Source organism: Sciurus carolinensis, chromosome 10 (genome assembly GCF_902686445.1).
Source record: "Sciurus carolinensis chromosome 10, mSciCar1.2, whole genome shotgun sequence".
Classification (NCBI taxonomy): Eukaryota; Metazoa; Chordata; class Mammalia; order Rodentia; family Sciuridae; genus Sciurus; species Sciurus carolinensis.
In genome coordinates this window covers 1,627,369-1,698,759 of record NC_062222.1, presented here as the reverse complement: position 1 = coordinate 1,698,759, position 71,391 = coordinate 1,627,369, and positions in this window count along the sequence as shown.

Genomic DNA, 71,391 nt, shown 5'->3' with positions numbered 1-71,391 from the left:
ACCAAAGAGAATCCACGTCCTTCCCCAACTCGTGAATCCCCTTTCGCTTGTACCCATCTTGTTATGTTTATTATTTGACTGTTTCACAGCCCTAAGAGACACACGAGGATCATTTGAAGGTGAACTGACGGCAGAACTGCTTATTTAGTGATGAACTCAATTTCCTCCTGAAAGGCTAAGATGTCGTGTGTGTGCACTTGAAGCACCTGAGCCAAGCATTATTTGAGAAACACCTGATTCTGGGGCAGAAAGAGGTAAATCAGAGCTTTGCAAAGCTGGGAAGTTGATTTTGCAGGAAATCCTTAGACTGTGAGATTGTCGGACAGTAGAGGGTCTGGAGACTGCGGACAGATGAGGCCAATGAGACCAGGAGGTCCGTGAGTTCCCGAGCTCTGGCTCAGCTCAGCAGGCTCCCCGTGTCTGTGGGGGCAGGCGCAGGGGGTGAAGGGAAGCCCGTGGTGAGGAGACACCTGGGGATGTGAAAGGGAGGGAGGGAAGGGCATTGCCCATGGACCTTGTGTTTGGAAACAGGCTTGTAAGTAGAAGGAAACACCTACATCGGAAAGATAAGGTAATGGTGGGAATCAAGAGTGACGTGGGGCAAGGCTCCAGGCAAGCTGGTCACCTGCTGCCAGCAGGATCATTCATTTTCGGGTATGCCTTGGTTGTACTAATGTGCAATCGACAGATAAAAATTGTATGTACTGACAGGGTGTGGCATGGTGTTTGATGCACATACACACTGTGAAATGACTGAGGCAAGCTAATCAGCTCATCTGTCACAGTATCTACTCATTTGCTTATGTGTTTTGTGGCGAGCCCTTTTGAGGCACCGTGTGATACTGTGCTACACAGTCCATCTCGGACTTGCTTGTCCTGTCTACACGAACCTTCGTGCCCTGGCAGACATCTTTCCATTCAGCTGTCCTCCTGCTCCCAGTCTGGAGTAAGCACATTCTGCTCTGCGTTTCTGAGTTCAGCCTCTTCCGATTCCACATGTAAGTGACATCACACAGTATTGTTCTTTCTGTTCCTGGATTATTTCACTTAGTACAAGGTCCTCCAAGTTCATGTATACTGTTTCAAATGACAATGTTTCCTTTAGTTTTAAGGCAGAATAGTAAGTATTCCATGGAAAAAACATTTTTTATTGGGTATATCATCCAACCCTCTCTTGGCCTTCACGGTTTCTGCTGAAAATGTGATGGTAGTTTTATGGAGCTCTTTTGTATGTGACAAGTTCTCTTGCGTTCAAATTCTCCTTTAACATTTAGAAATTATTGTAATGTGTCTTGGCAAAGCTATCTTTATGTTTAATCTGTTTGGGGTTTTGGGGTTTCATAAATCTGGATGGTCATTTGCACCTCCAGATTTGGAAGTTTTTCTGTCATTCTTTCTACTACTTTGCTTTCTATGCTCCTCTGAGACTCCCATAATGTTCATGTTGGGTTACTTGATGACCTAAAGATCTATAGGCTTTCTTCATTCTTTTCCATTTATTCTGGTTTTTAGAAATTCTTTTATTTGTTGCTGTTATTTCTCTGATTTGATAATTTTAATTACGTTTTCAAGCTGTTTGGTTCTTGTGCTTAATCAAGTCTGCTGTTGAAGTTCTATTTGGAATTTTTCAGTTCAGTCATTTTGTTCTTTAGCTCCAAAATTCCTGGTTTTTTAAAAATAAATTTTATCTCTGTTGAATTTCTACTTTTATTTCATGTTTTTTCCTGATTTTTAAAAGAAACTTCAATCTGTATTTTCTTACAGCTCATTGACCTTCTTTAAGATGATTGTTTAGAATTTTAAATAGTGGAGCTTAATTATTTAGTTTAGAATTGTGTGTGTGTGCATGTGGAGTTGGGAATCGACCCCAGGGCCTTGCACGTGCTAGACAAGTGCTCCACTGCTGAGCTCTGTACCCAGCCGTCTCCTCCACTGCTCCTCTGCTGGTGTCATTTTTACCTATTATTTGTGATCCTTGCGGCATTGCATTGGTGTCAATGCATCTGAAGAATTAGGCACTTCTTTCATTCTTTATAGACTAGCTTTGAAAGCAAAACCTGTTATTACTAAGCCCATCCAGAGACTGTGGGTGGCCATCTGGCAGGTTCCACGGGTATGCTTGCTGCCAGAGTCATTAGCTGGACTGGCCTGGTGCCTGGGTCGGTGGATGGGTGGGCCTGGCAACTGTCCCCAGGGGCTGGCCTAATGCCCGAGTCCACTGCAGTGGGCTGTTCTTTGGGCCTGTGTGGCAGGGCTGGGATCTAGGTATGTGGGGGCAGACCTGGAGCCCATGGCCACAGGGGCTAGCCAGAAGCAAGAGCCCAGGGAGCTGGCTTGCAGCTGGAGCAGGCCTTGAGTCTAAATCAAGGGTTCCTGGCCTGGGAATGGTCCTGGTGTCTGGGTCCATAAGAATGTGACTGACCCGGAGTCTATGTCAGTAAGAGAGGTCTGACTGCATGAATCTGAGGGGGCCAGCCCATTTCCAGGGTCCACTGGAGTGGTTCTGGACCCTGCGTCCACTAGAGTGGTCCTGGATTCTGAGTCCACCATAAGCCAGACTCATGGGTTCACAGGAACCTGGACCTGTGTGCCTGGTACTGTGTCTGTGGAGGCCAGGCTGGAGCTTGGGGCCACAGGTGCTGGCCTGGTCTCCAGAGCCACATGGACCAGCCTGGAGCTGGGGTCAATGGGTGCTGGCCTAGTACTGTGGTAGGTTGGAGCCTGGTGCTCTGGGTACTGGTCTGGCACTGAGGCCAGGTTCCAAGCCTCAGTAGACCTGGACCCTGAGTCTGCTGGGGTTAGGCCTGTGTCTTGACACTCGGGCCCTCCTGGATTTGGGATGTGCCTGGAGCCCGGGCTGGAGTCTGCATGGAGCCCGAGCCTCGGCCTGGGGCAGGCCTGGAGCCCAGGGCTGTGGGGGAGAGCCAGTGCCAGGCTTCCCAGGGGCAGGCGGTGCTGGGGTGCACGGCAAGGTCAGGGGCTCACGTCACTCTCCCTCCCCCAGGGAGGGTCTCTCTCCCTGCCGTACTGCAGAGGCTGGAAGGTGGACAGGACACCACAGCGCTGTCCTTCCTGCCCTGCCCTGTGCTTCAGCTCGCGCCTCTTTTCTTGTTTCTAGGCTGTGCCTGGTGCTGAGGCCTCTTGCCTGGGCTCCCGTCACTTGTCACGATGGTTTTATGTGTGGACAGTTGTTCCATTGGAGTTTCTGTAACGAGACGAGCTCTGGAAAGCCCCAGTCGCCATCTTGTTCTTGGTCGTGTGTCATGGTCACCTAGACTATTTCTTGATGTGTTTATTTGAGAGGAATTTCCATGACCTTTGTTCCCTAATACCTACGAATTTGTTTTGTGTGTCGTCTTAAAGTGTCTTACATTTTAAATCCAAGTCTTGGCATCCACAGAATTAGGGTCTGGATGTCTCACAGATGTGGCTCCTGCTCTGGCTTCAGGAGAGGAATTCTCCTGCTCATGGACCCAGATGGCCCCTAATGCAGGAGAGTGTGTTGCTCACACACATCTCACAGTTCGGCCGTGAGGAGAAGTTCATGATGTTCTTTGCTGTTGCCAGAACACTCTTCTCTTGAAGTGTGAACTCTGAGGTCGGTGGTAGGTTTTGCTACCCTCTGCAGGTCCATCACCTGCTGCCTGCCTGGAACACGGTGCTCACTAAGTTTTGTTTTGGGGCGGGGGGACCCTGAAGGACAGATGAGTGGATGACGATCTTTACATGATGTGATGAAACTGAACTGCTTACACGCTATTATTCCAAGAAATCTCTACTTGTTACAGGGATGAGGAAGGGGAGGAAGTCGAATTCAAATAAGAAGTCCTTGATCAAAATCACTGGGATGTTGCTTCCACCCCAAATAATACGCCAACCATGTGAGCTTTCTTCATGATTCAAGTCCTCTGTGCTTCAAAAGGACCAAATTCGGAAGCGAAGGCCTGTGCACAGCCTAACCCCTCCACCTCGTTTCTCTCCTGGGTCCACACATGTTGAGGAAGGCCTGCCTCAAGGAACCAACTTTTGGTAAGATAAAGGGCAGGTTGAAATCCAGAAAGAAAGGTGCACCCTGGAGATGTGACTAAGGGACTCTGCTTCACATGGCAGGGGTGAAGTCCCAGTAGCAGGGCGGAGGCACCGAGACTTGACCCCAGCACTAGGGTGGGCAGCAGCCGGCCCCTCGTCCAGGTGAGGCCTATTTCCCCACGGTAGGCATTCCTGTATACCATGACTGACCAAAGACCCGGAATGGGGACAGAAATTGTGTTGGATGTCACACTGCTGCAGCTGGGACAGTCCCTGCCAGGTCTGACCTGTCCTAAAAGGATTTTGTTCATCGCTTCTTGACATTTTGCAGTCCTCTTATCTTCCTGTTTTTGACATGCATTAAAGCATAACTTTTGGGAAAAAAAAAAAAAAACAAAAAAAACCCCAAATCAGAACCATCATGGTTTTTTTAAAAGGTGGCTGTTGAAGTGACCTTTAGAGGAGATCCAACAACTACTGACCAGCCCAGCACCTCTGGGTCCTCGGGCACGGAGGATGAAAGTGTCCCACTGACCCGAAGACGCTTGCACCAGGAGGAAGGAGCCAGAAGCCTTTGACTTTTTGTTGTTTTGTTTCTGTTTCCTGAAATGTGGTCCCGCTCTTCAGAGCACAGACCCCACCGAGGGTGGCCCGAGTACGTCAAGGAGTCCCAAACCTGGAACCGAGGGACAAAGCCTCCCAACTGCACTGCTTGCACCTGAGCTGGGAAATGCGCCATGTCAGACAAGGTGCCCCTGACCAGAAGCCGGTGAGCTCCAGGGCAGGGCAGGGACCTGAGCGGGTGACTCAGGCTTCCCGGCTGGGGCTGGTGCTGGCACCGGCCTTTTCAAAACAGGAGGCCCTCTGGACCCCATCCTGTGAAGGGCCTGCGTCGTGCGTCTGAGCACACAGGTGTGCCCTGGAGCCCTGGGGCAATCGCGCCTGGGCAGGGGTCTGGGCCAGCAGGGACACCCTGCAGCAATGCAGCCGCCACCGCCAGAGTACTGTGGGCCTGACCGCCGGGCAGCGGAGAAGGCCTTGAGTACCTGGAACAGTAGGGAACGGGGACACGCATGCCTCCTGGTTGGCCAACTACTACACCCAGTCAGTGACCAGAGGGCAATGGCCATTCACCGAGCCACATGCACCTGGGCACCGGTGTGAAGATGAGACCCTGCCCCTGTCCACAGGAGCCACTGCCCAGAGGCAGAGGCCGTGGCCGTCGAGGAGTCAGAGCGTGGGGCGGCATCCATTGTGGGTCAGTCATGACAGAATCTGTGCAGGGTCCGCTGGCTGCCAGGCTCCACGGCAGTGCTCAGGGCTGTGAGCTCACGGAAAGGTCACAGCAGTCCTGTTATCTTCACTTACCGGGGAGGACACTGCGACACAGAGAATGTGGGAGACGTGCCAGAGGCCACACTGCAGCAAACCTGTAGAGGGGTCCAGAGTTCATGCTTCTGATGCTTCAGCCACCTTACCCGAGGGCTTCAGACCCAGAGCACATGGTAGCAAAACCTCCGTACTATAGAGAGATGCTCACGACCGATTTAGTACCTGGAGTCAGGGCAAAGACCGCTTCGCGACAATTGGAAAGATCTGTGTTCCCAACAGCAAAGGAGTTTCACAGGGAGAGAAGCAGCGTGCTCCCAGGAGCCAAGCGCTGTGCGTGCAGGGGAGCTGTGCGTGGGCCTGACCCACCTCGCCTGGACTCGGACAGCTCCTGAGAGGCCGAGCCGGTCATCGTGGCAGGACGGAGAGAACTCCGCTGTGACCCTGTGCCCTTCACCGGAACTCACAGAGCATGGAGAGCAGACAGACGGCGACCTTGCAGACAGCCGACAAGGGTACTCCAGTACGGAGCGCGCGACGGTCAGGGACCTGCAGCCGGTGCACAGGCGGGACGAGGGAAGCCTGGCCTGGTGCCGGGAGGTGAGGGCAGGGGCGCGCGCCAGGCGCAGGGAGCGGGGCAGTGCAGCTGCCACGCCTGGTCTCGCTCCTTCCCAGGGGACGTGCTTGGTGTCACATCAGTCACCAGTCAGAGCGTCCCGTGGTGAAGTGGACGGACACCGCAGGCTCCCCTCTCCCCCTGGAGAGTTCCACGCTCAGTCTCTGGACCACCTACTATGGAGGCATCGATTTCATGTAACTTGAGCCACTAGAAAACTATTTCATTAAACCTCCTAGAAGTGGTTTAGACACGGGGTTATGACGTGGTGACTCTCAGGGAGACGGTCTCTCTAGGCGTCTTCCACAGGTGACTTCTTGAAGCTGCTCTTGTGGTGGTGGGATGAAGACTTCACAGAAGCCGGAAGATGCCGACCACTGCTGTCCCGGCGGGCCCGGCAGCTCCGCGTCTCCCCACTCACCTGCTCCTCCTCAGCCCCCACGCTGTCCCCGTTTGTATCCGTCAGTGTCAGCACAAAGACGGATGCTGAACACGAAGGGAGACCAGTCATGAGAAAATAGCTTGTAGAGGAGGGAAGTCCCCAGCCAGACCCCCAGGAACACTGGCTTATCCGTGCTGACCCACGAGCACCAGGAGGCTGTTGGCGACCTTGAGGAAACAAGACTCATGGGAGCACAGGTGGGGGAGACGGGATCTGGGCAGGCTAAGCAGAGGGTGATGCCGGGAAACCAGGGCACTCACAGCATGCACCCCTGACTGGAAGCGTGGGGTTAGGGAGCAGGGTTAATGTGCACCCTTGACTGGAAGCAAGGGTTTAGGGAGCAGGGTTAGAGTGTACCCCTGACTGGAAGCGTGGGGTTAGGGAGCAGGGTTAGTGTGCACCCCTGACTGGAAGCGTGGGGTTAGGGAGCAGGGTTAGTGTGCACCCCTGACTGGAAGCGTGGGGTTAGGGAGCAGGGTTAGTGTGCACCCCTGACTGGAAGCAAGGGGTTAGGGAGTGGGGTTAGCGTGCACCCCTGGCTAGAAGCAAGGGATTAGGGAGCAGGGTTAGCGTGCACCCCTGACTAGAAGTGTGGGGTTAGGGAGTGGGGTTAGTGTGCATCCCCTGATTACAAGTGTGGGGTTAGGGAGCAGGGTTAGCGTGCACCCCTGGCTAGAAGTGTGGGGTTAGGGAGCAGGGTTAGCGTGCATCCCTGGCTAGAAGCAAGGGGTTAGGGGTTAGACAGATCCACGTGGCTTTTACTTTCAATAAGAAAGATAAAGACTGAACCCCAAAGGAAAACGGTATTGTGTTATGCAGGCTGAGCTCTTCCTCTGAGGTCTCTGGGGCCAGCGGGAGGCCTGAGTCTATGGAGATCCCTTTGCAGCCTTAAGGCTGGGGCGGTACTTGCCTGAGAGGAAGGCGGGATGAGCCCTCCTGCTCCTTTCCCTCCTTTGCTGGACCTGGGAACAGAGTAGGAAAGTCTCGAGAAGAAGAAAGAAGATTAGAGAAATCTGATATTTAATCTTTCTTCTTCTTGTTGAGTAATCTGCTTCCATCTTGTTCACAGAACACTTTGCCTTAATGAAGCATTAGTGTTTATTAGGTTAAAAAAGCAGATATGGCAATCAATATCCACAACAAGAACTTGAGTAAACATTGGTAATTGCATTCATGTATAGATATGTTACAGGTAGTGGAAAACAAAATAATCTTACTTGCCATGGAACTTCACAAATTTGTTTAATCCCATCTTATTCATAAACATGGCAAACTCTTTCAGAGATCTTATTTTATTTTTAATTTTTTTCAGCAGATGGATATTTGTTTAAAATGTAGCTACTTCCCCATTAAAAGTTTACTAAATGTAGTTGGATATGGTGGTGCACACCGGTAATCCCAGCTGCTCCAGTGGCTGAGATAGGAGGATCTGAGTTCAAAGCCAGCCTCAGCAAAAGAGAGGTGCTAAGCATCTCAGTGAGACCTTGTCTTTAAATAAAATACAAAAAGGGTTGGGAATGTGACTCAGTGGTTGAGTGCCCCTGAGTTCAATCCCCGGTACTCCCCACAAAAAAGTTTACAAGGTGTCATGAATATGGTCTCTGCATTAGTTATTCATTGGAGTGTCCTCCTCCTCCCCCCTCCTTCATTTGACTTTCCTGTGCAGAGCTTCTTTCTCTCCTGGGGGTCACCCAGGTCCAGATCAAGCCTGTAGTAAGCATTTCCCCATGTTCTTACAAGAGACAGCCTGGTCCAGCAGGCTGCCTTGGACGCCATGACTTGATGCGTGGTCAAGACGGATGGGTATAAAAGACCCATGGCAGGGATTCACAACTTGTTTTCCTTTTGTTGCTCAGGGTTTACGTGATCCATTTAGACTCTGTATTTATCTAAGCTCTTTTCCTTAAAAACTTAGGGACACAATTTTTTATTGGTGCCTGGTATTTAATAGAGAATGGTGGGGTTCATTGGGACATAGTTACCTACATAAAACTGTACTTTCGTCAATTCCACTTCCCAGTATGTACCCCAGTCTCCCCCTTTCTCTACCCTCATACTCACCCTTCTACTTTTGTAGCCGGAATTTTTGGTCCTGTTTTTCCTTCTTGTTTCCACATCTGAGAGAAAATGTGTGATATTTTTTCTGTGAGCCTGGCTATTTTGCTCAAAATTATGGTCTCCAGTCCCATCATTTCCCTGCAAATGACATCAGCTTATTCTTCCTTAAGGTTGAATAAAACTCCATTGTGTACCTGTGCTACATTTTCTTAATTCATTCATCTTTTGATGGACACTGAGCTGATGCTGTAACTTGGCTATTGTGAGTTTCTCTGAGATAAACAAGGGTATTGCCATGGTTTGGATCTGTAGTATCCCCCCAAAACTCATATGTGAAACAATGCAAGAATGTTAAGAGGGAAAATGACTAGATTATGAGAGTTGTGACCTCATCAGTGGATCAATTTACTGACCTGGATTAACTGGGTGGTGATTATAGGCAGATAGGGTGTGGCTGGAGGAGGTGAGTCACGGAGCATGACTCTGGGTCTTGTATTTCATCTCTCTCTGCTTCCTGGTGGCTGTGTCCTGAGCTGCTTTCCTCCTTCATGCCCTTCCACCATGATGTTCTCCATTGCCTGAGGCCCAGAGTTATGGAGTTGGCTGACTATGGACTGAGAGTCAAAATACACTTTTCCTTCTCTTTAAGTTGTTCTTTTCAGGTCTTTTGATCACAGAGATGAAAACGTTGACTGCAACAGGTATGCATGCATGATGCTGACTTTAATTCTTTTGGATAAATACCAAGGAGGGGAATAGTCAGATCATATGACAGTTCCAGTTTAGCTGTTAGAGGAAACTCCACGCTGACTTCTACAGTGCATGTGCCCTGTTGCCTTCATTCCAGTAGCACAGAAGTTTCCTTTTTCCACACATCCTCACCAGCTTTATTGTTACTTGCAATCTGATACCTGCCACTCTAGCCGGAGTGAGGTGAAATCTCGGTGTAGTTCTAACTTACGTTCCTGATGGCTAAAGATGTTGCACATTTTTTCCACATAATCATTGGCCATTTGTTTTTCTTTGTTTGAGAAGTGTCTGTTCAGTTCATTTGAGTTTATTATTTGGGTTTTCTTTTTTAAGGTTGAGTTTTTTGAGTCCTTTACATAATCTGGATATCAATCCCCTATCAGAGGAGTCGTTGGCAGACTTCCTCCACTCTCGAGGCTCTCTCTTCGTGTTCCTGCTTCCTGTGCTGTGCAGGAGCTTTTTAATGTCACATTGTCCCATTTATTTAGTCACATTCTTATTTACTGAGCTATAGGGATCCTATTCAGGAAGTCTTTGCCTGCACCTATAGACTGAAGAATTTCTTTTTTTATTCGAACAGTTGCAAAGCTTTGATTTTTTTTTTTTTTTTTGTACTGGGGATTGAACCTGGGGCACTTAACCACTGAGTCACATACTCAGCACTGTTTAGTATTTTATTTAGAGACAGTGTCCTACTGAGTTGCATAGTGCCTCACTAAGTTGCTGAGGCTGACTTTGAACCTGCATTCCTCCCGCTCAGTCTCCTAAGCCTCTGGGATTACAGAAGAGCACCACCATGCCCAGCATGTTTTTGATCTTGCACTCGGGTCTTTGGTGAATTTGAATTGACTTTTGTGCAGGGTGAGCTAGGGATGCCGCTTCATTCTTTCACTATGGACTTCCAGTTTTCCCAGCAGCATTTGTTAAAGAGGCTGTCCTTTCCCCAGTGTATAGTTTTGGCACCTTTAGTGACAAAATTAGATAGTTAACTCAACAAATATTTGCTCATGTGTACTAGGGTCTGTGGTAAACCTTAATAACCCCAAGAGGAATTAACAAAGTCTTCCCATCTAATAGAGGAAGACAGTTCTGAAGAAGGAAGTTCACTATGTTAAAGACAAACTTATATCCATGTGAAGTGTCCACAAAGAAAGGAGCATCTTTTCATCAGTTGGGATGGTTCGGGAGACATTCAAAGACAAGACGCCAGGACATGCTGGGTGCGTCCGGTGTCCACTCCTCTGCAGCAGGGCTCGATGTGCACACCATTTTCCGGGCCTGCTGTGACTCTGACTGTGGAGCTGCTGAGTGTGGCTCCCACCCCACTCGCTGTGCCTGAGCACGGGCGAGTCCAGATAGCAATCCTGAGGGGACACAGCCCCAGAGGCCAGGAGTTGAGGCCATCATCAAGAGCAACACTGTTTTGCACAAAAACCAATGCAGACTATATTTTAAAGTTGGGTTCAGGAGTAGCTCTCAAATTGATTGACTTTTTCTTCAGAAAAAGTGATTCTCTGAATGAAGAATCGGTTCACAGAAAGTCAATCTCTTTGAAAGCAAATGACCAAATGGCCTAAAACCAGCTGATGATAATACAGAGTGAGGCAGGACAACGTGGAGTGCAGGAGAAGAGGGAGTGGCAGGGCCAGGGGCGGTGGCAGGAGAGGGCCCTGCTGGGGAATGAGGAGAGGAGGGCAGGAGCTGGGACGCCACAAGAAGGTCTGGAGGAGAACCATCTACACAACTCAGCAAACTGCTTTTGCAAAGTGGCTTTCACTGATTTTGGTGGCTGCTCAGTTACCAGTTGGAGCCCTCAGGAAGCAGATCCTCTCATGGGGTATAACGGAGGGGAACATAATAAAGGGACAATTCAGGGAGCAGTGGCAGAGTGGAGCCCAGCGAGGTCTGTGGAACATGGGGGTAAGCGACGGTCGACACTGCTCCACTCCGGCCTGCAGAGAAGTGAGCGAGGGACTCCTGGTGTTCTGAACACAGGTGTGCCGGTGGGACAAAGCTGCTGGCCACCTGGCTGGAACTACCTGTGTAGTGTCCCCCAGGAAGCTGCCCTGTCACAGCGGATGGGCTTGAGGCAGAGGGGAGAGGAGGGCCAGTCCCACCACGTGCCTGCACAGGGAGGAGGGAGGACTTTGGCCCCCTCCGTCTACTTCATATATGCAGATCCTTTGCTTACCTGAGCAATGCATTAGAGTTTCTTGGAATGGCTTATTAGGGGGCTCTTTAGGGGACTCATTGCCTAAGTGAGTCCTTGCAATGTGTGCACCAGAAAATACAAAGCAAAAACCATGGTCTCTGCTCTGCAAGGCCTACAGTGAAGGTGGGGCCCACCAGCCATGAATGATCAAGGACAGAATAAGGTCGTGGTACCTACACTAAGTACCCCATGGGGGCCACAGAGAGCAGAGGCCTCCCAAGTCCAGAAAGCTGGGGTTGCTCACTCTGTTAGTTTGTCTTTTAGATTTTGTGAGTCATGTTGTTGAAATTTTTTTTTCCTCTTCCTATTTCAGAGCATCCTTAGGCCATCTGTCGAAAGTTTCTGTCAGGCGCTGAGTATAAATTTTGTATAAGACTGGCCTTTGCTTTTCTGTGACCCATCTTTCTCACTAAGTCCAATTTAGCTATTTTAGTGCACTGGAGTCAGAAGATGGTGAGAGAGTCAGAAGATTCTGATGTTGCTAATTATTTGTTAGCTAGATGACCTCAGATTTTTCCTGTTTCCTCATTTGCAGAAGTTTAACCTCACACACTTTGTAAGAATGTATACTCTGAGTGCCTAGCACAGTAATCAGGGTTTCATCTGTAATTTCTAGTGCTGGTTTTCTCAGGGACACTGGTTTCCAGATTCGGCTGAACTCCAGATTGAGGAGCATAGACAGTTCATTCAGAAAGCACCCGCCTGGACTGCAGCGGAGCTCTGTGGGGGGTTTGGGGAGCTTGCGGGATAATTTGGGTGTCCCGGGAGGAGGGGCAGGGTGCTGGCTGTGACGTTTGTTGGGAGGAGGTGGAAACGCCTGACCTCCTGCACACCCAGGACAGTCCTATGCAGCACAGAGACGTGTCCCCACCACCTCCAAATGTTCCAGTGGTGGAAACCTCCTCAGAACCCTCTGAGCCCAGGACCCAGTGTCATTGTGCATATGAAAAACAAGTATTTCTGGCTCGGTTCTAGCACTCTGATTTTTCAGGAGAGCAATTACAGTGTGGATAAAGGTAAGGTTGCACTCCGTTGGGAAACTGACCCAGTCATTGGCCGTTTCAGAAGGTCGCAGAGGGAACGCACAGACCCACTCAGGAGAGGCCGGTGGGCTGCGCCCCTCCTGGCGTGCGCCTACTGTGAGACCCCCACGGCCTGGGGACCTGGGAGCAGGCACCTGCCCCGCCCTGCCCTGCGCTGCCCCCAGAGAAGAAGCCAGGTAGGGAAGCGGCAGGTGAAGACAGCGGGCAGGGCCGCTCCGCTGCCCCTCTGACAGAGGAGGGGAAGGAGATCCCAGCAGGGCAGCCGTGTGCCTGAGAACCTGAGGGTGACCGGGGCAGGAGGAGGCGCCCAGTCTGAGAGCGCATCGAAAGGGCAGGACTGAGCACAGGGATTGAGCAAGGACCCCGGGAGGGCGCCTGGGGGTGGAGCTGCCACCTCCAGGAATGGAGAGCGCAGACCCGATTGGCTCGCCATCGCCACTCCTCTGCCCTCCCTGGGACCCTGAGCTGGCCGCCGGGGCTCGCGGGTGCGGCTCTCCAGCTTCCAGGCAGCCGCAAGTCCCCTTACAACCTCCCTCCCGCCATGCAGGGAAAGGACAGGGTTTTCAGGTACTCGGTTAGATAAACAGTAAGGAGACAGCCCTTGAGGGGCGGTTGAGTAAACCTGGCTGGAGGAAGAAGACGTCTGCAGAAATCTCTCCGACCCCAGAATTCTGCTCACCATGTGGCTGGCTTGGCTCTGGGAAGTCCACGTGTCAGCAGCCTGGGCGGTCCCCATGCTCACATGGCACCGGGGTCGAGAGGACAACAGTGGGACCTTGCCCACTGGCAGCCACAGGGGTCATCTGCTTAGTGTCTGCTCCAGTCACAGACTCCTCAGGCTGCTGCCATATTTGTAGGCAGCAGGATGGGCATGTGGAAGTTAAGACCCAGGGAATTCATTCCATAGCTGAGGAGGGGTACCTGACAGCTCGTCCTGACAGTTTTCCTGTGCACCAGCAGTAACTCCAGGAGCTTTGTAACACTGTCTCAGTATGGCGATGAGTAGCTCAGGCTAGCAACTGTACGTCTCTAACTGGGTGCAAGGAAAACATAAACCAGGAGATGAACGTATATTATTTCCTGAAACTTAAGGAGGCCTATCTTTTGCATACTTATTAAATAGCCAGTTTTTGTTCTATGCAATTTATAATGAATGTGGTCTCTGGGAAATTTCTTTCTGATGAGCAGAAATTTTGCTTAGTTTAGGAAGCAAAAGTCATATTTACATAGAATAGTTCTGGTTGCCTGTAGTGAGAAAAGAAAAATAACATGAATTGTTATAGTTGTGTGTTATGTAATAATAATAAGCTGTATTCGGCATTTGCCTGGACTTGTAAAACTAAAATCATAAAATGCAGCAGGTGCCTGGTGACAAACTTGCTGTGTGGCAGGATGACAGTCCTGAACAATGTCCACATGAACCTTTATCTATGATTTGAGTGGTGGTTCCTAGTCTAGTCATGTCTTGGTCTTTATCAATGAAGACCAGAGCATGACTGGGCTGAAAATCACTACTCAAACCCCTGGGCTTTTGGAGCAAATGGTTAGCAGCATGGTGACCAAAGGACTCCACGTTGCTCTGTCTCTTGACTTCCCCGGCTACTGTCCACACCATCGCTGATTGCCAATCGACCTTTGTCACCAAGCCTGGATGACTAACCACCGCTCCAGCAATGATGACTGCCATCCCGAACATCCAGCCCCAACTCATTAGACAATTCGAGGACATCTGAGGACATCTGAGGAGCTGAGAGGGGCTATAGCTGAGAAGAATCCCTTCTGTCTTATTGACTGACTCCTTGGCTAAGAGACGTTGCATTGAGTAAGTCCATGGGGATTGGACTCTAGGGGAATAAGGGAGTGAATCTTCAATGTATTTGTGACTTGCTATTATTAGGAATGTTAAGCTGAGTGTGCACAGCATGAATAAAATGCACTTGTTGGGACCAAACTTGATTCCTCTCTTACTCACTGCTCTCGACATTGCCTGAAGAACTAATGCCTAAGGGAGTTTATTCAGACTTGACAATTGCCAAGGTAGGACTTCAAACGCGCTCTCTTTGGCTTTTCTGCCCATTCTTTCCTTCAGCAACTGAGCCTGGACTGTGTAATAGGACAGTTTAAAAAGGGACCACATTAATTAATCACCCATGACCAGCCCCGGAGCAGGGTGTCGATTGGCAGTGGAGAGCTGTGTGTTGGTTCCAGCCCCGTCCTAACGTCCTGATGAGAGCCCTGTGGAAATTCTGGTCTTCCTGCTGCTCCTCCTTTTGCTCCTGGGCATTGAACTTCTAGAAAATGGATGGAACTAAGGATGCTTCCCTTTCTTGTTCTTGTTCTTTATTTCTTTCTGACAACAGAAGTTAAAGCCAAAATTGCCTTCCCCTGTTTGCAGGTGGCTATATTGAGAACATCACGAGTGTGTTTGGAGAAGATGGGCCTCGCTTCCACTCCTACATGCACTTTCAGCTCCTGGGGCTCCTCTGCATCTTCTGATCTGCTATCTTGCTTTTGGGTATGCCTCTGTATAAACTGACTAAAATGTGTAAATATAAATATCTTTGAGTGTATAAATTTTCATTTAAGTTTTGAGACTGCCATATGGGGTCCAGCATCAATACACCCACATTGTCACAATAAAAAATAGACTTCGTGTCACGATCCAGTATATGACTGAAAGAAAGCCTGCCATTACTATTTGGGATGCAGACTAATGACTTATATGTTAATTCTACACTAATGTTTAAAAAAAATCTAGTGTAGGTCCTGTTGCATAAATTTGATTTTACCACCTGTCATGGAATATAACCAAGTTTGCAAAATAGTACACCCAAACATGTGCTCTGCAGGGTACCCATGTGTCTGCTTTGCTCCTCTGCTGTGATTCCAGTGCCTATAAACTGGCAGGTTCACAATAACATTCAAGGCACTCTTGCTGTTTATGAAACACTCTTTTCCTACAGGCATACTTAAACTCTGCTATGTCCTCATCAATTAATCCTCACCTAGTGATGCACAAATTCCACAATTTTTGTGGACAAGGAAGTTCTGTGGCCTGTGATTAGGACCACATAGTGAAAAGTCAGGGTAACTTGTGGATTAAGAGCATGAATTTTCAGGGATTTGGGTTTTAGCTCCAGCAAATTTTTGATTTTTAAAAACCAGATACCACATGGACTTAGCATAACCTAAGTATCGTCAGATTCTTAAAACAAAACAAAAAATTTTAACGGCTACATAGACTCGTACATGCTGCGAGGTCCCTGTGACATGAGAGTGTGCATTTGTGGTACAGCGTCTGTCTGAGAACCTGCAGTTGACAGATGTGACGCTCCCTGGCTCTTCCCCTGGCCAGGCCCCTCTGTTGAGCAAATCGTGAAATGCATTTCATTTTCCATCAGAGTTTTTGAGTGTGTCCTTTCGACCCTTCAGAGTTTCTGTCCCCTGCGTGCCACACCTAAACGTTGCCTGCTCTTGCCTGTTGTCTGCTTTTTGTTAGTCTATAACATGCTGGTGATCAGTCGCTTTGTATTTCCTGCCTGATGACTTTGTCTCTGTCACACGTGGGTCTGGTTCTGATGGCTGCTGTTCTTCTTCAGACTGTTTCTTCTTGCCTTTTGCACATCTCGTACTTCTTGCTGACAGCCCAACACGATACCTCCAGCTTCCTGAGCTAAAGACCGCGTGTGGTTTCATGTTACATTAGCTAACAGTGGACTGCGCTGGTGTTTTCTGCAGCTGTTCCCAAGGAGTGACGCTCCCTGGTGTCCTTGTCTCTGCCTCCCTGTGGTCCCTGTGGCCTCTGGGCTCCCCTGGACAGCCCTTCCTAGCAGCCTCTGGGCCTGGCAGCTGTCCACTACAACCCACCTGTCAGATGTGTGCTGTTGTAGGGTAAGGAGTGCTGAGGTGGGCAGAGCCCTGCAGTCCCGCGATCAGTCTCAGTCTCCTGCACTGGGGCTGTGTTCTCCTCTCTGGGTGAGACAGGAAGGCTAGCGCGGCTCCGAGGGGCTGCAGCGTCTCCAGCAATGCCCTGGAGAAGCTCTCTTCTCGGGAATGCTCCTTCCACTTTTCAGAAGGGTCTCTTCTCTTTCCTTCTGCCACAAGGGGGTCTTGACTCTTCACTGTGAAGACCTAGGGAACTCCCGGAGGTAACACCTACAAAATCCAATCCCTTCCCAGGTCTGCAGACCAGGGATTCCTCACTCCTTCCAGGGAAAACTCCCCTTCCTAGAGGGTTCACTGATTAGCTCACCCGCCTGCAGTTCTTCCTATGATCACTCCACTGGAATAGTTGCCAGAAATCCCTGAGTTAACAGTGATTTCATCTTACTGAATTTCAGCTTCCTTTTAAGAACCCAGCCCAGTTGTTTACGGGTCTGCATCATGGTGTATATCAGTGCGTCTGGGTAGCTGAGTCAAGTTATTGGGTGGCTCTGATTTCTGTGTGTCAGGACGATCCAGACCCTGGCAGCAGAAGAGGAACTTGGGGGCTCTTCAAAGCAAGAGAGGGATGAGCACATTGCCCCCTCTAAGTGGAGGAGCACACTCGCATCTGCCAAAGGCTTCAGAAGCAGCCCACGAGAGGGAATCCAGCGGAACCCACCTGCAGCTGCCTCCCGGCCATCTGGACTAGTCTTCAGGAAATAATGGTGGGAAGTTCCTTAAAAATAATGCAATTGGCAAAGGAGTGGGAGAAGGGATAGTTTCACAAGCTACTAAGAGCCATGGAGACAGCGAGGGTAGTATTAGCACCACAGTAGGAGATGGAGCCATGCATGGATAGCTAAGCCCCAAAGCAGACTGGGTTGTGTGTGTGTGTTCAGATGCAGGACTAAAGCCCAAGGCCTTGTGCATGCTAAGCAAATACTCCACCCCGCGCTGTGCCCTGGCCCCTTTTGTTTTTAAAAGGGCGTCACACAGGATCCATCTGGAAGAGGAGGATGGAGAGTGGGGGAGTGGACGGGCTGCCTGGAAGGAAAGCCCACCACAGCCCCGCCTTGCCCGACACACCACTATAGATTCCAGCCTGCACGAAGTCCCAGTGTTGCTGTGGCCCGAAGGCCCACACACTGTTCACGCTACATGGGGCCACGGTGCCTGCAGTGGGCAGCCCCTGGCCGAACCAAGATGGCAGCACCAGCGAGGAACAGCCTTCCAGTGCCGCTCGCGGGAAAGCAAGCCATACAGAGGGCAAATGGAGGTGCTTCCCTGATGACGGCCTTCAGGTGGCAGGAGGGGTGTGCCCAGAGGGTGTGTCCTCCTTCCTTGTGGGACAGAATGGTAAGACTCTGAGGAACTTCTGCTGGACACCAACGGTCCCCAGTGCCCTGGACGAGCGAGCTAGGCTGGTCCGACCACAAAGCCACCTAGCCGTGCTTCTCATGGGACACTTTACTTGAAAGCAGGGCAGATCGTGGTCACTCAGATGTAGGTACTTGGCAGTGACTTCTCTCGAAAGCAAAGGAAGGGAGTTGTCACTTCAAGGAAAGAATTGTGTTCATTGCCAGTGATTAAAAAAATCCTGGTTTGTGAGTGAAAACAAAATTAGAATATGGCAAATGCATAACTACCCTCAGGAGCTCCACAGCTTTCCAGTTGCTTGCTTTTCTGCAGGAGTGTTGTGGCAGTGGCAGATGAGTTTTACTGCAGTATAACACACTGCAGGGGAATTTAGATCTGCATGACTCAGTGAACTCATGCTTTCTGAGTGACTAAGCCCTCAGGTTTTAAAGTTGTGCACGGGTAAAATCCACTCAAAGCGTTGGAAATGCCGTGCATCTTAATAAGAACACTAGAATTCCATTGATAAGCTTCATAAACGGTATTGAAAACCACCTTTAAGAAATGTACCAGGTTTGATAAGCCTTTTTGATGTAACACCAAAGCAGAACATTCACATTTTTAAGAATAGACATTAAAATATTCACCCTTTCCCAAATAAGTATCTCTGACAGGCAGTCTTCTTCCTGTGGTTCAGCTAACGTCACATCTTGCAGTGACTGCATGCCACAACACCGGTGAGAATTCTGTTGACATCTTTATAAAGATATTAGGGAAAATGCAAAACAAAACTGCCCTCCTAAAACTATGTTTTTGTTTTGGAAGCTACTGTTTTTCATGAAGATGTTATTCTTGATAACATGGAACAGGACAGTATTTTTCAGTGAACTAATAAATACCTGTTTTAAATGTCTGTTTTAAATCTTAGGATGGTAAAATATGGAATGATCTGACCGATACCCAGAAGTTCCAAGGTCCTCGAACCTCAAGAGTGTAATGAGGCCCTGAAACCCAGGGGCAAGCCCTGCCGAGATGACAGCAGCCTAGCTGGTCAGCAGAACGGAAAAGTGTTCCCTCTCATTCACAGTCAAAGAAACGGAGCCCCGGGCATGATGCCTGTTCACTTAGAAGTTCACATGCTGGTGCACGTGTGTGGAAACTGGTGTCCTCAGGGTACAGAGCGTCAGGCAGCTCAGGGTGACAAGGATGGAGGGCAGACGGGAGACTTGGAAAGCCGGGAAGCGCTGACTCTGGACTTCCCCTTCTGAAGGATCTTGGTTGGTTGGAGGGGAAGCTCACTGTGTGGATGAGTTCACTGACATGCACTTGTTTGTGAATAAGTCAGAGCAACCTAAACGTTGGGATAAAAGCGGGTAGCTTAGAAAATTAAAATATTGCCACACAGTAGTTTTATGCAACTCTTAAAAGCATGATTGAAATGATCCAAAACAGAGATGTTCGTGCTGTGATTTGGGTCCATAGGATTGGAAACACACGTGTGAGTACGGGTTTGTCGACAGCACAGGTCCTGTGTGCTGATATCATTTTTCTCTTCCTATATTTTCCACATGTTTTATAATAGCCATGTTTTTGCTTTTAATTGATTTTAAAATAAACTTTTTCTCAAATTAGACATCTTTTTTCTGCAGGTGCCTGTTTTGCCCCAGCTTTCCTCTGTCCCTCCCTCGGTGCGCATGCTGTCTGTGGCAGGGAGTCCCACAAAGGCCAGGAGGGCTCGCCTCTGATTCCAACTGGGGGCCCGTGCATCAGTGTGTTCTCCTGGCACAGTCAGGTCCACGTGCTCTGGGCAGCTTCCTGGATTGGATGACAGATCATGATCTGTTTCAGTCAGCTTTTTCCCTGCTGAGACCAAAAGACCTGAACAGAACACCTGTAGAGGAGGAAGTTTATTTGGGGGCTCACAGTTCCCAAGGTCTCAGTCCATAGACAGCCATGTCCATTCCTTGGGGCCCGAGGTGAGGCCGAACATCATGGTAGAAGAGTGTGGCACAGGGAAGCAGCTCTTGAAAATTAGGAAGCAGAGAGAGAAAGGGAGGGGGGGGGGGAGAGAGAGAGAGAGAGAGAGAGAGAGAGAGAGAGAGAGAGAGAGAGAGAGAGAGAACTCTGCTCAACGAGGACAAAATATGTACCCAAAGGCACACCCCAGGGACCACCTCCTCCAGCCACACCCTGCTTGCCTTCAGCTACCACTCCGTTAATCCCTATCAGGGTCGCAGGACCTCTGGACCTCTTGCATGATCTCACACATGACCCCTCATATAGCCATGCTATTTAACAGGCATTACTTTGATGCAAGTCTTCAGTCCTCATCAACATTCTATCCAGACAACATTTCCTCACAGACCCCTGGAGTTCTGTTTTTTCCAGCTCCAAGGGCATCGTCCGTGAGTCTTTCCTCAGCTCCTCAGCTCCAGCTCCCAGGTGTCCTCCAGGACCTTGGCATGAGCTCCAGGTAGCTGAACCTCTTCCCAGTGGAGGAGGTTCAGGGCTGAGTTGGTCCAGCCCTGGAAGCACCCATCTCTGTGGGTTTCTTGAACGACGTGCTCGCCAACTTTACCTCCTAACACCTTACGACCTGGTGTAAGATGTCATATTATCTTGACGTTTGTTTGCACTGGGACAAGGTTGTTTTCATAAACCTGCTCCTGTGCGTTGGACAGTGGAAGAGGAGGCAGCCTAAGTGTTACATTTTCAACTGTGCCCAAGGCAAAACCCAGCACAGTGAGCCTGTGCTGCTGTTGAGAACATCACCCTGAGACCAGAGAAGCCTGTGGTGGAGCGACGCTCGTCCCTCCTCTCACACGAGGCAGATGTAATCAACAGACTCTACTACTTGCCTTCAAAGGTCTGTTGCCTGCTCTCAGGGAGCAGCTGCATGTCTGCACCAAGATGATTTGCAGTGTCTTTGGATGATCTATTAGGAGTCTTTCTTTAGGAGTTGAGTCTGAGATCGCCAGCTGTATGCAAAACCCCACTGTAGTAGTCCCCCTTGAAGAAAGTCTTCCTCCATGCCAAAAAAGGAAAGCTCTTCTTTATGCAAAAATGATGCTTTTTCTTTTTCACACTTTTATTTTAAATTTGCTTGGGGGGACCCCTTCCTTTAAATGTTTAAAATAAGAAGAAGTAATAAGTGAGAATTCCCCTGTTCTGTTCCAACTCTTGGAGTGATTCTGGCTTCTGCAGCCGCTGAGCTGAGAGCGGGGACACCTTCCCTCCCTGCTCCCAGTCCTGGAATCTGGGGCTGGAAGCATTTGGACACTTTCACCAGCAGGAAAGAGTTGAGCAAGTGCTGGCCTCGCCTAGCTTTTTAGGAATTGAACAGGAACTAGAAGGGCAGGAGAGCCGTTTGGGTGTGCCCTTGTCTCCAGCCGTCTGAAACCTCTGCACTGGTGTCAGGAAGGAACGGAAGCACGCCTTGGCTGGGAGAGGAGAAGCGCAGATTTGTGCAGAGTCGCCAAACATTGTGTAGTGTTGCACGGATGCTGCTCTGTATCCCTGGCAGGTCCATCTTCTGGTGAGGTCATCAGAGTGTCTGAAATGGGGTTGATGCCGTTTTTACAAAAACGAGGAAACGGAGAGGAAGTTCTCTGTGACCTGGGGAATTCTGAGTAGCCCAAGACATTTCAAGCTGAACGAAAAAGACGGACTTCAGCAGGAGGAAGGGGAGACGTGGCAAACCCCTCCGGGAGTCAGTGTGCAACCTCCCTCCCCTGTTTTGAAAGTGGTGCCTTTTGGCTTCTTTCCCGTCTCTCCGCTGACCCTGAGGACACCTGCCATTCCAGGAGGAGGCCGTGCTGCCATGTGCAGAGGCCATGGACAGGTGCTGGCCACATTCCTGCTGCGTGGTGACCACGGAGGGCGCTGCCGGTGCCTGGGTCCAGCCTCGGGTGGTGCGACTTGGAGGTGCCGTGTGGACTCGCGGTCCCCCGGGCCCTCCCTGGTACAGGTGAGTCGAGCATGCAGCTGCTCTGGGCCAAGCTGCCAGGGTGGTTGTTACACAGCAAGAAGAGAGCATGCTGCCCTCCCTCAGCCGAGGTGGTGAAGGCCTTCTGTGGCTGCCAGGAAGGCGCGTGCTGTTATTTTCCGTCTCCGTGTGAAAGGGTGTGCAGTCTTTTGCACATGCCATCGCACACATGCGCGCCCACACGTGCTCTATGCTTTGTGATTACTTAAGCCTGGTCAAAACTAAGACTGAGATCAGCCTCAGAAGAGTCAACTGCAACTGAGCTGCTCCCTGGCAGGCGAGCAGTGAGCTTCCCTTTAGGTGGGAGCTCAGCAGAGGAGCGCCTCTGGGTGATGCAGCTGATCTGAGGCCGGCTTTCCAGGACAGAGAGGCCTGTCTGCCACCTCCTGCTCCGACTCACTGTGTCCTCAGGCCAGGAGAGGATGCACTGGTTCCTTTATCTTTGCAATATCAGAGACGTTTTGTCCCTACCCCCAGCATTCCAAGAACAACCGAGGAGGGAGAAGAGGCAGGAGGTGCGCCTTACTGTGCTCAGCCCTCTCCGTGCACGCACACCAATGCTGAATGGCACCTGCTTTCAGCTGATGGTCTCAGCTTGAGCTGCAGTGTCCATGGTCCCTGTCCTGTCGGGCGCTGTGCTGGGTGCTGGGGAGTCACCCTCAGCAAGGCACAGGAAACCACAGGAGGAGGAGGGAGGGACAGAGACACACTGCTGAAGACAGCCGTGATGCCAGAGGGCTGTGGTCCCGAGGAGGGGCGCATGGGCCCTGAGGAGGGCTGGCTTCCAGGACGGCTTCCTGGAGGAAGTGTGGCCTGAATCCAGACCCAGGCCAGATGGAGGGAGTAAGGGCTTCTGTTGCTGCAGGGTGGGGACAGGCTGGGGCCACTGTCCCACGCAGAGCACAGGACCACAGAGGAGCAGAAGCAAGCTGGCAGCACCGTTAGGGAATGAAAGGCCAGCTTATTTGGCCAGCTGGCTTTTTATTTAAGCAACAGGAGGAAGAAGAGGACTAATTGTGGGGCTCGAGGTGCAAGGGCCTGAGTAGCTGTGTGCCGAGGCGTTTCCCTGAGCAACTGGGTTGGGAGCAACAGGTTGCGATCCCGCTCAGAACACAGGCCCCGGGACAGGGGGCTCAAACCCAGCAGAGTTGTTAGTTACCCGCTGCTAACGAGGAGAGCAGCCCCTCCTGTGCCCGTGTCCAGTGACACCTGCCATCCTTTGTCAGCTGGTCAGGTCTGCACCCTCACTAGCTCGCCAGCCCTGAAGATCCATTCGGCTATTCCGATCCCTCCTGTCTTGTGTCTAATTCTACTTCCTGCTAACTATCACCAACGAGGCCTAAAACATAATCACCATGTTGGTAATAGGTGGTCAAGAGATCCACACATGATTCGCGCTCAGCCGTCCTCTGACTGAAGGTAAGACTGTAAGTAACTAATGCAATGGATAAAGCAAAATAAATACTTCCATGCTCGATTTTTAGCAGGAAGGAGATCACATGTACAATGTTTAAACCTCAATGTACGTTAACCCTGTTTTAAAAATATCAAACCTACAGTCATTTCCTACTCTGACTGTGTAACTAGCATGTTGCCAACTAACCTAGGACAGCAAACTCCTCCTGCCTCACTTCTCAGGCCTGTTTATAATATTGATGGTTAATGGAGTGAGTTCTTTAGTTTCACAACTGCCGAACTAAGAAACGAGGGCTTTGAATGTCTCTGAATCACAGAAACTTGAAGTCTGTTGAGGCCAGGTGAGGGGAGGACCCCAGAGGGACTGGACTGCAGATTGGTCACTTGTCAGTCGTGGATGGAAACAGAGCAGTCAATTGTTTAGGTGGTTGGAATACATCATCCAGGCTCCAGGAAGCAGCCCTGTGGATTCCTGATGGGAACTTGTAGCTTGCATGTCTCCAGATAATCACACACAGTTCCTTGACTCACTTGCTCACCTGGGAGGATCCACCTAATGTCACTTGGCTACTTTTAATGTCAGGAAACCCTCCCAGGTGACGGCAAGTGGAAGAGGGAAGTGGTTAGGGGAGCATCTTCTGAAGCCAGTTGGATTCCAGTCCATACTATCCGTCGTAACATGCACAAGTCGGGCCCTCTCGACAGTAGGTTCCCCATGGAAATGGAATACTGAGGACAGTGCTCATTCAGAGATCACTTTCCACAGACACCGGTGGCTCTTAGACTCCAAGTACGCTCTTCCTGACTGTAGGACTTATCCTATAGTAACACACCGAGTGTTTGCAGAAGGAAAGGTAAGTTCGCAGACTCTGTTACCGGTTCTGATTTAGAGAGCTGCCTGTGGCACTTCCCAGGTGTATGGTAGATATATTAATTAGCGTCTCAATGCCAGGTGTCCACCTATGAGTTAATTTTGAAGATCAAATATATAAATTGCTCAGCGCAGTGCCTGACCTGTAGAGAGCAGTCAGATAACGTCAGCTGTGCTGATCAGCTTTGGATGCTGCAGAGCTCTGGATGGATGGGCCCTGGGAGGTAGCAGGACATCTGATCTTCGTTTAGCACGTGACATTGCTGGAATGCCAAGCATCTGGTGTCCCTGGCCAGGTCAGAGACTTGAGTCTGCTGCGCCAGGGGGAAGGCACGAGGAGGAGATTGCAGCCGTGTGATGGGCAGGACCTCACAGGACTCCTGCAGCTGCGGCCCGGCAGAGTGCCGCTCACGGACTCCCCAGCACTCCACTGCCTGGCAGGTGGGCGGGGAGTCAGCTTTGTAGTGCTTGAATTTCCCATAACATGTGGGTCTTTCCTTGAGAAAAAAGGACACAAGACAGAGAAGATGTTGCCTTAGAGGCAGGGAGCACGGCCTGCAGGTCCTCAGCACGGACAGCAGGAAGCCTCCTCCTCAGCGAGGGGGGTTGCTAAGGGGAATTTACTGAAATTCAATAGTGGACAGTAGAACACCACAGAGGCTCAGAAGGTCGGGAACTTTGAACATGATATAAGAAATAATCCATTAGAGATGAGCCAGTTTGGCAGCAGAGGGGAGGCACACAGAGAAGGGACAGTGTGGTGTGGCCTGGGGGACCCTGGGAATAGAGAGGGAGCTGAGCTTAATGGACCCAGGCTAGTGGGGAAAGTTGTTGCCAGTAATGCCACCAAAATTGCGTGGGCAGATCCTTCAGTGGCAATCGGAATCGCGGTCCTAGGAACCATCTCTAAGCACTGCTCAGCCATAGACAGAGGCAAGAGAGGGACATTTGCCAGCTGACCCAGCAGTTGCCTATTGTCTGGACCAGCAAGATTGAAACAGGCCGGGAGAGGACTGTGCCTGGGGCAGCCAGGCTCCAGATAACTACAGAGAGCCCCTCTGTGGCCCGCGACCCACCAGAGCTACTGGGGAGAAGCCTGTCGTGGCCCGCAGAGTCTGCACTCCAGGGCTGATCTGGGCGGTTCACACCCACAGCAGTGAATGTGAGACCTTGGAGGTGGAGACCTTACGCCTTTGTAAAACTGGAGTTTATGAGAGGCTCGAGGTCAGACATCCAGCAGCAACCAGCATCTCCCAGCGACAGGGTGTCTGAGCAAATCTCAAACACCACCGACAGAGTTCCCAGGGTCAGCCGAGGCCAAACGCTAACTGGGGAACCCCAGTCTGGAACTCTGCAGCACCCACCACGGGAACACAGGGCTTGTCAGCACCTCCAGTCCCCCCGACCCTGTGCTGGGAGACAGGGAGCTGAGCACCACGGCAGCCAGCCCTGGCTCCTGGCCACAGTGAGCTCCTGGCAGCTCCGTGAGGAGCACAGAGATGGTGGACTTCACCCCAACCTGGCCCAGGAGTTACAGAGCCCAGGAGTCAGTGCCATGAACGAAAGTCCGTCCCTGCAACAGTTTTGGCCACCTCAGCAGAAACGAGCCCTTGATTTCGCTATGTTTTTTTCTATTCTCCCCTTTTCTTCTTTTTGAATTGAAATAGTATTTTCTTTATTTTTTTTTTACTTTTTTGTACTCTGCATGATTGTGTGTGGTGTGTGTGTTTTCACTATGTGGACAGATTAAAATACATATTTTCACATATTCTTATAATTTTTTCTGTCATTTTAATCACTCTCTTCATCCTTCATTCTCAGCTGTGGTTTGACTTTGGTGGGAAATTTCTCCATGCTTGATTTATTTCAGTTTTCTTTGCCTGACCCTCGGGCTCGTCCCTCTCATTTCCCTTCCTCACTCCTTCCCTCCACTCGTGCCAAGCTTCCTGCTTCCTTCCCTGCTCCCTCTTCATGGCTCCTCCCTCCTCACAGCCATCCTCCGCTCCCACCCGCCGCCTCTCCTCTGTTCTCTCTTCTAGATATCTGAACTTCCTCTGGCTTCTACCCTGTTTTCTCTCCACCCTACGAGCTGAATCCCACTGTCTGACAGCGACAGGTGGCTTGTGCCATTCCCGGCCCATCGCACTGTTTCCATTGTTAGTACAGCAGACCAGACGTAGACACCTGCTGTTTAACCCTGGATCCAGGTCACGGTTCTTTAGTGTTGTGCTGATGTTAAATGCCGACCCCACTGTTCCTGTAGAGGTGGCAGTTAGTGCTACAGGTGTCATTGTAACACGGGACGTTCATCTTAAGGCTGTGCACCCCTGCGAACATCAGTGCTGCTCCTGGCTCCCTGTTCCTCTACGAGGGGCTGGAAAATGCCTGGGACTCTCCAAGTTCACAAAGTAGAGATCCTGCTCCTGAGCAATGCTCACAGCTCAGCCAAGATCCAGCACGTCTCGCCTCCCATGTGGTCTAGCCCACCTGAGCCTCGGCAATGCTTCAGCACAGGATCGGGGAGGAAAACCCCGAGCCAACAACCAGGCCCCACGGAGCATCCATCAGAGGGGGGCCTCCCTCTTGGACATCTACTCATTCATCAAAAATAGAAGTCCCACAATAAAAGAGAAAAGTATACACAGAAGAGCATGTATAAATTAGGAAGGGGGAACCACCTCAACTGATGCTCAAGTCCAAGACCTCTGAAAACATGAGGAAACAGGCTAACAAACCTCCCCCCAAGTTCACGATCCCCTAACAAAGGATCCTACAGATATAGAAGTAGATGAAATTTCAGAGAAAACATATAAAAACTGTTAAAATGTTCAGTGAACTAAAGATCTAAGAAAGGAATCAAGAGGAGACGAAAGGCTCCTCTTCAATAAAGAAATACAGATATTGAAAACAGACAGAATTCCTGGAAATTAAAGACACAGTGAATCAAATTTAAAATTCACCTGAAACAGCACCAACAGATTAAGTTGCATAGAAAACAGAACTTCAGGCCTTGAAGACAGGGTGTGTAACTTGAACACTCGGTATGCAATAAAGGAAAAGGAATAAAAGGCCACGATGAGAACATGCAGGAACCTGGGACAGCATCTAGAGAGCAACCCGGGGCTGTCGGGACAGAGAGAACACGGGTACGCACGTGACAGCGTCAACGTCTTCCTCTCTCTGCTGGCTGCGTCCCTGAGAGAGGTGCACTAGAATGCCCCAGGAGAGACCCGAGTAGATGGAGAGTCTGAAAACATGACAAGTCTCCCCGAGCTCACGCCTGCAGTTAAAGATGATCAGAACATTCACTGCATGCATACAACAGAAGAGGAACGCTATTAATTAAGATGTCACCCATCTGAGGAGCACACAGTGTGTCTACAGAGATTCATGGCTGGACTGTGGGAGCAATTAGAAATATTCTGACCTGCAAGTCAGCGTGGTCTCCATGGACTTGATGTCCAAGAAAGCTCGTGAACATTTTCCAAATCAGCAGAGTCTCCCAATGGTTCACCTGCTGGGGTTGCCCCTCCTTCCCCTAGAAAACCTTGTCCCTAAGCAGAGAGCTCAGACCTGGGTGCGTCCTGTCTTCTCTTCCTGAGAGGCGAGGACCCACCACACTCCCTCTGAGTGTGACTTCCCTGCTGTCCTTAATCAGCCTTGACCTGGGCCTCACTCACCTGCAATTCTTCCTGCCACCAACGTCAGGAACCTGGATGGTTCCAAGTTGAGGTCTCCTCTCAGGACCTCCGTGGACCCCTCTGGGGACACCTCCACCAAAGCCACTGCTTCTCTCAGCAGTCGTCACCAGCCTCTCCTGGGCTCTGGTCTTTGCTCCCCGTGGTGACCAGCATGGCACCTGCTAGCCCCACGGTACTGGGTTATCTGTGGGGTGGCATCGCCCCCTTTGTGGTGAACCTTCTGGAATCATGTAACAGGATGCACTTACCAGTGCAAGCCTTTGTTAGACCCACAGGCGGAGAGAGGGTCAGCAATGGGAGAGGGCTTCTGTAGTGACCTCCTGCCAGCTCCAGCTGTCCCAACAACCCAACCCCACACAATTGGCTATTTGGCCCACACTTTCCGTCTGGACCCATAACTGATTGTGAGGAAGGACCTGTGCGTCCCCAGCTGGGCTCAAGGCGCATACCACTGTGCTGCGTGGCGTGGTTAAGGTGCAGTGTAGGGGCACAGATGATCAACACGCTCCTGCCTGTGAGGTGAAGGGTTTGGAGTAGGGGAGCTCTGAGACCCACCCAGCAGGAGCGCTGAGGAGTCAGAGCCCCAGGAGCAGAGGCGACCCCCCATCCCACCCACCACGAAGAATTCTCAGGACCTCGGTCAAGTCAGGATCATCCGATTCTAAGTCTAGCTATTTACAAGTTAAAGTAACAGCAACAGACTGTTAAATAAAATATGCTCTATATTTTCACCCAAATAAAACTTTTATCACAATGAAAAATCTTATATGTATAAATCTATAGTGTATTGGAAATATATTAAAGATTTACAAATTGTAATGACTGCACATACCTGTTTTATGACGATCAATGATATTTGAACGAGTAATAAAGATTTACAAATTTAAATAATTTGTATTAATTCCAAAATTTAAAAAAAAAATCTTCATTTCAATTACAGGTACTGGTTATGTTGTTACCAAAATTTCTTCACACTTTGCATTCTACTAATTGGATCTAAAAGACTGAAAGTAAATGTAATTGTATCAAAAGTGGAGAAATATTTCAGCAGATTTTTATACAAATATAAGTAGCTGTGTAGAAAACCAAAACATTATAATTTCATAAATGTCAGTTTTATTCTAAATATTCAAAATCATGAGAATTAAAATGTAGTTTGTGAATGCCAAACATTCATAAGAAGTTATTTAGATGCAGCTGAACTTAGATTGAGCTTTGTCTACTAGAACTCCCCGGACGCAGAGTTCTGTGCCCCCCGGTCGCTGGTGTCAGGAGCACCCGTCCTGCCTCATAGGCCACTTCAGGGCCTGGGCACAGCCCCGAGGTGGCCCTGCAGCCTTCATTTGTGAGGTCGGGCTGACTCGTAAAGACTTTCAGAAGCACCAATGAGAACAGGAGGAACAGAGAGAAAATGGGCCTGGGGACAGTGCTTGGTGATTCACGGTGTCCATCGCGCTTGGGGCCCAGGATGGTTACGATCGCTTGTTCTGATTGCTAACCGCCAGCAGAAGTTGCAGTGGTGATTTGGCTTTTATTTTGTGGTCTTTTGATTTTCCTTTGCTCTTGTGTTGGAAAATCACATGGGGACTCGTTGAAATAAAGGCGGCTATTCCACGGCTCCCCAGTCCTAATTCTAGCCGGCTGGAAGACGGCAAGGTTGAGGCGGTCTCAGCGGTGGTCTCCACTCTACCTGCAGAAACCAGCGCCAGCTGGGAGCCTGTGTCAGCCAGGGCCTGCGTATTTAGAAAGTGTTCAGGCTCGTTTGCACGCGAGCCCAATCGTCCTGGTGACTTGAACCCTGGATCTTGGCTTCTATTTCAAGCAGAGAAGTGCAACTGCAAATTGGAGTCTCATCCAAAGCCGGAACCTCATCTCCTCTGAGTTCGACCGACAGAACCTCATCGGCAGAACCTCGCCAAGCCATCGGGGCTTTCGCTCGTCCTGTAGGAAGATTTGCTTCATTGCCATTCGCTGACCAGAGACTGCAGGGCCCACATTCTCTGTGACTTGGATTGTCTAGGTGGGTCTTCTAGAATGTGGATTGAGAGCAGACCGAAAGGACTGGCGTCGATCAGGAGGCTCTTGTGTTTGTGTTTGGGAAGAAAGCTCCTCAGACCAGCTGATTCAAGGCCCCTCACCCAGGGGTCTCTTTAAAGCTGGGTTCTTTCTCTTCTGGGAAGGAAAGCACAGTTGGATTTGTCGCCCTTACAAAGTAGTGCTGGCGCTGGGAAACATTCTATTTGGACGTCTATCAACAGTCCCAGCATTGCCAGGACCATGGCCGTCCTCTGTAAGAAGGCCTCTGTGGTTCCAGGACCGCACAGGCCAGTGGAGGCCAGGGTTGCAGGGACGGCCTCCACTCTTCCTGCTGTTTGCCAATTCCTTTTACTCCCAAAGATGAAGTTGGGAGGCAGAAGGCTCCAGCCTCTTCCTTGTTCTCACTAGGGGAATAGTTACAGCGATCAGAATTCCATAACATTTCCCAAAACATTGTGACCTGACCTCAAAGGAAGGCCCACAGTCAGAGAAAAGACCCCGAATTCTTTCCCAAGTGAGTGCAGATCATCTGAGGCCTCTGCTTGAGGAACAGGCTCCTAACATCAAAGCAAATGGACAAGTCCCTGAAAAATAGACAATAATCATATCCAAGAGGAGACAGTCCTGGTAGTCTCAAACCCAGCAAGAATGCAATTTAGTGTTTTATTTTCAGTGGCCTGAACCTGAAAGCCGCTAACATAAATTTTAAAATGAAGTAAAATTAAGTTAAATAACTAGTGTCCCCCATCAGTCTCCTGAAGGCTCCTAGAATCTTAGAACTGGGCTGGATCTCAGAGTTCTTCCTAACTACCTCATTTAAAACAACAACAACAAACCAACAAGCCAGCTTAGACCGCAGGTGGCCTGTGGAGGTCTAGCACTGGACCTTGGTGGGCAGGGCAGAGGCTGGGCTGGGAGACTCAGAGGGAGGATACCTGCCGAGGCAGGTTTGTGCCAACCCCAGTTCTGCTTCCTCCAGGGTTATGCTGAGGAAGCCTCTGACACAAACCAGCTCCTGTTTCCCTGCTCCCGTGTTTCAAAGTGAAGCACACCACTGGCTGATGGATAAATAGAATTGTGTCTAAGCATGGCGGGTGTACTGTGCACAGAGACGATTTCTTAGATCCTAATGAAGCCTTCTCTGAACTACAGACCTTTACACGGGGTCCACCACGGACACGGATAGGGGAAAATGTGTAAAAACAAACAAACAAAACCAAACAAACAAACAAAACAATGCAGACCTAGAAAGTTCTCTCTTTCAAAGCCTGGGCGCAAGTGACTCGTGTCTATGGGACTCAAGGAGCGGAGGCAGGATGAGGAAGGAGGTTTCCCATCAGACGCCTGGTGCATGGGTGGGCGAAGGCGCCCGGGGAGCTGAAGGCACCTGCTGGGCGTCTGCTGGTGTCCTGTGGGTGTATCCGGGGAAGGGCGCTCCCTCCGACCGCCTGCTCCCCTCTGACTCACAGGCAGCGCTCAGCAACTTCCTGTGCTCTGCTGAAGCGGTCTCCCAGCCCACCCTGCACCGCGGCCTGAGAACCGGCTTCCAGCTCAGAGGCTGAGTCACGGCCTTTCTTCTAAAGATCGTTTCTGCCAACACAGTTCTTCATCCCATTTCAGAAAAGAAAGATCCACAAGCCAGAGGACTGTGTTTGAGCAGCGTCTTGGCTTCCTGATGCCCCCGCACTTAAAGGTCGACCTCAAAGCATGGGTAGTTTTGAAAAGTCATATAATCAAAGAAAATAGCATAAAACTCAAACTCAAAGAATATACCAGCATTTCAATACTCCTCATAGATGAGCTCAGCCGCAATTTCTGATTTGCAAAAGGAAGTAGTGATTCATCTCAGGCCACGGGGCCCCTCCGAGTGCTGACTTCTCTTGAAGGGTCAGTCCCCTGGGAGTCTACGGGGACCGGAGAGGCGTGGGTTAGCAACGTGGGCAGCGTTTTCATCCTTTAGCTTCTGTCAGCTGAAATATATAAACATTGATCAATTTAGTGAATTTCAAATTGAAAGATCATTTTTTACTTCAAAGTTATAAATTCATATGTAATTAAGCCTTAGAGATATTGACAGTTGAATTTGACTTACTGCGTGAAGTAGAAATCCATCTTGGAGAATATATTCAGTTTCAGTAGTTTGAACAGCCCCCAGGGATCTGCCGTGTGGAACTCGGGTGGTGCGGCGTGGTTTATGAATGGAAGTCCGAGCACCGGCCTGAGGTCTGCTGGTCACTTCGGATACTCCACCTGTGCCCTGGCCGGGAGCAGGTGTCCACCGCATGGGCACAGGTGACCCTTGCTTGAAGGGTGGCGTGTGCCCCGTGGTGTGGCGTGGGAAGCACACGGGAACCCGCTTGGTGCTTACGTGTGTAGCCTTGGAGTGCTGGAGAGTGAGCCCCTGCTATCATTTGGATCTCAAACTGTCCCCCAAAGAGCCCCTGGGTCAGGTAGTGCAGGGTTGTCTGGAGGTGGCAGGACTGGATTTGAGAGCTGTAAAGTAATCAGTGGGTGGGTCATCTGACGGACCTGAACGGACGACGGGGTGCTGCTGCAGGCAGGTGGGGTGTGGCTGGAGGAGGTGGTCACTAGAGTGTGCCCTTCAGCTCTCTCTGTCCCTGCCCCGCCCCCATGCTTCTTGGCCGCCATGAGTTGAGCAACTGTCCTCCACCACACCCTTCTGCCACGATGCTCCTCCTCGCCTCAGGCCCAGAGCCAGGGGTCATCCAACCATGGACGGAGGGCACCTGAGCCTTGAGGATGGAGCTGGTGGAAGTGGACAGTTCTGAGGTCCTTCTCCTGAGGCCCCTAGACAGTCCTGCCGGGACAGGCGTCTGCTGACCACAGGCCAGCCATGCCTCTCTTACAGGCTCTCCTGCTTCCCTGCTGACTTCCTGTTTGACTGTCTTACTCAGAATATCACAGGCTGGTAATCGTGAAGAAGAGAACTTTATCTCTCCCAGCTCTGGGGGGTGGGAAGTTCAAGAGCAAGGGGCTGGCCCTGGCGAGGCTTCGTGCCCTCATTCTGCAGCAGGAGGTGGAAGGGCAAGGGGTCGCTGGACGCCAGGGGCAGGAGGGGGCCTGAAACGGCTCTGGTAACAGGCCACTCTTGCAGGAGCTGGTCCACTGCCATGATGACACTGATCCACAAGAGGCACAGCCCCCATGGCCACTCCCCTCTATAGCCCCACCTTGCGTTGCTGTTGCCCTGGGGACCGAGTTTCCAAGATGTGGACTCTGAGGAATACACTCCAACCACTGTAGGATCTATCACCATATAACATCTTCTTCAGACTCAGCAGCGTGCACACTGCCATTCTCTCATCTCCAAGGTCAACATTCAGGACAGCTGAGCTGGTTGGTCCTGGCCTGGAACGTTTGGAGGACAGGGGCCACGGTCAGGCAGGGCTGCCCCTCGGGAGGCTGGGTGGCCTGCAGCTCCGTCCCCACGCTGCACAGTGGTTCTGAGCAGGAGCTCGCGGTTCCCACTGCAGGATCTGCAGCTACTCACAGTGGCTCCTGGAGTGAGTGACAGAGAGGGGCCTCGGGGAGTGAGAGCAGGTTGGTCACTGGGCTGTGAAGGGACGTGGGGTCACTGCCATCATAGGCTGCTGATGACTAGACAAACCAGGTTCACTGTGGGGGCCCGAAGTGAGGTGTGGAGGCCAGGAGAGGGGATGCTGGGCCTCCTGGAGGCCGACTGCCACGCTTCCTCAGGGCCTCCCTGGTGGCCCCTGCTGTGGCGGCTCTTGCAGGAGCTAGTCCCCTCCCGGGATGACACTGGCCTTGCTGGCTGCGCCTGGACACTACTTGAGGTGAGCTGGGGAAGTGATGGGGTCACCAGGGCAGAGCCTTCACGTAGGAGTGGTGCCCTCTCAAGAGACACCAGGGCTCCACCTTCCCTGAGCCGCCAGCCTCCAGAGCCATGGGAAACAAACCCCTTGTGTTACCTTGCTACAGCAGCCCAAGCTGAGGTGCTTCTGTACCTACGTCTTTCATCACCGATTCTGCTCTCGGATGGAAACCAGGCTAAGGCAGTAGATGGTTTTCTATTATCCTCTGAATGATGCAGATCTATGCGTGTTGATATGGAAAGATTTCCAAAATACATTAAGTGCAAAAACGAGATGCAGAACTGTTCCAGCACATGCACCAAACTGACGACTGCGAAGGAAACCTCGTCCGAGTCAGTGGGGCGATTTTGGGAGGAGAAGAAGATAAGGAAAGACTTACTGATTTTCATTTTATTAGTCTCAGCACTATTTGATTTTTTGAAACACATTTATGTATTCCTTTAAAATTAATTTGACTTTCTGAGGTGGTGAAATCGTGAGTAATTGTTAATTTTTCTATAATTTTCTGCATAAAGTTTCATAGTGCTTTAAAAAAATAACCTTATCAATCAAAGAAACCTATGTCCTGTCACAATTGAAATTGTTTTTAAAATGTCCTAAGTCAAAACAGTTTGAGTGTCCCTGAGCACTCTCTCTCCAAGAGGTGGCCGTGGTGTTGACCCACCTAGTCTCCTGGGAAGGAGGGGTGGAGAGGCACTCTGGACAGAAGGAATCCCTGCTCAAGGGCAAAGCACTTCTTGAGAGCCACTGAGCTGGCTGGGGACCACTATCTTAACCTTGTGCAAATCCAAGCTGAGTGTGGGTTCCTATAATCCCAGCAGCTCAGGAGGCAGAGGCAGGAGGATCAAAAGTCCAAAGACAGCCTCAGCAACCTAGCAAGGCCAGGAATGCATGGAGGAGTCTCCTTGAAGCATTCCCAGAATTTTGTTCTTGTTCTCCATAACCTTTCGTATTTCAAATTTATGTAGAACTCCTCAACAATACAACACCAAGATAATTTGAATTCTGATAAAGAGCAATTAGTAACTGGTTCCTATTTTTCTCAAAGGAGAACAGGTAAAGTTCTCATCTTGGAAATGACAGGCGACATACGTAGCCAGGCAGTGATGGAGCCAAGTGGTGGTTGCATCCTTGGGGGTCTCCACAGGTAGAGAGAGCTAGGACATGGGGCCAAGTAGCCTCAGGGTCCCCAGAGTCCTTGGGTCTGTAACCCGGCCACAGGGTAGCTCGCTGCTGTGCACAGTGGCCACCAGATGGCGCCAGCCATAGCTGAAACGGCAAGTTTGGGTTCTGCATCCAGATGGTTGGTGCCAACTGGTTGCATGGCTCCAAGAGGCAGTTCCTTAGCTGTGGGTGCTGCCGCCCACATTTAACCTTGGCTTTAAAAGACCACATGTCAAGTGACTATGGGAGGATTTTACTATCAGGAGTAGCAGTCATCTCTTACAGCAGGGAGAGTGCTCAACAACACAGCAAAGCCAGGTACGGATGGGTATTATCCATTCAAGAATCCGAGCTGTCAATCTCACTAACTGGCATGAGAGACAGACCATGAAGCCAACAGCACTTTCAAGACCTTTTTTTTTTTTTAAGGAGGAAAAAAGTATAAGTTGAAAATAACTGGAACATTTCTCGATAAGCAAGTAAATTTTCTACCAATTTATTTGCAACCCAAGCGTCCTCATCAAGCTATCTGTGTTGTCGTGGAGAAAGGGGGTCCTCCGAGGCTAAGCCACAGTGTCCTTGAGCGCTCTGGGTTGGGACATGTGGTGCTTCCGCTGACCTGTCGCGGCAGTGTCGAGGTCTGAGTGACTGTCAGTAGGCGCCAGAGGCTGTGACACAGAGTCGCTTTACTGAGTCCCCTGCTCCCAGCTTACTTTGGTTTTCAGCCGAGACACAAACATGAGGTTAGAGTAACATCACATTGGTGTACTAACAGTCCAAAGTGTGATGTAAATACAGAGAAGGGGTGAAGGGTTTGCCTGCATAAGCCGCCTGGCTGGTGTGCCAGTCTGTGTGTCTCTGAACGGCCCCCGGCTGGCTGGCTGGCTCCTCCAGGAGCTATGTCTGCTCAGGACTGTTGCCCACTGTTGGTTTTCCTGTTGGCTCTCGTGCTGAACACTTTGTGTGAACTACGAACACAGAGGGCAGAGTGCGTGTGGCAGGAAACAGCTCGGCCTGGCTCAGGCATCCTGAGCGCTCAGCAACTGCGCGTTTCCGTTCTGTGCGGCCTGCTTCCTTCTGCTCCTTCACTCTTGGCTCCTGTTCATCAAATTGGACCACGTGGTAAATATGAATGAAAGATGTAAATTTGCATAGCGAGTTTTCTCAGTTTTGTCTCCTCTTGTAAAACATCTCACACCACCGAGAAAGGCTCTCTGCCGCCTTCTCTCTGCCATGCCACTCTTGGTAGGAGAGAGCCTGAGTTTTCCTCAGGCTGTTCTGTGAACTTGCCACACCTGACCCCACTCGCCATTTTCATCAGCTCCATGAAATAAGCCACTCACTGTTTCATCTCCTCTCCTTCATCTCACCACATTTCCTCAAGCAGGAGTGGGAATCCCGGTTCCTGTGACTTCCCTTGGTGGAGGGCCACTCTTTGAAAGGCTCCCAGAGGCCCACATCTCATCCACCAGCTCCTGCCTCAACTGAGACTTTCTTGGGCTGGAGAGGATTTACATCCTGGGCTTATCCAGAGAAATGAAAAGGATATGGTTGGAGAATTGACTCAGGGACATCGCTATAAATGTAACTAGAAAGAAAGAATTTTTCTTAGCTACATGTCACGTGTCCCTGGGGAGGCTGAGGGTTGGACTTAGAGCTTTCACGGCCTGTGTGGGCTCTCCAGGGCTGCAGGTCTCTGGCCTCCGAGAGGAGCTCTGTATTTTGCTTTGGAGGGAGAGAGCTGAGACTTCACAAGGAAGGGTGGGTAGAGGGAGACCAAAGCCTGGGAATGGAGAAGTCAGACTAGGAAAAGTTGATTCTCATTTTTGGAACGAAACACCATGTGTCAGGCTATGCAAGTTCCCCTTAGGGTCTTGGACAAAATCCTTAGTAAATGTTGATTGCTCACCTACGCTTTACAGCAAAGAATTCCTGTTGGGAACAACGGAGGACCCCTGAATCAAGCTTTGAGGTTAGTGTAAGCTGAAAGCAGCATTCCACAGAAGGGATACAGAGGAGACGAGACAGGGTTTGCTGTGGAGCAAGGCTCTGCTGGAGCCTGTCCTCCTCAACCAAGACCCCATGTCTTTCACGATTTGCAGGGATAGAGCTCAAGCTTAGGGTTCATGACAGAAGATCCTCACAGCGTTTTAAAAGGATATCTGTAGTTAATGTGTGCCATGCCATGCACGACTCTGGATTTGGTGGGGAGAAGGATTGAAAGACAGGAACATATAAGCCTGATTCTGGAGGACCTTAGGTCCCCAGAATTATAAAATACATAAACCAGCGATTGTGTGTGTGTGTGTGCGCACGTGCGTGCGTGTAGGTTGGCTTGGTTTGAATCTGTCACTTGCAGTTCAAAGTCTGCCTTCGATGCAGAGGGCGACTCTGGTTATCACAGTCCATTAGAAGGAGAAGAGATAGGATAGGAGGATGAGGACAGGAAGGACCCTCAGGGCTGAACGTGTGCCTGCCTCTCTGCGCAGCCCAGCAGTGTGCAAGCTCAGTTGCAGCCTGCACTGGTCCCAAGGAGGAGCCGGGTTCTCCACGGAGGAAGCTCACGGAGGAGCTGTGCCTGTGTCTGGGTCCCCAGGGGCTCTCCAGTCCCAGACTGGGACATGCCGGTGAGAGCCCAGGCCTCTGAAAAATCAAACGTGAACAAAAGGTTTGAAATCATAAATGTAACGATTACAAAAACCGGGGGAAAGTCATAGTCGAAAGATACAAAAGTCAAAGCGAGCATTCAAAAAATGATGAGCAGGTAGGGATGAACTTGTTCTTAAGACTGAAGCCAGACGATGGATTGTCGTTCTTGTTATGGACGTGCTTGAAATCCTTAGCTCTTAGATAAGACAGGAACTTGGAGTCAGAGGTTTTGCATCACCAGAATCTCATCCACATGGTGTTTGGCAAAGTTCTGAGGCAGCTGCAGGCCAGAAGCAGCCTCTGGGCAGTGAGTGCGGGCGAGCCTGGCTCCTGCTGCTGTTCTGCAGTGGGATCAGCATGCGGCCGAGCTCGTGGGAAAGGCTGCCCAGGAAAGTTCGCCTCCTCGTGGGGGAGTCCCACCAAGTGCCTTTCAGTTGGAGATATGATACTTTATTGTATTAAAATGAATTTAGGGAATGTACTTTTACTTATAAATGAATTAAATCCCTGAGATTTTCAAACACAAGTGTGCGTAGTATGCCTGAGAGCTGATCTCCTTTTGTCTAGACACTTAGGGAGACCTTGAAGCGCTGGTTTTCCAGAGTTGGAGAGCTGTACTGCGGATCCCAGAGGCAGAGGTGGTTCAGGACCAGCAGGTTTGCCAAAGATGAGGAGCAGCACCCTGGAAGAAGCCAGACCAACCAGGGGAGCATCAGGATGTCCACTCCCTTAGTGCTGCCACTGTGTGGACACCGTCCCTGTCCGCTGGACCTCGAGACTCCGGGCAGCTCTGCGTGCCCCAGGGATGTTGGGGCCACATCCTGGTTCCCTGGGTCCCTCCTTTGGGCCAGCCTCGCCTTCTCTCCGTGGGCCTCCTTCCCTGCCTCTCAGGAATCAGCTGCACACTCCCAGACACGCCCTGTGCACATGCTCCACACCATATTCATGAATGGGCTTCTGGACCGCGAGGCCAGCGTGTGGGTTCAGGCCTGGACAGGAGGCGGGAAACAATGCAGGATGCCAGATGCTCCATTTCCACTGTCCACTGGTGCCACCCAGAAACCGTCTGTAAAAACCAAAGTAATGACAGACTGCCTGCCTTTTGCTGTCGGACGACGTTTGTTGGAATCCCTGTTTTCCGTAACGTTTGTGTTTTCTTTATCTCACAAACTTGGTTAATAGTGGTGCCCCCACTTGTTTTTCCTTGAAGATTCCCTTCTGGAGATTGTAGAAATGGACATTTTACTCAATCTCCTACAAGGACATGGGAAGCTTTTTAGCATGTAATTTGTCAGAGAAAGGGGGAGGTCCAGGGAGGTCACCTGTCCCTCTTAGATGATGCTCAGTGTAGATTTTAAGCTTTAAAAGGAGTCAAACAGGCCACTCTGGTCCTGGTGTTGTCTGGTGCAGGCTGCTCCAAGTGAGCCTGCCAGTCCTTCCAGGGAGGCAGACGGGTTTCCACAACAAACACCAGGCTCATTTCTCATGCCTCGTTTTTCTAAAATCACCTGCATTTTAACTACTCAAATGATTAGAAAAGCAGTCCTTACTCAATAAAAGCAGAATCCCCACATCTGCAGCTTTCTTCCTTTGGCATGGGGTGGGGCTCCAGCCCGTCCGGCCCCTCCCTCATCCTAGGCTGTCCCACTCTGGGTGCAGCTGTCGGTTCATTTCTGTCCCTCAGTTTCTTGCTGCTTGGAATCTTCGCCACACTGTAGAGTGCTTTGTACAACGTGGCCAATCCTGAGACTTCAGAGAAGGCCCGGTGACAAAAGCGTCATTGAAACCCTCTTCTCTGCCAACCGAAGGCAGAGGTTCCAGGGAGGGACTTCATCCAGAAAGTGCCACTCCAATGGGGAGGAGAGGCAGGAGGGCCCCCTCACCCCCAGGGGCTCAGCCCGCGTGGGACGCTCACAGTCAGGCCTGAGAGTGATGAGTCACGGCCTCGCTCTAGCTTTCAGTAACCACGAAGGCAGTTTTTACAAGAGTAGTTTTTACCTACCCAGAGTGATAGCTGGAAAAGATAGACTCCTACACGGTTGGGTGGGCGGTGGGGGAGCTTACGGTCCGCGTGGGCACCCAGGCTGAGGACCAGGTCCCACGCGGCTCCTACTCCGAGCAGCTGGGGCGCACCAGCGGGGGTGAGGAGCTTGGTGGGTCTCTGGTCTCTTCTCTCCTGTCTCAAGACCAGCACAGGCTTTCAAACCCAGCCTAGAGCAGTTGGCAAGACACCCTGCATCCGCCTGGGCCAGCACATGGTGGGCTGCTCAGATCCATTCACTCTGCTGCTGGGATTCGGGCCTCCTGTGTCTGTGAGGGTCTCGCCGAGCCGTCCAGGTTAGAATGAGCCTGCGGTGCCATCTGGCAAGTCACATTCCGCTTTCATTGGTGCCCTCACAGAAACGACTTCTAACTGCGTGGTTCAGGTGAGACTACGGCAGGTGCCCTTCGTGATGTGCTCCCACAGACGCAGGGGCCGGACGGGAATTGCTGTTTCACATTCCTTCTTAGGACCGAGCACACTGACTTCCAGATCGGCACAAGAATGGATGTATCCTATCAAGGATCATCTCAAGCATTCAACGTATGTGTGCATTTGGCATGAAATCTGCAGTACGCCTGTGTGTCCCTGCGCACACACGCACGCCCAGGCGCTCTGCACACCCCTGCAGACAGCCGTGCAGAAGGCGAAGGAGAGCAGAGCCACACACCACCTGACTGGCAACACCTTTCTCGGTTACTTTCGCAATTCCACCAGGGCCTGGAGAGGCCCCAGGTGCACGGTGGTAGCCAGGAGCCCCGGCAGATGACGACCATGCACCCACAGCTTCCCGATGGGGAAGGCTGCTCGGTCCCTGTTAGGACCCCGTGTCCCCATTAGCATGGAGCGTCACACGCTCTTTGCCCTTTCAGCAGCTGTCACCCTCCGAGGAGGACTTCCTCTTGATCCACAACTTTGGCACAAGCCTCCTTGGTCTTCTGTCCAAACACTGGCTCCTCTGGAAACACCAGCCCCGTTCCTTCTGGAGGCCCAGGGAACCACCATCATACCCCTCCAGGGCAAAGGCCTCGGGCCTTAGGTCCTGCAGACCTGCCCTGCAGGCTCAGTGGCCGCGGGAGAGCTGACTTCCACCCACTGGTGGCCCTCTGAGGGCACATGACCCCAGTGTGACTCTGTTGGGCTCCCTGGTGGTGTGGGGGGGCCGCTGCTGTCTCTGTAGGGCCATTGCCGCTACAACCAGGTTGCAACTAGTGTCCGGAAGAGTGGAGGACAGAGGATCGTTACCCAGGAGGAGGCGCCCATGCTCGTTGAGACCAAAATGGCCTGTCCAGCTCTGCACAGCCTGGGGTCCGGCCAGCTCAACCCCACACTTCCACACTCACGCCTTGGGTGTCAAGCTTCCTTCTGGTCACCCAAGCTGATGGACGGAATGCCTGGCCTGACGAGTCACCTTGGACACGTTCTCTTCAGGCCTCAGCCACCCCACCACCCTGTGACAGCTGGAGTTTCTTTAGAGATGAGCCGCTGAGTGTTATTTGGCCAAGTCACAAAGCCAGGTTTTGAAAAACGGAATGCTTGCCTCCTCCCTGGGATGTAGCTTCAGGAGCCAGGCCCCTGGGGCTCTGATGGCTTTCGCACTGGCCTCCAACATGGGGCCTCCAACACAAGGCCTCCAACACGGAACTCAACAAACCTGAAGGCTCTGGGAGGAGGGGGATGAGGGGCCCCCAGCAGTGAGGAAGGAGGCAGGCCGGGGAGGCAGCACGGGCCGGGAGGGGCTGCAGGAGGCGGCTCTGCTGGGCTGTCCCACCGCCGCTGACAGCGAAGGCTGTGTGGGTGTGAAGTAACTGTGCAGCCTTGCACAGGCCTGGGGTGTGGCACGGACACACCAGAGTCAGGGGTCAGGGCTTGGCATCCACAGCTGAGGCCAAGAATGTTGTGTGAGGGCACCACGGAGAGAACGGACCACGGGTTATGCCGGCAGGCCAGTGATGCCCCAGGACGAAGCTCTCGTCAGGGAGAAAAGTCCAGAAGCAGGTCTGGTCCTCAGAGACGTGGGCAGCACCGCACAGTCAGGCCTGTGGACTTGAAGCACCTCACTGCAGTGGCACGGCTGTGTGGTCCGGAGGAGTTCACGGCTACTCTGAAAGTACTCTGAAAACCAACCCCTTAGCGGCTCTCCCAAGTAAGCAGAGGCCACAGCTTCATCCTCAAGTCCAGCACTCTGAGCTGCTCTAACCAGTCCGTGGGCTGTCACAGTTCCTGCAAATCTATGCAAAGGGTACTCAGGTCAACAAGAGCTGGGAAAAGGGGTGCCTGTGCTACGGCAGCACTCCCGCACCCCAAGGACTAGGGGCCTTCCAGGGAACTGGTGCCGGAAGGAGATCATGCTCTGGTCCCATGAGAATGCACGATCCAAGACGGAGCAGCTGTGAAGATTCCCGAGCACACCTAGTTCTTCCCTCTGAGTCTAACTGAACTTGTCCTCATGATCCTGAGTTCCAGGTGACAGCTAAAAGGCAGATGGTACCCAGGAACCTCCCCAGGCCGAGCCTGTCCAGCAAGTGCCCTCGACAGCTCAGGAGTCTGTCTGGAAGGCGCGACTGGCATGGTTCTCCACTCTGATCCACTGCGAGGGTGCACTTCTGTTCAGCCAGGCCTCCTGCAGGGTCTCCAGCCAGACTTTCACTTGCAGGATTACCAAGAGGGCAGTGGGCCAGGTCCTGCTCACTGAGATAATCCCCACCTCAGCCTGGAGTGATTCTTCACACAGGATCATTTTTCTTTTTAACAGTGCACACTTGCTTCATTGGGCCCTTCCAGACATCTTCACGTCTATCTTATGGGAGTGACGGCCACTGTCATGCTGACCTTGCTTCCTCTTTTCCTTAGCCGAGGTAGTTTTCTCTCCACCTCTGACCATCACAGCAAGGAAGCAGAAGTACTTGTGGTTCCCACCAAGGTCTCTGGTCTCTGCCAGGGCTGTTCCACTACCGTGGGGACAGGGACCCAGAGACAGCCCTGGGACTGGAAGCTTCCCTGGAACTGGAAGCACCTGGGACAGGTGCTTCCTGACCCGGGTGCACCTGCTGCTCCTGCCAGCAGGCCTCCCCCTGCACTGTCAGAGGGGCGACGTTCCTCTCGTCCTTCCGCTCCTTAGGAAGGACAGAAGCACTGGGACGTGGTAGCATCCCAGCTCAGAGGGCGCTGGGGCACACGTGGTAGAGGCAGACTCTGCCAGCTGTCTGAATGCTGAGGCCTGCTCACTCAGCTTCTCGCTCCAGGGTTCCTCAATGACCTAACACCCGATTCGGGGTTTTGATGGGTGCTCCACGCTGGTGGGAGTGTCGACCCACCTCCCACAGAGAGGGCCCAATGCCCACAGTCTGCCCATCTGGCATGGGCTGTGCTCACGCCAGTGGAAGCTGGAGCTGGGCTGGTTCGCTGCCCTGGTCTCTCCAACACCGGGCAGCAGCACCGGCTGCTTCCGCCTGTGCTGCAGCTACTAGACCACGGAGAAGTCGCGAGGGTTTCTCCTGGTGCACCTCCCTGCCCCAGCCTCTGCTCCCCTACTTTCCCCAGCTGAGCTCCAGTCTGGGACGTTCATTGGACCTGGCTCCATGCTATGTCCAGAGAAGGTCCCTGAGGAGGCAAGAGTGATGGATCCACAGCCTACGAGGCTCCTGTGCTTCCATTAGCACCCCAGAAGGTTTTGCTCAGGCAGGCAGAGTTGCTTCTTTGGGAGATCTTAGACAGCAAGAAAGGCATCTGAATGAGAGAAGAGCCCCTTTGTGAGGATCCCTGATCACAGCTGCATGTTCAAGGAAGGACCAGAGGACAGGCAGCTGCAGGTGGACCCAGGATAAGCAGAGGCAGGTCCCCGGAACCACTGGCCCAGAGAGGTACGGCCCTGCCAGCAACAGCCGTGAGGAACCTGGGCACGCAGGGTGCCTGGCTGAACTTCAGGAGTGGTTCATGATGAAGCAAGAAGGGCCCCGGGTCTGCTGCAGAGAGGACGGGACAAACCAAGCAGACTGGTTATGTTGACTTGTTCTCTTGAGGGGGGACAGTGGGTTGGACACTCTCAAGTGTTTCTTGAAAGACAAAAATAAAACTAGAATTAGACTTTAAGGTTTCATAGCTACCCTATCCTAGGATGCAACAGGGCAGTCTCTCAGCCTCTGCTCTGCAGCAAGTCCCCTGAAGCCTCAAAATGTAAAGCAGCCCGTTCTCTGGCTCGCAGTCCCGTGGTTCACCAGCGTGGTGGGGCCAGAGGGGCAACCCCGTTCTCAACCAGACCAAAGCCGCTGGAGGATCTGGGCAACCATGCTCTGGAGCACTGGCTCTAACCAGGGCTGAGGACCTGGGAGCGGGTCTTTCCTCTGGATGGAAGAAACTGGAAAGCCACGTTGTTCTCCCATCCAGAGGTGGAGCCCCTTCTCCACTCCTGGATCTGGACCACCCTTGCTGTGGCCAGGAACGTGTGCAGAAGAAAAGCTCTACCACTTGTGAACCTGCCTCAGGAGGCCTGCTCCCATCCGCTCTCTCTCTCTCTCTCTCTTTAGAATATGTCCAGTTACCAATGAAATACTTGGAAACATCATTGAAATCTCAATTGCAATTTTGAGGACAACATGTGACTTAGCACTGGCTATTTCAATAGAGAACCAAACTTATACACTATTGTGTGGCTTTGCTAATTTAGGAAAAGCTCAATGTCTATTTTATGAAACTGTGAATCTGTCACCAGTCTTCACCCAACATCCGTGAAGCACTGAATTTCTTAAGGAACGAGGGGATTTATGTTGGTGGCATTCCTGTTTGGTTATCATAGACCTAGTGTCTGCCTCTCTGGAAAGGCCCTGATTCCATACGAAGGTGAGACTGCTGTAGGACATAACCAAGCAGACTTTAGGATCACAGGCATGAGGCATTTCTACCAGAAACCAGAGCAATTCACAGAGAGCACCAAGAGCCCAAGGAGCCTTTGAGTCTCCTTAGAATGTCCCACTGACACAGAATGGCCAGAGGCCTCAGACCTGGGAAAACCAACAGCGCAGCCCCACTCACCGACTCACCCACAAGCCATATGGAGTGGCCTCCTTGCCCAAGAGTAGGTGACCCAGAGTGGACACTCACAGATGTTCACGGCTTCTTGTTCAAACTAGAAGGCTGCCACACAGAAAACTCGGAGAAGTGACAGAAGGTGGCTGGAAGGAGGAAGGGGCAGGTCCGAGTGGGATATTTATAGCCCAGGAGAGCTGAAAACCCTCGACAGGCCCGCGCTGGGCCAAGTAGGAGAGGCGTTTCCCATAGCCCTGCAGCCCAGGGCAGCTTCTTGAAAGCACACAAGCCCCCCTCAACTCCCAAGGTTGGACCCAGCAAACAAGAGCCTGGAGGCGCAGGGAAGTGAGTCCCCAGCTTCTGTCACTGTGGACCTTGTGTGCACACCACAGGCACCAATTCACTTCTACTGAGGTGGCCACCAACCCCGGGTTCCTCAGCCCAGGCAATTCCCAGACCCTGCCGGGGACACAACGAGAAGCCATGCCCAAGGAGATGCTCTGCCCCTGGATCAGGTGCAGGTCTGCTCAGTGTCTGAAAACTCAGCCAGCTGCAAACTGTGCCCTGTGTCTGTTCGACGCTCCCATCGAAGGTTTCTGAGAGCAGGAAGGTGGCCTCTTCCGTGCTCCCCCTTGAGCTTTGGGCAGAGCTCCACATCTGCGTGGCTGTGTTGGAAAGGGACGTCTAGGGGCCACTAGAAGTCCTTCACTCTCCCCGAGGTCACAACTATAGTCCAGTCCTTTTCCCAAACCCTGGGAATGGAGGAAGGAACCACATGGACACTCTGCCCCACTGAATCTGAACAAGGCTCCCGGGAGTGATGGCTCTGGCCAGGGAGGAAGGAGGCCGGATCCCTCCTGGACCGTGGCCAGGACTCAGGAAGCAAAATGAAGGTCGACGGCTACGTTTCTGAGGACTGCAGATTTCAGCAGAAGTCCCCGCTGACCACTCATGGACCACGCCGCTGTGTTGGCACCGAGTCCTTGAGGCCCTTGACCCGAGACCTGGAGCCTCAGGTGCCCCCTGTCCTGGGGACTGGCCTTGCTCTGAGTGTGTGCCACGCTGCCTTGGCCCACCGGGGCCTGGGTACACTCAGGCCGGGCAGAAAGGCTGAAGGGACTGAAGGGTGCATGGGCCGTGGGAAGGTGGGTAGCCCTGGACCTCAGGGTAGCTGTGGACCTGCCTCTCGCCCAGCTGACTGTGGAAAACCTTCGTTTGCTCATGGACAGTCACAGTACCACAGTGTGGGGACCAGCCACGGGTGGGCTTCTGGGACCCATGGCTAGGGCTCGAGTCCTGCCAAGAAGACACTGGCCAAGCTGAGGCAGCCTCTGGCGGGCGCCCTCTCCTCCTTGCGTGGCGGCGTGGGCCTTCCTCCGCGGCTCGGTCTGCACTGTCCAGGCCAACGCTGGGCTGCTTTTCTCGACAGGCATTCTGAATGTGGACCTCCACCTCCCTGGGCTTTATTTCCTCACCAACAGCTTGGGGAGAGTGGTGGCTTCTGGCCAGTCACTGCGGAGAATAAATGAGGTGATGTGATGTTTAATGCTCACCAGTGAGTTCCACTCCTACCCCTGGAGATCTTGTTGATTCAGGAAGTCTGGGTCGGGCCTGAGACGCTGTGCTTCTGAAAGTCTCTGATGATGCCCGCCCATACTGTCGGTCCAGAGACCTAACTCCAGGAGCAAGGAGATAATGTTTGCAAGACTTCTGGCACATGCACGATGATCAGAAATAGTTGCTAATCGTTATTCTCAATTATCATCATCATCTTCAAACCCATATGTGAGTCACTCCCATTTGTGGTTAATCACCACACAATAATGAAAACGTTATTAAATTATGGGAGCTGGCTTTACTGTAAACTTGACTTCAGCAATTGACTCTGTCCAAAGAATGCTTATATAGATACTTATTTTATATATATATTCCCCCCCCCCCCAGTTTTAAAAACCAGAGAGAATGTGAGAATGATCTGGGAATCTCTTCGCTGATTTATTGGGTTGCAGGAAGTACTCTTAGCTTCACCCAGCTGGACACATTTTTACCAAGAGTAATGCTCATTAGCCTCATTCAGTAACAAACATTATACCTTCTCTGATACCAGTTCTATGCGTATACACAAAATTTCCTGAAAATGGTTGACATGCTTGGAAATGAAGACGATACTTCTCCATTTTTTTTTTCAGTTGGTATAATAAAGTTTGGTACTGTTGAAATTTCACATAAGTCTTAGTGTGACATTTATAACTTAAAAATTAAAAGAAATTTTATTGTTATTTCAGATCTTTGGCTACTTTTGACTTTTTGCAACTGTAAGCAGCTTTGTGAAATAGAGGACATTTCCGTGAAGGCCGAGGGTTTTCTCTTACTGTCAGGCATTTCACAGCACAGTGGCGTACTTGGTGACACTTTGTCCCCAGGGTCTGATTATTCTTTGGCAGTAAATTGTGCCTTCTGGCACATAGATTCTTCATGGTGCTGGGATTCTTCTTAGAATTCTTCACAGATTCTTCTGTGTCTTTGACATTTTGGCTTAATATATGAAAAAGGTAATGTAATTTTACAAGTAGAACAACTCAGGGTTGAGATACTATTGAATAATGTAAAAGTCATGTTTTGGGGATTTTTTTTTTTCCCAATTGCACAGGGACCTTTAAAAAAAAAAGACAATTGAATTCATGCCATAAAACAAAAATACTGAAAATGTGTTGTCCTCCATCTGTGGTATCAAAGCACAGGCCCTCTGACCTGGAGGGCCAGCAAGGTATTCTGTCTTCCTGTCTCGGGTTTAAATTAAGGACTGAGGCATCGAAGACCATCTAAGAACGGCGAGTGCCAGCAGAGGTCACGGGGGCCACAGCTGAGCATCAGAAGTCATTCTCACCCTTTAGGTCTCCTGTTGGAAACAGGAAATTGCTAAAAGGTCTCCCCTCTGCTAGGATGCGCCGGCTTCTATTGCCAGACTCCGCCTCAGAGTGGATCCGGCCTGGAGCCCTGGCTTCTAGGTCAGTGCTCTTTGGGTGGCATTCCACGCAGGCCAGGAGGGATCAGAGGCCCTTGATGCTGGAAGCAGTGCGTTCCCGATGGGCGGGAAAGTGTTTCATGTGCACTAGGGACCGGAAAGGGTGTGGTTGCGGTGAGCCCGGGAGTCAGAGGCTGCTGCCCGGGTCCCAGGGGACGCCTCCACTCTGTCCACACCTGGACCGCCTTTGAAAGTCATGCTGTCTTTGGGGCTGGCTCGCGTGGGAACTGGACTCTGTCCCAAGCAGCTGCTTTTCTGATTTATCTACGTCCCTGGCTCATCTCTGCCTCTCCATCTCATCTAGAAGGAAGTTTATGTCACCTCCTGTCCCTGTCCTTAGCAAGATGCAGCCGCCCTTCTGACAGAATTCTGCAGAACAAAATCTGGTGCCAGAGAGCACAGCTGAGGTCGTAATGGTTAAGACCACGTGCTCGTTAGCCCCTTGCCGTCTGTGCTGGTGTGAAACACACGTGCACACACACACACCGTAATGGGGGAGTGACCCAGCGCACACACGCTGAACGGCCCTTCTCTTTGAAATAATAAATCATTAAGTATCTGAGTTGGCTAGACACCTAGTTACGGGAACTTGATGAGAGAGGAGAGCTGCTCTTTCTTGGGATCAGAAGTCCTCGTTTCCCCCAGCTTGACTCCTGCAAGCCGGCTAGGAGACACAGGCTGAGCTCGCCCCTTACCCCGGGGCCTGATGCTGCCTCTGCCCTTTAAGGAGCACGGCTAGTGTTGTCCTACCACCATCATGGGAACGACTGTGGTCTGAATCTCTCCTCATGGGCATCGCAAGAGGTCCACATTGACCTCCCGCAGGCCCAGTCCGGGCTGGACGGCTGAGGAACTGCACCTCTCACACGCACGTCGCCAGCCTGGCTTTACCACATGCTAGAAACCTGAGGGTGGGGAAGCCCTGGGGAGCCAGCTCCCGCCTGGCTCACTTGGACAGTGTCCACTCAACTTCCATTTCTTGCCTGTGATTTGGAATCTGGATGTTGGCAGAGGAGCGGGAAGGAGCCTGAGTTGGTGCCAGGAGGGCCTCGGCCCAGGTCCTCTGCCTGCCCCCCGCCTGCCGCAGCCTCCACAATGGGGTCCCTGGCTTGCGATCGTCAGCTCACCTCTGACAGTTGAGCCTGTCCCTTCCTGAGCTGAGAGTCTGGGGACAGTCTCTGCTGGACAGGCTAATCCCCCACAGCTCTGCTCCGAGAGGCCTGGCCTCACTTCTGCAGCCTCCTTCTCTCCTCGCTCCCGCTTTGCCCTCTGACACTCGGGCCCTCAGGTGTGCAGATTTAATTTCCCACCTACGCCTTCAGGCACTAGGCTTCGGGTTTTACTAATTTTTTTGACTCTCCTTGCTTGTCTCTTAAGGCAGGTCTCTAGACAGAATGCCCTTTTGTGGACAGGTCGGATCGCTGGGCTGCCAGGCGGCCCCCTCAGCACCCAGGAGCCGCACAGGGGCTCGGACGTGTCAAGAGGAGGTGCAGTGCCCCAGGACTGCGGTGACTTCACCTCACAGTGGCACCCTGGGGCACGTCCAGCGGCTCTCCGGGTGAAGACAGTGGGAAGTGGCCATCGGGAGGTCTGTCCGGCTCCGTGGTCCTCTCCTACTCCCTGGGCTGCCCAGCTCCCATTCCCGGGGCTGACACCCCCCACCCCGCCTCCTGGGTGTTACTGGAGTGGCCGTTCTGCTGGGTTCACAGGCTGTGAAATCTGCCCCTGCGCCTCCCCTGCCCTCCACCCAGTGATCACCCCACAGGAGGCACAGGGCGGGGACAGGGGACCTCCACGCACTCCGGAAACTCCTCAGAGATTTAGTAGTAGTGTTCCTGTCCTGCCTCCCCGTAAGCTCTCTGTGATGGTGACAGTCCTTTCAGGAAAGGAGGACATGAGGACGGAGTCGGGACACAGGGACGGCGTGGTCTCCGCCTTCCTGCGCTGGCTGATGGATTCCTCCCTGCTGCTTTGGTACTGCACTAAAATGGCACATTCTCACACAACTTCGAGAAATTATTATTCTCACATGGAAAGAAATGAACAAAGGAACTGTTATTTTGTGTTAGTTAAAGAGACTTTTTACGAGACATTGCAAACACCTCAGGAGGTGCTGAAGCGATGGCATTTTCTTGTTGGTGTGCTGAAGAGTCAGGTCCAGGGTGGGTGGCTTGCTGCCCAGCTTGTTCTGATTTGTTTCTAGGTCGACTGCCTGTGCAGGCGACGTCGTGTGATGGACTGCTTCCTTCTCCTGAGGACTTTTGTAAGTACCCAAAAGCATAAAGGAAAGGTAGCCCGTGAGGCTTCGCCAGTCAGGACTGACGTGCACAGGGCTCTGCGATGTGAACGTGCGAGGCTCCCTCCGCGACAGCGTAGCTTTACAGCGCGTGCTGGCAGGGGAGCAGCAGGTCACCGTCAGCACACAGTGTCACCGTCTTCCTGCAGTGAGGAGCCTGTCCAGGTGAGATGAGCTGCGCCCTCAGCGTGGCCAGAGTGCTGTTCCCTCTCCTCCGTCCCAGCCCCCACCCCCTGGCGCCAGTCCCAGCGGGGCTGCCACCCTCTCTGGGAAGCCTCCTCATCCCTCCAGAGAGGATCGCCGCTGCTTCAGACTAGACGGGCTCTGTTCTCTTCTGGTAACAGAAACGCAGGTGCTTCCTTACCCTGAAAGGCTGGAGAAGCCACACTGAGACCATAGACATGATTTCCCCTCTCAGGAAGAAACACCCAGCCCCTCCTTCGTAAAAGGCAATGGGCTTATTTCTAGACGCCTTCAAAGGGCGCTTAAATGTTAACCTGGGTGCTTGCCGGCCCGCTCAGGGAAAGAAAGGAAGATGAGACAGGCGCATTCCTAGAAATGAGAGCGTGCCCTCTGAGGCCCTTACAGTAAATGGTGCTGCTTCTGAGGGCGTGTGTGTGTGGCCCTGGAGGCTGAGAACTTTCCGCTCAGTGGGCAGGTGGACTTCCTGCCCTACCGGCGTTGCCTCCAGAGGTGCGCGGGGCCGGGTTTCCATTACAGCACAGACTAGAGGGAATCCTCTGTGGTGTTTCACGCAGGCTGAGAACCTTTCTTCTGTAGGTCGTGTTTGTATCCGAGAGGTGAATATTAATAACCTCTTGGCAGCAGAATGACTTTCTTAAAAAGGGGGTTTCCCTGTGTATGGGTGGCTTAACCTTTCAAGTTCATGCTTCTACTTAAACCACTTGGTTACTGTTTGATTCAGAGCCCAACAGACCAGTCTTGGTGCCGGACCCACAGGTGCGTGTCCTAGAACCGCCTGGAGCTCTCAGGTGCGCAGGGTGAGTGACCCAGGCCTGGACGTGCACCTCCTGCTCACCAGAGCTCAGGGTGACTGCACTCCTCCTTCAGTCCCCTCAGGGGTCCTCCTAACGTGCGTGTAGGATGGAGGACGAGCCTGGGACCATTAGCCACTAAGGTAAGGGTCTGTGTGCTGAGCAGGGAGGCTCCTCAGCTGGGGGGCTGTGGTGTTCCTCTGCAGTCTTTACTTTAGAGTTCTTAGCAGGTGGCTCTTGTCTCCATACCAAATAAGCTACTTTAGTGAGCACTTCACTGTATGAGTGTTATCCTATTGGCTTTATTACTTCCAGAAGTTCTCTAACTAATAATGAAATTCAAGTAGTCATCCTGCTCCTCAGGATGGTGCAGGGCTGCCCGTCTCGATTCGGTGGTGACCAGGCAGGCATGCCCCACGTGCTCCACATTGGGCCACCCTGCCTGTGTCTTTGTGGTGCGCTATGCTCACATCAATGGGAAGCAGAGTAACGTTTGAAACGATGCTTTTCTAAATATCAAGCTACTGGAATGTTTTGTTCAGAGTAGTCCTTTTTTCCCAAAGGAGAATGGAAAATAAACTTCCCTGGGAGTAGCTTCGGTGTAACAGTCCAATTGTCTCCCAAGGAAGGGAGTTTTTCAGCCAGCAGTGGACAAGGTGGACAGCCCTCTCTGGCTCAGGGATGATGGGGATGGCGTGTCCCTAACCTGCAACACTGTCCCAGGGCCGGGCTCCCTGCTGCCAAAGGCGAGGACCCCTCCATGGACTGTCCCCACGGGGATGGTCTGCAGGGCTCCACACAAAGGGCAGGAGCAACTCTCTGGAGTGGGTCAGTGCTAGGAAACGATTTCCAGAGAGGGTCTCCTCAATCTCTTGAGGTCATTTAAAAAGATCAAAATTGCAATGTATTTTAAAATTCCAGCAAATTAAGAGAGTCCAGCCCCCACGACCTGTCCTCCTCTGCTGCTGCTGCCTGCGTGCTGTCTTTGTCCCCGTCACTCTCGTCCTTCCCTGTCCACTCCCGGGCTCCTGCTGAACAGACCCCTGGGTGCGCCTGCAGGCACTGTTGGTCGGCTTCCACAGCCGCTCCGTGGAGATGTGCGGCCGCCCCCCGTTTCCCAGTGCTTATGAGATAAGGGGACAGGAAGGAGGAAGGAGGGACTTTAAACACAGAAGCTGAATGTGAGACTCAGCTGCTTCATTAAGGAGCCTGAGACCCCGGGCTGCTGAGGGGCTGGGCCGGGTCCCACTGAACAGTCAGGCCTGGACGCCTCCCAAGGCCTGGTGCCCAGGCAGCCCGGGGCGGCCAGCGTGGGACAGGGCGGGAAGTCCTCCGTGGAGGGAGGAGGCCTAACCCTAACCCTAACCCTAACCCTGGTCTGCCAACTGTTGAATCCTGTTCCTTCAGCTGCGCTCCTCCGCTCCTGGCCTCCTGACTCCTGAAGTCCCTTCCTCCCTAGGATGGGACAATGGGAGGTGCTCAGGAGAGCCTGTCGGCCGGTTATTCTCCCACACGTTGGGATTGTGGCGGTTGGGATCTTTCAGATCTTTGTTCCATGGGGGCGAAGCCTTCAGAGAAGAGAGGACCCTGGCCTTTCCCACACATTCTCTGGTCTTTAAGAAAGAAGTGAGAATTAAAAAATTAACAAACCTTTCTGCCGAAATTGCAGAGAGCATGAGTGAAAACTCAGTTTCATTAGGAAAGTTCTGGATGGAATACCCTGGTTCTGCACACAAACACCTCAGGAGGGGTGGCCGTAGGGCACAGCCCAGCAGACGGGTCCCCTGGTGTGTTGGGGCACGCAAAGCCCCGGGGTGACAGAAGCAGCCGGACAGGCGGCCAGCTCTCAGCTGGTGATCAGCCTGTGCGAGGGTCTGGCCCAGCAGTTCGATTGAGGGATCGCCCCTGAGGGTGGACAATCCGCTTGCAGCTTTAAATCAGGCCTCCAACTGCAGACACAGTGAAAAGTCCCCTCAGACGTGACTGAGCTGCACAGGCAGCGGGCGGTGCCCAGGTGGCCCGTGCCGGGCCCTGCGCACCGTAGCCTGCACACGCGGCAGCGCGTGGCGCCACTGCCCTGTAGTTCTAGGGAATGCGCCCTCACTCAGCACCAGCTCCTCGCTTGGAAATGTGGTCAAAAACCTTCTGGGAAAAAGCTTATTATTTTTTTTTTTTTATTTATGGAAGATAAAACAACTGTAGATATATTAAAATAAGCTGGAAATATGCACCCCTTTTGCAGAGGGAACCATAAAATATAGGAATAGTATGAAAATAATCACATTTGATTTCTCATGAAAAGAAATACATTAAAGTGTTTCATGTGAAATTTAGTTTTGCTTCAATAGGAGGGAAAATGGTAAGATGAATTTCTAATTAGTGTCTTGCTGTTTGTTTAAAAACAATAAGAATATATTAAAATTATAACCACCATCACTAACATTAAGACCTAATTAGCCTGAGAAGATCTTGAACTCGGCATGTAACAGACAAAGTGGATTCTGACCTGAGCCCAGCTCCTGCTCTCGCCTGGGTTTCTCATTCCCAGCGGACAGCGTTCACACACCATGGGTCTGCGCTCAGTCTTTACTTTTGATAATGATGATTGAACTGTCTTCCATTGACTCTGGTGGGAGGAATGGAAACAGCACAGTTCTTTTCACTTGTATTTGTTGATCTGGGGATCACCACTTGAATGTTAAGATTGCCTGTCTGGATGGCACAGCTGATTGATGAAGAAAATGATGATGTTGTGTGTTTTATGGACAGTCTCCAGCCTGGCTTCTACTGCTGAGCAATGTCCTCCTCCCTCACAGTTGCTCACAAGCTGTTTCAGGGACAGGAGAGGAATCCAGGCAGTGTGGCTTTGTAGACGCCTGCAGGCAGGTGGGCAGGAGGCTAGGACGGGCTCGGGACTGGCTCTGCTCCACACCTCAGCCCCAGTCTGGCCCTGCACAGAGGCACTACATGCCGAGGATGAGATGCCAGTGTGGTAACAGGCACCCACTCTTCTTCCAGTCTCCAACTGCTTCTCATGAAACAGCTTGGATGTTCAAAATGATTTTTGTACAAGACTAGCTTTTAGTTCAGTTACTTGCTCAAATACACACAGAATTTATATTTTGAATATAAAATACATACTGTTAAGACAAAACTTGTAACAATGAAATCAAATCCTGGTGTGCGAAGATTCCTGAGGAACTGGCTCAGGCTGGCCATGGCTGCCCTCTCCAGTGGGTGAGAGTCTACTGGAGGAATTGGTGCTGTGAGCAGGTTGCTGAGGAGGGGCCGAGGCTGCCTCACCTGGGATGGATACGGGAACAATCAATGTCCCATGAAACAAACACGCCCTCAATCCCGCGTTTTCATGATTTTCAGCAGAATAATCAATTTTCATAAATAATAAAATAAGTACTCACGTTCATGCCTCACAAAAATCATTTCCCCTCTGGGCTTCTCAGTGAGTTTTGAAACATTAAAAAAGATTTAAATTCCATCACATTTATTTGGAGCTTGCCATTTGCCAGGAAACAGGAGAAAAACATCTTGTAGTGCAGCTTAGCTGAAGGTTGCTTTCAAATGGGGCATTTTTGTTTGATTGCTCAGCCCCATGTTCTTGCCTTTGAAGAGGAAAGTGCTAGCTTCACTCTGAGAAGGAAGTCATCCATGGGGGCTGAGATGGGAAGCTATGCAGCCTATTTTTGGTTTGTTTTATTTGTTCTTTTTAGGTATACGTGACAGTAGAGTGTACGTCGGCATATTGTACATACATGGAGTATAACTGATTCTAATTAGGACCCCAAGCTTGTGGTTGTACATGATGTGGAGTTTCACTGGTGGTGTATCCACATATGACATAGAAAAGTGATGTCCCACTCATTCCACTGCCTGTTGATCATGGAGAAAATGAGATCCTCAACATACAGCTTAAATCCAATTATGCTTCTAATATACATGTTTAAAAAGTTGAATTTGTAATTTGGGGAGCTTCAATGAAACTCTTCAGTAGAGGTCCACAGTGTGAGACTATTTCCAAGAAAAGAGTTGGAAAAAGACCCAGAATAAAAGCCTAACTGCAGAATGAAAGACCCTTCCATGGACAAGAAAAGCCTCTTGTTCCGGTAGGAACTGGTCCTGGGTAACACTTCACCAAGCTCTAGGGCAGGGGCGTCAGCAGCCACATTGCAATGATCCAGGTATCAGAGTGACTCTGGCCGCTACAACGCCCAGCCGCTTCCCATCTCAGCAGTGGTGATAAAGACTGTATCCAGAGACGCACAGGGTGGGTGGTACCCTGGCTGCAGACAGAATCGCAGCCTCCTGGTTCCTGATTCAGAAACATTTCCAATTTCAATTCCCAACTGTGCTCGTAGAAGAAAGGCAGGTGCCTGAGGTGCTTGAGCTGCAGAGAACGTGGGGAAAAACCTTCCTTACTATAAGAAAAAAATTTCTTAGAAGGAAGTGGGTGACAAAAGTTCCCTGATTCGGCGCCTTTCTCAGAAATGTGAAATGGAAAGAAACGTGTGACTCTTTTGGTACTTCATCTGGCCCAGCGATGTGCACCCCAAATCTCCTTCTTCTCCGTTCTCTTTGAGCCATGGCTGTGAGTGAGAGTGGCATGAACTTTCCTCCCAGCGTCTCCAGCCTCCGGCAGAGGTGCCCAGGTGCTGCGCAGGAGCAGCAGTCTCACTCGCTGAGGCAGCGAGTCAGCGAGAAGGGACCACGGCTCCTGCTGTGACTGGCATATCCTGTTGAATTGCATTCACCTTGTTCTGCTTGGAAATCATCAGAGAGGCTCGGTGGTGTCCGAGTTTCGTACCTGTAAATTTGGGTTGGTGGCATGGTTACCTGATGTACCCATCACTCTCTTTCTAGGTAGATTCCCTTCCTTTTATCAGGGATACAATGACTGATAGGGAGCTCTAGGAATAAAGCCTCTTGGACCTGCAAACGGGCTATTCCTGAATAAGGAGTGGTTAAAGGTATTATTAGGAAACCATATTGGAGACTCTTGTGCATGTTTTTGTTGCCTATAACAGCAAGGATTTTTAAAAGATTATAGAATGTTATTTTTTGCATATTGGCAACCAATGGACTTTGCAAATCACAAAAAGCCATAAAGTTACTAAAAGTAAACAAACCGTTAAGAGGATTGTCTTATTCCTTCACAGTGTTTGTTATAAAGGATTTTAATGCCTTCAGGGGAGACATTCGCTGCCTGGGTCCCTTGCCACCCACTGTCCCCAACTGCTGGGCCTCCTGGCTCCGCAGTCTTTTCCCTCCCGTCTGCTGCTCTCCCTGCAGCCTCCCCAGAGCATGCCGTCCCTGCGCTCTGCACCGCGGGGCTGGCGCTCAAGGCGGCCAGTGCTCACAGCTCGGGTCCTGCTCTGATTTCTGCCTCTGAAAGCTGTGTGGCTCGTTCACCAGCACTGGGTTTTGTCTGTTCTCCCAATCCACCTATAAATTCACTTTTTTAATGGCAATTACATAATTTAAATGAACTGCACATAGCTGATGGTGTACAAGTACAAAAAGCATCATTGTTTCTACACAACCTAATTTGAATATCTGGGAAATATCCAATAAAGGTAGTTACCAAATTTAACTTGCATGTGGATGAGACAAATACGAAAGATGGGAAAAGTGCCCTAAGAGTCTAAAAGCCTTTTGCTTCCCGACTGCACTGTTTCTTATAATTCTCGTTCCTTGTAAAGAAACTAAAACGAGAGTTGATGGAGGATTCATTGTGGACCAGGAGGCCTGGGTGGACAACAGGTAGATTCTATTTGAAGAAAAGGGTGTGGTCAGTGAGGTACACGTGCATTTCAAATTACACCACAGCGATGCGGCATCAATGTCTTATTCTTTATGAGTTCCCGTTTTAGCCAATTTTTTTCTTTTTTCTTTTTTGATACTGCAGATTGAACCCAGGGGTGTTTAACCTCTTAGCTACATCCCCAGTCCTTTTTTGTATTTTACTTACAGACAGGGTCTCACTAAGTTGCTTAGGGCCTTGCTAAGTTACTGAGGCTGGTTTTGAACTTTTGATCCTTCTGCCTCAGCCTCCCCAGCTGCTAGGATTACAGGCATTCACTACTACACTAGGACAAATTTTTTATTAACTGACTACCTGCAGGTCTCTTATGTGATCAATAAAAGCCTTTTGTGTATTCTTAAATACTGAAATATCACTTTGAAAAAAATTGGTTTAGGCTTTTCTGTATGTGTGTGAACCTACACTGCACATTTTCAGCATAAGTTCTTATACAATCTTTGCTAGTTTTATGTATACACACAGACAAGCGGGATGGTAAGTTTGATAATGGCTTAGCTAGGATATTCCATCTGAAGCACACGGATCTGGTTACCATCTGGTTTGAACTTGGGGAAGGTGGGCACTAGAGTGAGGCAGCTCCTCAGTAGGTATCACAAGCTGTATGTGGTGCCACGGAGGACGCATGTCATAGAGCTTTGGGGCCTCTGCCTGTTTGGGCTTCACACCTCGGATGTGACAACGTTTTGACAGGTTCCAGTGCTACAACACGGATGTGACCAGCACAGCCAGCCTACACCAGAGGCAACTTTTACCATGATGTTTTCAAGGTCTCTAAGGCTGACTTTAGCAGACTTTGACTCTGACTGGCAACTCTCGCCTCCAGTCCTTCAACCTGACTTTAGAAATCCCAGGTGTGGAAGGCTGTCACCAAGAATGGCAGAAGGCTCATAGAATCTGGTTTACTTCTGGTTTAGTCTGTCCTCTAAAGTTGAGTTATTTTGGAACTGTGGATTGTGTAAACTTCTGCTTAAGCAATCAAACAACTTATAATCTTCACTGATGTACTGAAACCCATTCAAGAATCCAAGGCATCTCTTGGTTAAGTTAAACAGAAAGCGACATCTGCTTCTTTAGCAACACAGGAACTCATTGTATAAAGGAGTAGTGAATGGGAGAGGAAGAGAAGAAGAAAGCGTCAAGTGTGCAAACAGACACACACTTGCCTTTGCCCTGAGCGATGTTGTCAACCTCTCAGGCTCTAATGGCCAATCTCATGGGTCTGAAAGCCATCTGCAGATGTCTTCCCACGAAGAAAAAATCACAAACAACTGTAGAACTGTCAATCCTTTGGTTTTCAAATTTGGTTGATATAAAAAGGGCAAAAATAAAACAATATAATCCACTAAAATACTTAAAAATAAAACCATATAATAATCTAAAACTATATCCTTATGTCTCGTCTCGGCCAGGTGAGGAGGCAGGTACATTATTATCCCTGCATTTTAGAGGAAGGAGCATAGAAGTCTGCAATTGGTCCAGTTAGGAGCCAGGAATGTGGCCCAGGATGGCGCCTGGGCAGTCCCACTTCTGATCCTGTGTTAATTGCTACCCTGCCCTGTGTCTGTAGATGTGCAAAGGAAGATGCTTAATAAAGCAAGAGAAGAGGCCAGCCTTGCCACTGTGCCCCTGACCTTTCTTACTCCAACAGACGCTGCGGAACTTGACTTGCTTCCCGCATTCACCAAACTTTAATCAGATTAGTTAGCCGTTTTTCCAACACTTTCAGAACAACGTGCCATGGATTCTAGAAATCACTTTATAGAAGGATCTCAGCATTGGGAGGACAGCAGGTTGTTGGAGTTGAGCAGGGCACTGGGGTCATGCTTCCTACAAACAAAGACACACGCCGTGGTCCATCGCCACAGAAACCGCCCACGTGAGCATATCTGGGCAGAAAGAGGCTTCCCAGAGGCCCTGCACGGCAGGGGAGGAGGGTCATTGGCATGAGGGCAAAGGAGACCCGTTGCCTGTGACCTCAAGGCTCACAGAGAGCTTGGCAGCACTGCTTGCTTTGACCAAGCAGAGAAACTGACCACGTGAACTGTAGTCCTTCAGGAGGAGCATCCGGGCATCCGCTGGGAATGCCCAGGTCGGAGGGCCAGGCAGCCTCTTCCCCACCCTTCCACTGCTGGTGTTCACGCCTGTGCAATGGAAGTGCACCGTCTTCTACGTCTCACTGGGTTGTGCCACTCGGGAACTCTTTCAAATATCTGAACCACATTACCTATAGGAGAGTTAATGAACCGTGTTGGAGGGCGCCATGGCTTAGATGTGGGTGTCCCCCAGAGCTCTTGTGTTAAAGCAGGATGTTCAGGAATGAAAGGACTGGGCTGTGAGAGCTGTGACCCAATCAGTCCCTCCCAATGGGAAGGGGCTGACTGGGTGGTGACTGGGCAGGTGGGTGGCTGGAGGGCGTGTCCTGGGAGGGTGCTTCTTCCCTGGCCCCTTCCCCTCTCTGCTTCCTGACTTTGCCACGAGGGGAGCAGCTTCCCTCCACTGGGCCCTTCCGCCATGATGCTCTGCCTCACCTAGGCCCAGAGCAATGGAGCCAGTTGTCTGTGGACTGAGACCTCTGAAACTCTAACCCCAAATAAACTTTCCCCCTCTAAATCATTCTTCTCAGGTGTTTTGGTAACAATGAAAAAAAAAAAAGAGGGTAACTGCCGTGTGCAGCTAGAGTGGCTGGCCGTGCCCACCTGGTGCTTCCTGGCTTCTTTGATCAGGTGCCCTGACACGGCCTGTCCCCTGGTCCCCACACCAGCCAGTAAGAGTTCATGAAGTTCATGACCTCCCACCAGACTGCTTCTGTGCTTCTCTGCTCAGTGAGAAACCACAGGGGAGAGAATTCCTTATCTCATGGCTTCATGTCCGTAATTAGCAGAGATCAAGTTCCGAGAGGTACGGAAACCTTTGTTGAATTCCACAAGACTTCTGAAGTTATTTGTTTTCTCTAAGATTGAAAAAAGAAGAAGAAGAATATGAGACCCTGGAATTGAGGAGGCCCTGGGCCCTGGGACTGAGCTTGGTTTTATTTATTTGCTTCCATTTGAGAGAGAAGGCCTTTGGTTGCAGTCATCTTCTGAGAATCTCCTTTGCTCCTGCTCGGTTGGGGAGAGCCACCCTCCAGGCAGTAGAAATGGAAAGACCTGTGATGGGCAAGCATAAACTAGTGTAGACCAGGGTCATGCTGGGAATCCCGGCTTCTAGTTCCCCTCGGAGGTATTTTTACTCCCTGGATAGAATAATAGATGTGAATTCCAGCTATCAAACGTCTGCTTGGAAGGCTTGGTGGAATGATCCCTGTCGGCTTCCACTGCCTCAGAGGGACAAGTTGCAGGCCTGCAGTCTGGATGGCTCCCTTCCCCTGTCCACAGTGTGACCATCAGAGTCCAAATAGCACAGCATTATTCCTTAAGCACATCTTTATGAGCCTTCAAGTGAGATGTAGAATATGTTTCATGTGTGATGTAAAAATGTTGTATATTACTTTTAAAAATTAGTACTAAGATAGATCTAACTTTATTTCAGACTTAAAATGTGCTCTGTGCCATGTCTAATTGGGGAATAGCTTGAAATCAAGGACCAGTAGTCACAGGGATTGGCCATTGATTGGCCAGGTCATTTGTCCTCCCTGGGCTTCTGTCTCCTCTCCTGTAAAATGTTAGTGCTATAATTCCTGGACGAGTCAATGAAATCACAGCAGACGTCTACTTGATTACTGATCGTGCAGAAGTTGCAGGACAGGAGACCCTTACCGAGAGCCCTCTCGGGGGCGGCCCGAGGCGGCCCTGCCTTCCCGGGGGAGGCAGGCAGGCAGGGGTGGGCGCAGCTCTGCAGATGAGGAGGCCGCTCTCCTGGTGGTCCCACTCCAGCACCTGGGTGTCCGCTTTCATGTAGTAACCGGCTACCCTGGTGGTAGCAGATAGTTTCTAAACAGCTGTCGCAGCCCAAAACAGAGCAGAACAAAACGCCGCCCTCCCACGCCACAGCGGCGTGCCAACCCTGAAACGGATCCTTCTTGGAGCATTTTAACAAACAAACTGTATTTTGGTTGTTTTTACGATTCAACAGAAACTCATAAAACTCAGACAAACTGGCTTCATATTTCCTACAGACTTAACTCCCTCAATTTGCTAATGGATCCCAGCAATTCCTAGTTTCCAGATGCACTTAGAATGTGCTAACTGCCTGCAGGAATCGGCTTTTAAAACATATGCAAGGCCTCAGATTCTTCCGCCTCAGGACTCCACTGTCCGCTCTCGGGTGTGACGCCGTCTGTGTCATGTTCGACCACATTTTGGGGCTTAGGTTGCAATTAATGCTGGACAGGAAAGTGGGAAGAGAGGGTTCTGTGTCTGTGCCGTGTTCTCCCTCCTTTTCTGCTCATGGTCGCAGCCCAGCTCTCCTGTTGTCCTGAGAGTCGTGGGCACCATTACTAAGGCCCCTGGGGGAAGCCAGGACCCGTGGCAGCCCGAGGAGCAGGCTCTCCGTGGGGCTGGTGGTTGGGCACGCCTGGTGAGCTCTGCTGGCCGGGGCTGACTTGACCTCAGACACATCACTCTGGCAGCATCCACAGTTCACATCCTGCGCGCTGGAAGGCCCAGCTCTCTTCTGCGCTCCTGGACAGTTTCTCCCTGTCACAAGGATTTTCCTAGCTGCAGGGCCGTCTGGGTTTATTCTCAGTGTTTTGCTCTTGATTGAAAGTGAGCAGAGGCAAGCTGTGGCCGTCCTCCCCACAGCTGGCAGTGCCCACAGCAGAGGAGAATGAAAACATGACCTTGACATAAAGGCACCCAACAGGTGGCTGCTCGGGGGCTGCGTTGCCCTCTCCCCTCGAGGCAGCCTGAGCCTCATGTCCTCGGTATCTTTTTGTCTTTTTCTCTTAGATTCCATATGGACAGTTTGTGAGCAAAACCAAGGAACAGGACAAGAAGCTGGCCATGCTCAGCCATCAGCCTGAAGACACTGAGAGGTAATACTGCAAGTCCCTTGGAGGTCCCGCGCCCCTAAGAAGTGGTCTAATCCGAGGGTTGAGTGCACGAAGGCGGTGGTTCTATTAGTGCAGAGGGAACCTGCGTGGCTGGACCTCGGGAAGCAGATAGGAGCAGACAGCAGCCCTCGGTGTGGTTGTCTGACAGGTTTCTTTCATTGCTATCTGGGGGACAAGAAGCATGCTGGGCTATGGAAGTATTTGAATTTTAAAGAATTGGTCAATTTTTATTGATGAGCTTCGGAGGTAGGTGATTGCTCCTCAAGGGTGTGAATTTCTCCTAGGAAACAACTCTCTTCCACCAACAAGGTGAGGGGGCAGCTGTGTCTGTCCTGTCTGTCAGTCCTTAGCTCAGATGTGGGAGAGAGGTTTCCAAGTCCTTTGTCAAACCTGCCTTCCCCACCACCAGCCTGCAAGCTGCCCGAGCCGCGCCCTGGCTCTGGCCTAGAGTGCTTCCTCTGACCTCTGCGAGCTACGGCTGCTGTGGAGGAAGGGGAGGCTGGACCTTTTCCTCAAGCACTGGCAGCTCAGAGTGCAGAGCAGAGCACCTGTCTATGCCTGAGAGGACGCAGGGAGCTTGCCCTCTGCAGTTACAATAGTCGAGGAAACGCGAAGACGCCTGTTCTTCTGTGTGTGTCGAGGAGGGTGCGGGTAATTCGGAATTGAATCCAGGGGCATTTAACCACCGAGCCACATGCTGAGTCCTTTTCGTTTATTTATTTTTAAACTTTGGGACGGGGTCTCACTAAGTTGCTTAGGGCCTTGTTAAGTCACTGAGGCTGGCCTTGAACTTGCAATCCTCCTGCCTCAGCCTCCTGAGTTGCTGGGATTCCCGTGGTGTGCCACCGTGCTTAGCAAGACTCAGGTTTTAAACCAGCCTTTCTCACGCGAGGATTCTCAGACGTGGGTGTGAGGACACTCTCAGGTTTGCAGTCCATATGAAGTTTGCATGGAAAGGGGTCCGTGCATATTCCAGTAAGAAGGTCCAGACCATGGACAAGGGCAGCCTTTAGGAATTTTGAACAAGGACTGACGATAGCAACAATGTTTAAACGGGTTGACCAGGGGGTGACCAGGAGCCCTGGTGACTGAGGATATTGATTCCCCGCTCCAGCTGCTCACATTCTGCACCTTCAGGGAGGAGGGGGTAGGGAGGAGGGAGGGGGGAAGGGAGGAGGGGCCGCCTCCACAAGCCAGGGCTGCGCCCATCACTTGGTCCAGTTGCTCCTGGCCTCTGGGACAGCACCCTGGGAGCCGCACCTTCCCCACTTTGCAGCATGGAGACGGGAGAAATGGAGCACAGGGTGTTTCTCTCCCAAGTGAACAGCACACTCCCTTCCAGTTGCTGTACTGAGCGGCCAGGCAGCTGCTGGCTATTAAAAGCCCCTTAAAGCTCCATTTTTATGGCCCACAAAGGGCAGAGAAGTGTAAGGACATTTACGGGGTGACAGGCAGAGGTTCCAGTGGGAGCAGGACTATGAATGTGGTGAGTGAAAACTCCGCTGTTCCCTTTAGCGGTATCGTCAGCGACATTCCGTTCTGCTGCCGTGGGCCTCCTCCCGGTGAATCCCATCTTACTGAACACAGATTAAACTGGCAGAGTGGAGGGCCTTTCCGTTTGGAGAATTCAACCTGCTTTTGTTTGGGATCTTTTCTTTTACTCCTTCACGCAGATTGAAATTTAAAGCGTGACAATCCTGGTGAACCGTGGGCTTCCCTTAGACACGCAGCATAACGCGCAGTCCTTCAGTACAGGGTGGTTCATGTGCGGGTTGCTCAGGGAGTGGGTGAGGCCTGTTGGAACCCTGTTTGGAATACATTTTCTTTCCTCACTTGTAGTAATTCGCATCGCTTTTTAGTTTCCTACATTGACGTAAGACTCTAGTCATTGCTTTATGTTCTGAGTATTCTGTCCTGTACGACAGGATTGTCATTTCTTAAGACCCGCGTCACCCCATTTTCCAAGTTGGCTGAATAAGAGCACCATTTTCCACCTCATATCTATTTCTGCTGGGGACATTTCCACTCTCCAAACCCCATCGTGCTCCTTGTTTTTACCATGAAAATTTCCTTTCTTCTCTTATATCAACAGGTCAGTGTTTTATATTGTCCCAGAAAATGCTAGTAGATTAAAAAACAAAATAAAATTTATTTTAAGACTCCAACCACTTGGTTGTTTTCCTTTCTTCTTCTCATTTTCTCTTTGCTATGTCACCATGCACTTATTCTGCCACCCATCAGCAGGCAGTGCCCTGATACGCCCACAGGAAGTTAAATTTGAACATCAACCACAGAACGCTAATCAGTGTCCACCTCTGCCCTCTCCGCCGTGCACCCAAGTGACCTTCACAGTGGTGCAAGTTTCCCCAGAGCTTGGAAAGTCCTTGCAAGCTTGGAGCTAAATTCAAAGTAGGTTGCAAGCGACAGAAAAGCAGACTTGAGAAGGCAGCCTGTGCCTGTCTCCTTGTCTGATCCATAGACGGGCGACTGCTCTGGTAGGAACCACAGGGCAGGGCACTCGGTCAGTGTTAGGAAGATACTGGCGGAGTGGACGGGAGAGTGGCCACCTCACCTGTGCTGTGCCCTAGGTTGAGCACAGCGCTGCTCTGGCCAGCCCAGCTTAACCTGTCACCTTGCCATCTTCCTACCCTGTTGGTCTTTCTCTTTCAAATGTCGTTTTTACTGTCTGATTACGGATTTAGAAGGGGTCATGAGTCAGTTTTTTCTGCGTGTGGCAGCTCTGAGAGACTCTGCATATATACAGAAGGCTTGGGGTTTGCAAACTGGACAAGACAAAAGAAAATACAGCTCGGGTTTAATCCTACCACCTAATATCATTTAGAGAAATTTTCTGGTCTCTGTCTCTCTTTCTGTTGTCTGAAAAAATGATAGAGGTCCCATTTTAAACATTTTATAAGAATAGGCGCCTTGTGAACATTTTCTCAAGTCAATATTTGTCTGTGTAGTATTCAGTTCTATAGCGGACGCAAAATATGACTGATTCTCTGAGACATTCAGGTTGAATTCTTTTACTATTAAGAATGTGCTACAACCAACATGTTCATATTTAAATGTTTGGGCACATGTACTTTTGCTTTCTTAGGGTAAGTTCTAAAGTCTCGTGTTGAGGGAAGTATTGAAAAGCTTGAGGCTTTCCTTACGCATCTCCCTGCCCTTCCCAGCAGGACGCAGCACCAACCTACCTTCCCTCCAGGGAAGGAAAGTGTCTTTTTAAAAATGCTATCGTAGCTCCACATAATATTCACTGTTGGATATGCTCGGTGCTTCATCTGGTCAGATCTCTTTCCTAGTGGTGAAAGCTTTTGGTCTCAAGGTGAAAGTTGCTGCTTCAGTTGACTGGCTTCCTGGGTATTTCTCTCACCAAAGTGAGTGAACTGTCCTTGGAATTTTCTCTGGTCCATGCCATCTCATCAGTCACTTTTTTTTCCTAACAGCCTCATTTTTGAGCTTTGTTCTGCTCTCTCCTGCCTGGCTTCTTACTCTGTGGCCTGCATTGTGACTTTGTTTGCCTAGAACTTTCTTTACCATCTCAGAACATCTGCTCTTTGGCTCCTCGCTGGCTGTTCAGTATTTGCAGTTCCTGGACATGGAGACTTGCCTGACTGTGGGCATTTATAACAGTCATGAGCAACAGAGCTGGATCACTGCAGCTGGTCATGTAGAGTCCATGCAGCCCCTGCTCCCACCCGGTCCTTCCCTGGGGCCCCTGTCCTGGAACCCAGCAGCTCCAGGTTTCTTCTTCCCGACAGACTCTGAGTCTGGCCACACCTGGCTGTGCAGGCTCACGTGAGAGGACTCTCAGGACCTCGGTGCTCCAAAGTCAGACCGGAAGCCCGTCCCACCCCTGGGTTCAGCTTCCTTCAGTTCCTGGTGAGCTCAGCTCTCAGAGATTCTCAGGCTCATGGTCTTGTGCTTGACTGTATTTTCTTCCTAGACAGCGCTTTGTTCATACAGAGCGACGAGTTCCCCTCTTTGATTTTATGTTTCCCTTTGGGTTTATCAGAGCAGGGAGATGCTGATTGAGTGGCAGACCCTGAGCCCAGCCACCTCTCAGACACTCCAGCAAACCGTCCCTACCGCTCAGCGGCTTCTCTAAGGCTCCGGTTTTAACTTCCTCTCCTCCAGGAAGTCAATTACCACTTCTACTTTTCTTCTTCTAAAAACTGGTTTTAAAAATCTCCTCCACTGTTGTTTCCTCTCCTAATCCTCTTTGCCCTTGTGGGTTAAGAATGGTCTAGAAAATTCATTTCTTGGGATTTATTTTAAAAGAGCAACAGGAAAAAAAAAATGAGGAGTTAAATCCATGGGTTCTGTACATATTGATATGCTCGCTTGCTTATTATTGAAACAGCAAGTCAAGATCAAATCAAAGGATTATTTTGTAAGTGAAACTAAGTGCATGTTTTCTGACTCAGTGTTTTCTGAAGCTTTGGAGTTTGGGCCAGGGCCGAGGTGAATCACCGATGGTGCCGTTTCCAGTTAGCTTCACAGGCAGGGTTTGTCTGTTCAGTGCGCGGCAACTGAGTCCTTCCTCGCCAAGCTCTGCTCTGCTTTCTTCTTTGCATTTGTTGGGTGTGCCTCAGCCCAATCCCTTATTCTTAGCATTTCTGAATAACTTGGTTGGGCTGTGTCTCTTTTTGTTCTTGACAGATTCTAGTTTGGCTTGAGCAACACTGAAATCCCTGTCTGTTAAATGGTCAAGCTAAACCCATCTACATTCTTGGTGTCAGCAAGGTTTCATCCCTTGGTGGCTGAGGGTGGGACCACACATCCTCTGTCCACCTGTCCATGGCGGACACTTGGTGGGCTCTGTACCTGGCTGCTGTGAGCCGTGCGAGAAGGAACATGGGCGCAGGAGTCTCTGACACGCCAGTGTCGTTCCCTGGATGCGCCTGCTGTGGGTAGCTGCACGGGAAGACAGCTCCACTTGGACATCCTGAGGGGGCCCTGCTGCTTTCCGTGACGGCTGTACTAATTCACACCCACCCACGGTGTGCCATTCCCTGTTCTCCCGTCTGTGGCTTTGGGTCTTGGGTAGAAGCCATTCTCTTGAGGAAGGTGGTGCCCCCCAGGGGGTTTGATTTGCATTTCCCTGATGGCTGGTGATGTTAAGCCCTTTCTTCTCATATACCTTGATGGTCATTTGTATGTCTTCTTTTGAGGAATGTTCCTTCAGGTCTCTGCCTGTTTTAATGGGGTTGTTTCCTTGCTCGTAAGTTGTTTGAGTTCTTCATATATTTTAGGTGTCTCCCCTAACCAGATGTACAGTTTGCAAATGTTTCCTCCCGTTCTGTAGTTGTCTCTTGACTGTGCTGATTCTTTCATTGCTGTGCAGTAGATTTTGATTTCACACATTCCCACTTGTCTATTTTTTATTTTGTTGCTTTTGCATAATTCATTTGGAGGTTTGCTTTTTTTATGATCCAAGTTACTCTCCTACATTTTAAAGTGCTTATTTAGAGGTGTCCACTGCTCACTGGAGAGACAGTTGTCCTTTGCTTCATGCTTGGTGTCTTAGAGAGTATTTTCATTCGCTGAAATCTTGACTCTTATGTATCACTTTCTTCTTGCGGATTTTTAATGGGTGCTTCATGTCACTGTATAATGATTTTTAAGTATCCTGTCTTCCTGGACTGGAGACACTGTTTCTGTGTGGCTTTGATGAGGGCATCTTGTAAATTTCTCAGTTTGAGAGCTCCTTCCTTTACAGGCAGAGATAAATGCTGTTTCTTTGACAGCAAGGTATTTTGAGGTTGATGTGTCCTTTGCATTTGTTTCTGGAAGACTCCATCTGCAGCTTTCTGTCATCTGAATTTACCCACCAAGACTCCCCGAGGGGCTGTCTCCCTCCACAGCCCCACTCCTCTACGCTTCAGGTAAAGATGGTTCTCCCTGGTCTCTCACTTGGCCTGTCTTTGGAGCACAGGTACTGGCCACCTTTGCTCTGAACTGTCTTTAATGGTATTTATAAAACCAGTATCTTTACAGATGGAAGCTACTGCTGCTGTTCTGTTCATTCGATAGAACAATTTACCTAAATCAGAGGACCAGCTCAGGCACAGCCAGAGGAAGGGGTGCACAGGAGGGCGGGGGAGACACGGGCACAGAGCTTCCTGGCCCTCCACCCACCAGGGTGCCTGGCGGGCGCTCTCCGGGTCTACAAGAGTTCCTGAGGGCGTGGGCCTGGGCTCTGGTCTTTCTGGTCACCCAGCTACCATGGACTTAGGTGAGGTTGTAGAAATGGAAAGGACAGTTCTACCCTTAGGAAATTCCAAGGGGACGGGAGCTCCAGCCAGGAAGCAGGGGCCAAGAGCCAGCATGTTTCCACAGCTCGACACCCAGGCTGGGCCTCCTGGCCTGGACTCCCTGCCTCCCTGTGGCCTACTGTGGCTGCAGCCTGCAGGCTGGTTACTGCTCTTGCCTTCACTCACAGTACCTGGAGTCGGCGTGGGAACAGTTTAACGGACCCTTTTAAATCACAGCGAGGGAGGGACAGGGAGGATTGGAAGACACGCAGCGTCCACCCAGGGCGAGGTGTCTCCTTCACTGACAGGGCTCTAGGCGCGTGACAGTGGCATTGGCGCGTCCACCTGTAACAGGACCCCACCCCACACACCCTGGGGAGTGGGACTGTCTGACGAGGACTTGCTTTACCTCTGTCCCCGCTTGATGCTCTCCCTTTGCTCCGAGGTGAAGTACATCACTGGCCATAGTTTCCACAGAATTTGGGCTGTTCTTCTCTGCACTTCTGAACAATTCCCTGGACGGTCAGGATCCGTTTATCTTCCTTCTGCCATTGCCAGCGGTTAACTACAACAACATCAACCAAAGCAAAATGAGCGAGGCCAGAGCACCATCCCCTGGCCCGAGACCTGGCTGTTCTTCCAAGGAGAAGGGTTTCCTCCAGCTGACCAGCACTGAGTCCTCTGCAGTCACCAGTTAGATTATTTCTGTTACGGATACAGAAGGCAAGAGCAACCCTTGTGCATACAAAATCAGACAGCTCGGTACCCTCAGGAGCCTAGTACAAGAAAAAAAGCACAGGATCCATCTCAATGTAACACCTTCAGAGTGACTCCTACTTTAGTACGTCGAAACAGAGTGCTGGGTTTGGTAAATGCTTCTGCCAATGCTGAGTGATGTGCGGATTTGTTATCAGAACCTGATAGTTGCACACAGTAGTCAGGCTCATTCTGAAAAGGTCACACACGCATGGCGATCGGTTTCAGGCCCCTCCCTCCTCCTCTCATTCTCCCTCCATTCCACTGATTTCCTCTCACTCATTTGTTTATTTTTTGTTGGTGCTTTCTGCATACACATGAAGGGGACCTCCCCGGGGTATATTTAGTCATGCACACAGCATGACTTTATTAGATCTCTCTGCATTCCTCCCCTTTCCCGTCCCTCCTCCCCTTCCAACCTCCTTCTACTCCACTGACCTTCCCTATATCTTTAGGATATCCGACCCCCTCCTTCTTCACCTTATTTGGCTCTAGTTTCCATGTATGAGATAAAATATTTGACCTTGATTTTCTGAGTCTGGCTGAAGTCATTTAGCACGTTTTTCTCCAGTTCCAACCATTTGGCAGCGAATGCCGTGATTTCATTCTTCTGTGTGACTAAGAAAACTCCAATGTGTATATGTATGCCACAATTTCTTAATCCATTCAATGGCGGAAGGGCATCTGGACTGACTGGCTCCGTATTTGACTACTGTGGTTGTGCTGCCATGAGCCCTGCTGTGGTTGTATTGCTTGCTATGCTGATTCTAGTTCTTCAGACAAACCCTGAGGAGAGGGACAGCTGGGTGGCATGGTGGGTCCACTCCTAGTGTTTTGAGGGATCTCCATACCACTTTCCAGAGTGGTTGTCCTAGCCTACAGTTCCAACAGTGTATGAATGCACCTTCTTGCCCAAATCCTCACCAGAATTTATAATTTTTTGTGGTCTTAGTCATTGACACTCTGACTGGAGTGTAGTTTTGATTTACATTTCCTAGTGCCAGGGATGTTGGACATTTGTGTTTCTTCTTTTGAGAAGTGTCTGTTTACTTCTTTGGTCTACTTATTGATTGGATTATCGATTTGGGGGATTTAAGTCTTTTGAGTTCTTTACATGTTCTGGATATTAATCCCCCGTCAGAGCAGCAACTGGCAAGTTCTCCCATTGGGTAGCCTCTCCCTTCATACTCCTTCCTTTGCTGGGAAGAAGCGTTTCCACGTGATGCTGTTCCATTTGTCGATTCTTGGTTTTATTTCTCGAGCGTTATTGAGAACGTCAGTGCCAGCCTCGGTATGGAGGTGAGTTGACCCTACCTTTTCTTCTATTAGCTGCAGGCCTTCTGGTCTAATTCCGAAGTCTCGGGGCCTTCCGTTCTAATCCACTGGTCTTCCTGTCTGTTGGATGCCATCTCCAAGCTGTTTGTTACTTGGCTCTTCAGGATTGCTTGACTCTTCTGGACTCTTACTCTTCCATATGAACTTTAGGACTGCTTTTTCCAGTTCTGTGAAGAACATCTTTGGTCGCTTGATGGATTGCACTGAATCCATGCCTTGCTTCGGGGACTGAGACCATCTTGACTGCAGACAGCTGACAGGAGTCAGTTCGCCTCACCGGAGGGTCAGGGAACAGCAGCTCTTACTGGGCCAGGTGCTAGATGTTGACCACACGGGCCCACACGCTCCTCCTGTGATTGACTGTCCTCGAACCCCACCTGCGTCTCCCCTGTCTCAGGAACGTCCCCCTGGTGCTCCCTAGCCGCTGAGTCTGAGGCCCTAGGAGTGTTCTTGGGCTGCCTCTCTCTGGCTTCCCCTTTCACTGGCTGACTTGAACCACACCAGAACCCGACCTTCCCACTCCATGTCCCTCAGGGCCACTCTGTCCACAGCACCTCCAGCACCCTGGCCTGTGTCACTTCAGCAGCTTGCTGGATGTTCCAGTGCCTTTGCCCTACTTCCCTGCGCTGCTCCGCCAGAGTCTGGGTTGTGGCTCCAGAGTCCATGGGGCTCCTAGCCTCAACCCTGGCCCCACAGAGCAGGGCCGGAGCTTCCACAGGGCCTGCAGGTGCTCTCCCTCAGTGTGCTGGCACTCGCCGCCCCCAGCTCCCTCATTGGGCTGTTAAAAGTAATCAGATCTATGGGTGTGAACCTGGAGGAATGTCCAGAAGGAGCCAAATGGTCCCGTACCCAGAGTCCTGGCCAGGATGGCTGGATTTAATTTTTAACTGAAAGGAAGAGAAGCAAAGCCCAGTGTGAGCACACAGGTGTGCATTTCCAGGAGCAGAGAAAACGGTGACCGTGTGGCGTCAGCACCCATTACCCGGCAGACTGGAACTGAAGGAAGAGTGAAAATATCAACTTTTTCTTTTTCCATCTTCTAAAGTTTGTCTTTAAGTTGGATGAACCTTTACAGTGTAAAAATATCCAAAAATAAAACAGGCTATTATTTGAAAATACATGGCCCAATATTCAATAAATACACAATAAGTTTATGTGTCATATCGGAGGACTCAGATTTCTATCACAATGCTCAAAAATACCCCAAAGTTTCAAAAATACCCCACGGTTTCAACCCTGGAGTTGATCTAGGGCAGCTCCTTCAATTTACGCAGGAGGAAAACGAGACCCACCCCAGGCCTTGGCAGAGACCACAGCAGAAACGAGAGTGTGAGTGGGCGAGTGGGTGAGCCAAGCATGCACCAAAGCACAGCCAGTTGGTGAGAGGCAC